General features: G+C 37.8%; 3 protein-coding genes across 3 annotated transcripts; 2 read left to right on the top strand and 1 right to left on the bottom strand.

The window, feature by feature from the left end:
• Positions 1-5082: 5082 nt before the first annotated feature.
• Positions 5083-5823, top strand: LOC124180671. The gene has a single exon (XM_046566416.1). The coding sequence runs from the start codon at positions 5083-5085 to the stop codon at positions 5821-5823; it is 741 nt and encodes a 246-aa protein (XP_046422372.1).
• Positions 5824-10136: 4313 nt separating this feature from the next.
• LOC124179672 lies at positions 10137-22588 on the bottom strand. Its single transcript, XM_046564335.1, has 5 exons — positions 22500-22588; positions 21971-22061; positions 20124-20319; positions 19875-20019; positions 10137-11782 (listed from the first exon to the last, which is right to left on the bottom strand). The coding sequence occupies exons 2-5, from the start codon at positions 22057-22059 to the stop codon at positions 11385-11387; spliced, it is 828 nt and encodes a 275-aa protein (XP_046420291.1). The 5' UTR covers positions 22060-22061; positions 22500-22588; the 3' UTR covers positions 10137-11384.
• A 1830-nt stretch (positions 22589-24418) lies between these two features.
• LOC124179676 lies at positions 24419-52781 on the top strand. The gene is made up of 4 exons (XM_046564354.1): positions 24419-24681; positions 34531-34705; positions 35544-35718; positions 52214-52781. The coding sequence occupies exons 1-4, from the start codon at positions 24499-24501 to the stop codon at positions 52365-52367; spliced, it is 687 nt and encodes a 228-aa protein (XP_046420310.1). The 5' UTR covers positions 24419-24498; the 3' UTR covers positions 52368-52781.
• The last annotated feature ends 19308 nt before the right edge of the window (positions 52782-72089 follow it).

Consider the following 72089-nt stretch of genomic DNA (forward strand, 5'->3'; position numbering starts at 1 on the left):
CTTGCCGACAAAGCGCTCGCTGAGAAGGCATGGAATCGCGTCTTGGCCAAGGACGCTAGTGTGGGTGAAAAGGCTGTAGCCTGGGGAGTCACCAACACCATGAAAGCTAAATCTAAACTCGGAATGGGCTTAGCTGCGAAGCGGTCGAAACTTGGAGCGGCTGCGAAGAAGAAATCTAGAACTGGCGGGAAGAGTAAACAGCGGAAGAGAACTGTGAATCTTAAATCTATCATCACAGCAGCAAAGGTCCCCATGCGACCGGGTTATAAAGCCGTCGAGTCGGCGTTGGCGGGTGCTCGTGCGGCTGCGCGTGGGACTGGGAAGAATATTCGTATGCCTCGCGTTATACATGTGCCTGATGAAATTGGCGGCATCCTGCCGTTTCTCATTCCAATTCTGGCCGGTCAAAACGCTACTGGGGCTCTTGCGGGTGGTGCTGCCGGCATAGCTAAAGCTGTCAACGAAGCTAGTGTCAACAAACATCAGATGAACGAGACCAAACGGCACAATACAACAATGGAGGCGATTGCTTTGGGCAAGGGATTATACCTGCGACCCTACCGCAGCGGAATGGGCCTATACTTACGTCCGGCAAAAAACTAGTAAAGCTGCCACACCGAGCTCTCACCAACATTGATTTACGCAACTATGCTAAAAATATGAAAACTCCGCATTTTCGTGGTGTTTTCATGTGGAATGATCTGCCGAAATCAGGACCCAAAATGCGAGAATCCGCAATTATTAATCTTGATGATAAAAACGGTCCAGGGCCACATTGGGTTGCGTACAAGAAAAATGGTAACCATGGTGTGTATTTCGATAGTTTCGGTGATTTGAAACCGCCTAAGGACTTGATGAGGTATCTCGGTGTTGGTAGCGTTGAATACAATCATGAGAGGTATCAAGAATATGATACCTCTTATATACCTCAAAATTCTCAGCGAACAACTATAAAAAGACAAGTGTTACTTGAGCAAGCATTAGTCATGCCGGAATCGTTGACGTTAATACTGTCGGGCACATCCTCCGTGCTGGAGGCTCCATATTTTCCCCAATCGAGTTATCACCAGAGAAGAACTATGTTCTCGGACTCGGCGAGTTCCTGACATTTAATTCAATACCCAATATTCATGAGAGGTGTAATAAATTTTACCTGAAATGAGCGGACAACAGCAGAGAGAGCATCGCGATACCCACGGGAAGCTATGAAATTGAGGATATTGAAAATTTTCTGCGTAAGGAGCTACCCTTCGACATCACCCTTAGTCTGACAACTAACATCAACGAGCTGAACAGTAAAGTCACATGCAATCATGTGGTAGACTTTAAGCCCAAAGATTCGATCGGCCGATTATTGGGATTTAAGGCGGTTGAGCTATCACGAAACGTTACTCATAAATCTGAATTACCCGTAGCCATACTGAAGGTTAATACTTTACGCGTTGAGTGTAGCATAACCACAAGGGCGTATATAAACGAGCATCGAGCTCACACGATTCACGAATTTTTCCCAACCGTTTCATCGGGATATAAGATTGTTGAAGTGCCTACCAATGTCATTTACCTACCAATCGCCGTACAGTCGATACATCATTTACAGCTGAGAATAGTCGATCAAGACGACGAGCTGATTAATTTTCGCGGCGAAACGATTACTGTACGTTTACACGTGAAATCACTCAAATAATGGGAATCGTGTTTGAGACGAGAAAGTTGGGCAAAAGTTATAAAAGTCAAACGTCATGGTCAAAAATCATCATTCGCCCGACACCTCTGACAACGTTTACACCGCCTACGAGACTGACACCTCTGAACGTTCGGTTTCTCCAGAGCCTGGGTCTTCGATTACGTGGAAATTTTCGAAAATAAGAATTCGTGTTCGCTGCATCCTGTGTGTGTTACCACGGAAGAAATAATAAGAATACAGAAGCCTGTGGTATTCGACGAATCGATCGCGCACTCTGAGATTCATGCTCATCAGCCGTTTGCATCATCCACCTTCCAGAACAACGATGAAATCCATATTGTTGTTCAACATCAAGACTTGTGTCTACTGCCCAGTAAAAGCTCTCTACACATTCATGGAAAAATCACAAGGGATGATGGTGTGGCTGCGGTGACGGTAACGAAATTGATCAATATGGCCATTTGTCATTTGTTTGAGGAAGTTCGCTATGAGTTGAACGGTGTAGAGATTGATCGGAATAAAAATGTTGGCATCACCAGCACTATGAAGGGTTACGTATCCTTGACTCCAGGCCAGCAATATAGTCTGGAGAATACCGGGTGGTTGAGTGGGGATAAGGAACTAACCGATGCCGCTGGAAATTTCGATGTTGTTTTACCGTTAAATTATGTGCTAGGCTTCGCCGAAGATTATCGTTGAGTTATCGTCAATACTAAACATGAATTAATTCTCACACGTTCCAACACTGATTTGAATGCCGTTATTCAGACCTCGGCGACGGAAAACTTTAAAATCACCCTAAATAAAATCGAGTGGTTGTTGCCCTACATCAAACTGGCAGATAAACCGAAAATCCAGCTACTCAACTACTTCGCCAACGATCCGGCCATATCCATGAGTTTTCGTTCTTGGGAAACATACGTGTATCCGATGCTCCCATCAACAACGCGGCATATATGGTCAGTCAAGACATCGACGCAGCTTGAGAAGCCGAGATATGTCGTTCTAGGATTTCAAACTGCAAGAAGAAGCGAGCCGCTGAAAAATGCTGGCGTATTTGATCATTGTCGGATCAGGGATGTAAAACTCTTCCTCAACTCACAGTGCTATCTCTACGGAAATATGAATCTTGATATATACAATAATCAATACGCCATTCTCTATGATATGTATGTTCGGTTTCAAATGAGCTACTATAACAAAGAAGCTGAGCCTTTGCTATCGAAGCGTGAATTTATAAACCAAGCTCCCCTTATCGTCATCGATTGCTCCAAGCAGAACGAAACATTGAAAAGTGGACCTGTGGACATTCGATTGGAATTTGACTCTAGCATTACGTTCCCACCACACACTTCCGCCTACTACATGATCTTGCATGACCGCATCGTTGAATATAATCCGATTAGTGGTGCTGTAAAAAACTTCGTATAAGTCAATTTTGGAGTAATAATATGCTTAATTAACATGGATATTGAAAATAATATGTATAATTTTACTCGCCAAATTGAGAATAAGATAATTTAGAATAGAATAAGAAAACTAAATGTAATTGATGTTAAATAAAAAAATTGTTAAAAGCATTCCAAACGCCATTTTAAACCTTCCTTCAGGGGTCATTTCCTGGAATTTCTTCAATAGATCTAGCGGGTTTTTACCCTATCCGATTAATGTGCGGCTTTCCGGCGCCAAACAAGTCTTGACAGGAATTATGTTGTGTGTGTGTGTGTCAAATCCTATGAAAATAGCCATCTTGCGGCAAACCGCGAAAATGATCAAGGGCGGGGGGAGGGGGGGTTAACGCCGCGGATGTTGGGGGGGGAGCGGGTATCGCCGTGGGTTGGGGGGGAGCTAGGAGGGAGCGCCGCCATCTTTGGATTAGAACTCTCATATATGTATACACTACTTACCTCGATATCGCAACACATGAGCGATACGACCGCCCCTCTCACCAACGATGCAGCACAGCTGAGGGTAAACATCTCCGACCACCTTCCGACGTCCCGATACCTCGATACCTGTCGTCGAGAAAGAAGAAAAAGAAGCGGCGAGGGATTATCGCCGCCTACCTGTGGACCAGACGTACGCGACCTGCTGACCCAGTTAGAATAACGCAAATTTGAGGAAGAATCACGTGACAGCAGCACGACGAAAATGAGGATCATCGCTCGTCTCGACACTCTACGTTCAGTTTTCCATGAATCAAGACGTGCTCTCGTAGTACCCAGAATTATTATCGCTATCCATAGATTTAGTTGTCGCTTTATTACCGCATCTTCGGTGCCTGTTCTATCTTCTTTTTACGTAAGTGAGGTTCCTTTTCTATTTTGTGAAGCCACGAAATGACTTGCAATATATCGTATCTCTCTCTCTCTCTCTCTCTCTCTCTCTCTCTCTCTCTCTCTCTCTCTCTCTCTCTCTCTCTCTCTCTCTCTCTCTCTCTCTCTCTCTCTCTCTCTCTCTCTCTCTCTCTCTCTCCCACCCACCCTCCCTCCCTCCCTCCCTCCCTCCCTCCCTCCCTCCCTCCCTCCCTCCCTCCCTCCCTCCCTCCCTCCCTCCCTCCCTCCCTCCCTCCCTCTCTCTCTCTCTCTCTCTCTCTCTCTCTCTCTCTCTCTCTCTCTCTCTCTCTCTCTCTCTCTCTCTCTCTCTCTCTCTCTCTCTCTCCCCGCTCTCTGGATTGGTGAGTACCTGTCTAGTCCACTTTCTGTTACCCTCCTGTTCTGGCCATTTTCTGCTGTTTCCTGCCCGTTTTCGGGCTCTGCTTCCAGGTTTTTTTCTCCCCCGTCGCTCTCGCTAAAATTTGAGCTAAAAATCGTCGTTGCTCTCTCTTTTGAGCTACGGGACGAGGCAATTAACCGAAGACTGGTATTCCATAACCTATAATTCTTGACTGGAACGACTTGGCAGTTGACGGACGATTTTGCTGTTTGCAACTCCTACGCTACCTTTCCTCTTCCCATTGGACGACCGCTAAGGAATTTCTCTGAAATATTACACCGGAGCTGGAATTAATCTTTAAGTACCTGTTTACGTGAATGTTTGGTTCCTGTGTGCTTCAGCGTGTGCGTGTCTATTGTGAGTGCGATTTATGCGGTGTATTAGTATCTACACGACCTTCTACCACGTCTCTGTGACATTTCTCTCAGCTGGTATTTTTGTTACTCTCATTACACCAAATCGGTTGCATGTCTGATACTTGCTTTAAGTGCAAACGGCTTGTAGCCGGTGAAAAACTCAAGTGTGTAGACTGCTCAAAAAGTTTTCATCCAGGGTGTTACAGATACTATACGAGTAGTAGAAACTCTAGTCCTTGTTGCTATAAAAATCTTGGTAACACGCCATCGAGTAGTTCTCAAAATATCAGAGAGCAGTTGACTTGTATTGTCGATACACCTGTCATGTCTCAATCGGGCAAAACTCTAGACTCGATAGCAGCCCTTCTAAATAAAAATGTTGAAACACTTAATGCTTTCATTAACTGTCAGAATACATTTAATTCTAATATGGCATCTAAACTTAATACCATTGAAAATATTGTCAAAACAGTGAGTGATCAAGGTGAAAGAATAGCACAATTAGAGGCCAGCAACGTGTTACTAACTAGGGAAATTGATTCTTTACGAGATTCATTAGCCAATACACCTGTCAACTCCTCTGCCCAGATCACCATTGCTGGTATACCATTTACGGTTACTAATAATCCGTTAGAAGTTGTTACTAAGGTTCTGACTGTACTCGGTGTCCCTGAACTTGCTTCCGACATACTCGACATTCGCTTAATCACCCGCAGACCTCCGTCGAGCCAAAATCCTGAGCAGGATAACACCAGAGAGGCATCTAAATCATTTATCGTTTTCTTTAAATCCTCTCAGATTAGCAGCCATATTATAAGGAAAAAGCGTTCGCACGGCACATTAGCGGTTAGAGATGTTTTTGCGTGTGATAAACTCGGTAATATTTTTGTCAACGAGTTTCTTCACCCTAACACGTATAATTTGTTGCGCAAAACTAAGAAGATCGCGTCTGACAAAAATTGCAAATATGTATGGTCTAGGGAGGGTCAAATCTACGCACGAAAGCAAGCCGGATCTCAGCTTATTCGTATTACCTCGGAGGCTGATCTTGACAAGTTAGGTTGATTAAATCATGTACAGTACTCTCGAAAAGCAGTGACATTGCACGATAGTTCTATGTACTTTAAAATCTGTCAATTTAATGCAAACTTGTTATTGGTCCATATAGATTATATCAAATCATATCTTAGCGAACATTTTTATTATTTTATTACCATATCTGAAGCATGGCTCAAGCCTGAAATTTCTAATGATCTTGTCAAGATTCCGAACTATTTTATTATTCGTCATGATAGAATAGGAAAGGGATGTAGAGGTGTTGTGTGTTATATTCATGAGTCACTGAAAGCCAATCTATCATTAAATTACCTGAAGTAATAGTATTGCGTAGTGCTAGTTTATTTTTGTTTTATTTTATCTTGCTTATTTGATTGAGTTTTTCATTTAATCTACTCACTTTACTTTAATCTATCTAAATTTTATCATTTTATATATTTTTTGGAACGAAGTTCCTTATCGCTCGTTCACCGTAGGGGCTAGGCGGAAAAAAACGACACCAAAAAACCGACACTTTTTGGCTATAGTGCTCGTTTGCTATAGTGCGCGCGATCTCCCTCTCTCTCTCTCTCTCTATTCCAGCGTGTGCGCGCGCTCTCTCTCTCTGTCTCAGCGCGTGGGGTGGGAGACGGCAGCAGCGGTCTCTCTCACTCACAGCGCACGACTATACTTCGCCCCTCTTTCTCTCTCCTACAGCGTACAACTATACTTTGGGCCGCAGCGCGCTCTCTCACAGCGTACGTCTATACTTTGCCTCTCTTTTCTATTACATTTTATTTTATTTTATTTTATTTTATCTTATTTTATTTTATTTTATTGTATATTATATCATATTTTATTTTATTTCATTTTATTTTGCTTTTATACTTGTAGGTATTGGGAAATCATCCACTCAGATACGCTACCTGACGGATCAAATATAAACTACTCTATGCAGGTCAAGCTTAAACTGCTGATATCAAATATAATATGTGAGAAATGTAGTTTAAAAGTGTTAAACTTTTTTTTAAATATTAAGTAATCAATTATTATCTATGAGCTTAGTTATTACTTAAAAACATCTTAAATTTCAATATTTGATCAAAAAATTTAATCATGGAGTTTCCACCACGAGAAAATAAAAATAAAACTTTCTGCTGCGTGTATGGGTGTAATAGCAAGTCTAGTAAGAACAATACAGTTCGATTTTACACTTTTCCTTCGGCAAATTCTAGTTTTGCAGTGATCAAAAATAAATTTGGTGAAGATGAAGTAATTGATCGTCGATTAGCTTGGATAAAAGCATTGAAAATTGGGAATGAGGTTACACAGTCAAAAAAAGTGTTTTCATTACATTTCACCAAAAATGACTTCATACCAACATGTAAGTAATTACCTATAGAATTTCATTTCATAATTATTTGTTTATCATCAATATCAAACGAAATTTTTTGTCGTGTAATATTTGTCAGAAAAAATAAAAAACAATAAACATTAAATTTTATTTTTCATTGCAGCCAAAATTGCGATATTGCACCCACAATTTCATGCGGTGGATCTTTTAAACGAGAAGTTTGGAGACAGAATGCAATTATTTTATACTCATTATCACAACTAGTATCTGATTGCTGTAGGCCACATTTCATTAGATGTCCCGCATCAAGTATATCTTCACCACCAATAAAATTTTTATGACTAGGCTGAGTATTTGCAAACTCACAAATTCCTTGTATTGAAAATTTCATATTTTATTGAATTTTTTTTGAAAATTCGAGTTTAATAACTGTAGATAAATACACGCTTTCACATAAGAACACGAAAGCTGATTTAAAAATGCGTTTTAGAATAGTTACTGCTTCTGCCGCAAGAAGAAGCCACGCCCCCGGCAGATTTCCCAATACTTTTATAATACTTTTCCTACACTGTAGTTTTTCTCTTGCCCCAAAGTTTTCTAGGGCATAATAAATCTATCTATCTATCTATCTCTCTCTCTCTCTCTCTCTCTCTCTCTCTCTCTCTCTCTCTCTCTCTCTCTCTCTCTCTCTCTCTCTCTCTCTCTCTCTCTCTCTCTCTCTCTCTCTCTCTCTCGCAGTCGGTCTGCGTGAGCCACCTCTGCTCATACCTTATTTTCTACTATTCCTTATCTTATCACTTTCTATTTCTTATTACAAGTAACTTCGCGACTGGTTGACTCTTACTTACGCATTGTTAGTGACTATTGCTTTATTTTACTATCTCTCTCTTCTAGAATACCTAAATATCTAATATCGCTGTATAGCAGCGTGTTCTGTTAAATTGTCAATTCTTATCTTAGCTATTGAGCATTACTATTTCGTTATACTTTTTCTGATCAATTCATAACTGTTTCTTTACCTATTATCTTTGATGCGTGCATGCGTGAGGACGATTTTGAGTGTCACGAGACACAAATTTAACTATTCGATACTTTGCCGAAAACCTTGGTAGGTAAATAATTTGATTGAATATTCCATTTCAATTGTATGTGTAAACTATAATATAATTGTAACGAATTCTACTGGTATTTTTGTGCATATTGCGGGAATTTTTTAGACAGACGGTTGCATTTCAGACAGTCTTTTACTAGAGGATTTGGTCCATCCACTATATCGCCATCGGGTCCTGGTGTATAATGTAGGAGGCATTTGAGGCAACTGGCAATCTTGTCGTCCATTTTCATCGGTACATATCTGCATGAAAATTCAAACTTGTTGAATTCCCCACCATGGTATTTCATTTGCAGACGATTTTCCCTAACCATGTTACTCATTTCAGCCAACTGATCAGAATCTTCTTGTAGAACCCTCGCAATTCTCGGTGGTAAAAAGACGTTGTATTCTCCCTCGATCGTCTCCAGAACGCATACCCCAAATTTTTTTTTTTGACCATTCGTAACCTAGTGACGCCATACACCTCCCCAATTTCGAGTTCCGACATCTTCTTGGTCGGCAGATTCTCCAGGTTGCTGACGTGGTTAATTTTTGTCAGATCCATTGCGTTTCAATCAGAGTTTCTTTTTTTCACAAGTCAGAACAGTTCCTGCCGCGAAGAGACGATGATATCAAAGTTACTATCGGATGAGGCTCACGTTTTATATACCACCCATCCCCACTACAATTTTCCATCGGACAAGTCTCAACAAGCATTTCATAGGTAGAATTTTTATGGACCCACCCCTCTTGTCCCAGACTCGTTTATTGACAATACCATCTGGTATTGCGTGAGAAACAAAATTTCACGATATATTCAAAGCATTCAACCGCTATTTTGAAGCATTTTATTTCACCTCTCCCCCCCCCCCCATCCCCCCCCACTACCACCTCCACCTAATGAAAATCCCCTATTCCGCAGGTCTCGACCTGAATTTCGTGAGAAATTTTTTTTTACCAACTATTCAAACCATCCAACCGTTATTTTTTGAGAGGTTCTATTTCACCCAACCACATAATGAAAAAAAAGTTGCCATCTTGCAGCGAACATTGGAAACAGCGCAGAGTCGATCGGTGAAATATCGATTGATCGATAATGCGGTGCGGCGCCACATGCGACAAACCTACGCCAACACCCTGTAACACCAACTGTCGGTAAAAAATGCCCGCCATCTAATGGTAAAAATTTGAAGTGTCCGCTCATCCAACGGCAAAAAATCAAAATGGCTACTCATCTGACAACGCAAAAAAATTTAATTGTCAAACTGTCTGTCGGTAAAATCGAGCAAAAGTACTGGTGGCGCCATCTATGTTAACGCTTCAGCCAGTAACAATATCGTAATTAAGGCTTACCTCGCGGTGGTATCATACCAACTGTCGGTGAGGTAGGAGTCGGGCTACTCTGCCGGTATGCCGCCATTTTTTTGGTCCAGACCTCTCATATCTATACTATTAAAGCTAAAACCGATTAAAATAATATAAATATCGTGGCATCCCTTGTTTGTAACGAAGTAAGCTGTTTTTGCTTTCGTAGAGTTTACTCCGGGTTTGTTAAGCCGGAGCTACTTTTGAAAAACCCAGATTTCTTAACTAGAGTTACTTATTGCAAAACTCGGGATTTTTGTCCGTTACTGCAATTTTGCGAGACTTGGGCACTGAACCCAGAACTTCTGATCGAAAACGTGGGTGTTTTAAGTCAGCGCTCCTTCTACCTCTGCTTTGCATACTCGGGTTCCTTGAGCCAGATCATAGTCTAGGGCGCAAAAAATGCCCATAGTTCATGTGAATTTGTTCTTGTATGTGCACAGAAAAATCAACTTTTTCAATTTATTCATTTTCATACTCACTTTTTCATATTATTCGTAGCTGAATACGAGTGCAACTGGTGCAGCTGTTGTACGTCGCACCCGCATGAGCTTAAAAAAATTACAATGAGTTCGAGATCTTGGAATTTGTTGCAATCTGTGCTAAAATATCAGGGGAACTCGAAATATGATATCGATTTGAAGATATTACAGTCAATTTGACATTTTTAAGACGTAATTATTTGAAAAGAATATGGTAATCACATCGTTTGGCCCTATTCGAACTATCATTTATTTTGTCATGATTTTTTCAATAAGCCAATAAGCTTGCAAAATATCACCTTATAACAGCTTGAATACCTTAGCTGCATTGCGTCTAATTGTAAAAATGCGTCAAAAAATAGTTCAAAGTTGAGAGTCACAGTTTCTTGTAGGTGAATAATGAGCACTAAAACTTGCATGGGCTAATCATATAATTCGGGATTTGTATAGATCGATAAGTAACAGAGACATATGAATTATTATCACCAATTGTTTTCCACTGCTGAAATAAAAATACCTAAATGAATCACAAATGAAGATGCTCGAAAATAACTAGTAAGGTACTCCAGAATTTTTTGGGATACGATTATGTTGTATGGGATTAAACAAATTGCGAACACGACTTTATGCCACTAGGATTAATAAAGTTCGTCAGCTAATGAGGTCGTTTTGTGATTTCAAACATTTTTTTGTTTAACTATGGAGTTTTCCAACTTTGAAAGCAGGTTGGAATGATTATGTACTTTTTTGTTTTCTGTGTAAAAACAAAAGAGTTGGGAACATTTATTTTCTCGCTAAAAGCTTAAGTTGGTCTTGACTTTGCGCCATATGGCAGCCAATCGGAGTAAAGAACGGTGCTAAAGAGATGCCCATCGGTATTATCGAAAAAAATTTGTATTATTCTGATTTAGCCATAGTACAATTATCCTGATCCCATACACCTCGCATCTAACCTCCAATTCGGTATCATTGATGTGATGAGGTCACGATGAGACAGTCAATCTACGATCATTTCGAAATTTCACGGCGATACCTAATTGAAAAATGCATTGTTTCTGATGTCCAAACGGAATACTTACTGTATATTGGGAAACTTTTGAACAATCATACAAATTGTGTTAATGACTAAACTACTGAACTGAAGGAATATAAACTGAATCACAAAAATGATTCCCCCACTAACGCCCGCATTCTTGACCCGACGACATTTCTATTATGATATCCTTTTGACAAACTAGTGGCTCTGAGCTCTCGCCTAATTATTCTATGGCGGTTTTTGCGGTTAATGTTCACGTTACTATAAAGGTGACGTCGACATGGAAGTACGGACATTTGATGGCGAGGGAGCCGTCATCATCGTGGTGAATAAGGACAAAAGTGCCTCCAAAGAAAGACCGCAGTGTGAATAGACTCGCGGACAATCCTGACCTTCCTTTCCAGTTTGAATCGCATCCTGTACAGCCGTGCCTTCCATGGCTGTTTGAAAAACTTTATTTGTCACGACAGCATCGATCGCCCTATCCAAGGGAGAGACTGCTTCGATACTCTGATGCTCTGTGTGATCCCGCAACGCCACGGTGGCTTGTTTGGTATAAGTGCAGACAGCCCTTTGCATGCAGGAAGTCGTATCAACCCCGTAGCGCGCCAGCGCATCGTCGAGACGTACCATCGTCTGGGTTATAGTCCCCTCATCACCTTGAAGGTATAAACAACCATTAATAAAATAGATTTTGTCAATTGATGGTGGGCAAACTTTCTAGAGCTCACGGGTCGTTCAACACAAGATTTGTAAACACTTGTACCTGTGTCGGAAAAGTGATATCTTAATCTAAAAACATTGAGGTAGCATCGGAATAATTCAAAGCAACACTCCGAAAACTCGATGAGAAATATTATGATCGCCGTTTTTCGAATAATGTGACCAGTTACATTTTACCGAGTACTATGATTTGTTACTATTTTTTATTGAGGCAGCTAGTTTGTCGCACTAGTAGAACATGCATGAGAGGCGTCTCGTAGCAAAGGCGAAAAGGCGGCGTCTCTCTCTCTCCCCCCTCCTCCTCCTCTCTCTCTCTCTCTCTGTGAGTATTGAAGGTTTATTGTCGTTATCGATCTTACTGTTTTTCGACTTTCTCTGCCGCATCGTGCCCCCGGGCGTTTTTGTTTTTCAGGAAGAGCACGCTTAAAAATTGCTTTCCACTTTGACAATTCCATTAACATCAGCGGGCTGTCTACAAAGTGGATAAGCTGAGATTACTCAACGGGTTTTTCCTAACCTCACTTTTGGAGCTCTCCCTACAAAACGGTCTTCATTACACACATAATCAAGCTGTCATCTCACGGACGGGTAAATATTGATGCTGCGCACGCTACACAGTCACCCTACAACCATATCGGGCAGTGATACACAAGACGGTTGTGTTCAAGTTTTCAAGTGAGGCTGCGTATGATATCATCAAGTCACATATACAATAACTATCGATCAGTAGTATCGATAGATAATATCGATGGTTGAAAATATCCGCCTTCTAGGGAGTTTTAAAATCACCGACGTATATGGAGTGGGCGGTGAGCTTATCAGAACAACACCCATCCGTTGTCGAGACTAATACACACTTCTGACTTACCAACCAGATCAGAGTAGCATTAATGATACATTTTCCAAGCTGACGAGCTGATTACAATAGAGCGTATAATTTACAGGATAACAAATCAAGTAATTTACTCTATCGAATAACAAAACCCGGAAATTTACTTATTGTAAACGAATGAACACCCAAATAAGGTAGAGAGAAAAAAAAGGAAACGAATGAAAGAAACAATACAAAATGCTGAATGAGGGGGGGAAGCAGCCATGTGCAAAATGCAAGAAATTAGTCATGAATGTAAATTATGAATGTAAGAGATGCTTAAAAAATTTTCATCCGGGATGTGCAAAAAATCATAAAATTTATGACCAAAGGCAGGAACTTGTAACGTGTGATGGAAAGTTGGAAATGATACAACAGGTAGAGGACGATGAAACTAGAGTCGAGGATGATATTGGTGAAAAGCGACAACATTATGCATCTATTGACAAAAAATTAAATGAAATAATCGACTGGATGTACGAACTAGGCGAAGGAGAGGCGATAAAAATTAGTGTCAAGGAAGCTGCGAGGGAGGTAATCAAAGATGAGATAATAAAAATGAGAGATGAGATAAATAAAAACTTTAACGAGGTAATAATGAAAATGTAAAAGACGATACAAAAATTGAAAGAAAGTATAAATCACAGTAAAATCAGAGGGGGAGTAGGAGTTGATGTAAACAGCTAGGGAGCGCGGAAAGCCACGTACGCGTCAATTACAAAAGAAGGTAGTAGAGAGAGAGAGATGAAATCATTATAGTGCAACCAACAACAGAGCAAAGTAGTGCCACGACGAAGCAAATAGTGAAAGAAAAAATAGATAAAGTCGAGGCGGGAATAAATGTAAATAAAATTGCAGCGGCTCAAAACGGGAAAGTTGTAATCGGTTGTCCACAACAAGAAGATAGAGACAAATTAATAAATCTTATGGTAAGCAAGTTAGGGGCAAATTACACTGTAAACACCCCATCGACCAATAGACAAATTAAAATAATTGTCATTGACATCGAGGACAGCAATATAGCAGAAAATGAATTAATAACTAGACTATGTGTCCAAAACAATATTGACAAAGAAAGGCAGAATTTACATATTAAAATAATTAAAAAATGGACATATGAGCAGTACAAAAATATGACATTTATTTTAGAATTAGACTCAGAAAGGTATAAAGAACTAATAAAGGAAAATCGAGTAAGGATAGGCTGGAAGAGCTGCAAAGCATTTGAATATGTGACGATAACGCAATATTTCAATTGCTGGGGGTATTACCATATAGCCAAAAATTGTAAGAAAGAAACGCGCTGTGGCAAGTGTGCAGGAGCACATAAAGTAAAGGAATGTAAAAATAACGAAAGTAAATGTGCGAGTTGTGCAGGGCACTTAGTAAAACCTAACCTCAAACAAGAAGTCATAAAACACAGCGTATACGATAAACTATGCCCAACGTACAAATATTTTTTAGAGATATAAAAGATAAGAAAAGGAGTGAGGATAAAGTAAAGGAAATCGGAGGGTCGCTAGTGTATTTAAATGCTCGAAGCCTCATCAAAAACCTAGACGAAATCAAATACCTAGTTGTAAAAAAAATGAAACCATCAATAATGACACTTACAGAAAAGCGACTGACACAAGAAATTGACGATGAAGAAGTAACAGTACAAGATTACAGCTTAATAAGATGCGGTGGAGAAAATAGACGGACAGGTGGAGTAGCTATTTATATAAAAAAAGGAATACAATTTACAGTCATAATAAATAGAAAGATAGAAGGAAATTGTTGGTATTTGGCGGTAAAAATAGGAAAAAATCGATTCAATACATACTCAGGGCCGATAGCTCTAGTATATCACTCTCCTAGTGCAAGTGATAGAGATTTTATTGATTCGATTGATGAAATAAGTGAAGAATTATACGGGTATAAGGATTGCTTGTTCGTTGGAGACTTTGATATAAATTTTAACAATAACTCATACTATAAGAAAAGACTGACTAGATTATTTTTAGAAAAAGGCATGAAACAGTATGTCAAAAGTGCAAGGAGAGTAGAGGAGGAGTCGCAAACCATCATAGACCTAGTCTTTAGTAATAATGAAGTAGATATTGAAATAAAGGACACGCCGAAAATTACGGACCACGAATCTTGGACGTAAAAATAAATTTACCAACGGAAAACAATATCAAATCAAATGCGATGAAAAGAGATGTGAGAAACTTTGACGACATAAGGTTTATAAAAAGGCTCGAAGAGAGTAAAACGTATTTAAGAAAATTGGAAGCGAGCCAAACAAATTACCAAGACTACACAAATGAAACAATAAATAAAATAATAGAGGCAGTAGACAAAGAGATGCCGTACAAAGGAATAAAAGTAAACAGCGATAAGAACGGCAAAAAATGGATAAATGAGACAGTAAAAATAACATTAAGGGAGCGAGACGCATATTATAAAGTAGCTAAAAACAGAAACACCGAATATGACTGGAAAGAATATCGAAAAAGTAGAAATAGGGCGGCAGAACTTTTGAGAAAGGAAAAAAAGGAATATTATGAGAGAAAAATCGATAGTAATAAAAATAACAGTTCCGAGATATAGAAGACACTGAAAAAAATCATAAAAGGTAAACAGCAAGAAATCGATTACACGGGGGGCATTTATTTTAATACCACACTAATAAAGGGCGTAAAGGGAATAGCAAACTGTTTCAATAGATATTATATAGACAGTATCGAGGAGATTGTAGGTAGTATAGATGTAGTTGTAGAAAATAGTGACGAAGAAATGATACACGTAAGCACGACGTTTACAAAATTTAAAGAGCTTAGCGAAGAAGAGTTGGGTATCAAAATAAGAAATATGCCAAAGAAAACTGGGACACAAGAGGGGATATCGAGCAAAATACTAACCTTAGCATTTAAAGCAATCAGTCGAGAACTGACACTGATTATAAATCAATCCCTGCGCCAGGGATACTTTCCAGAAAGTTGGAAAAGGTCGGAAATTATACCGATACCGAAAGTGAGTAAAACTAGAAGGCCAGATGAATTCCGACCGATAAATATGTTGCCACAGTATGAAAAGGTATTAGAAATCATAGTGAAAGAGCAAATAATGGAATATCTAGAACGAAACGACCTACTCACGGAGCTACAATACGGATTTAGGAAAGGAAAATCGTGTGAGAACGCTATACAGCAAATACTAACGGGTGGAACAAAGACATCAGTAACGGAAAGATAGTTAGAGTGATATTTGTAGATCTGAAGAGAGCGTTCGAAACTATAGATCGGGAGAAGCTTATGAATAAACTAACAAAGTTTGGTATTGGAGGTACAGTTATAGGTTGGTTAAAGTCGTACTTATCAAATCGGTCACAGATAGTATCTATAAATAAGACTAATTCAGAAGAAATGAGGACAAAATATGGCGTGCCGCAAGGTTCAGTACTTAGACCCTTATTATTTATTATGTATATAAATGACATTGTTGCCGAAGTTTCTGATTCTAATATCATATTATTTGCTGATGACATGGTCATTTACACGAAGGCAGAAGAATCTGCAGAACTAGAATATAAACTGACTAAACAACTAGAACGAACAGAGAAATGGCTGTGCAAGAATAAACTGAAAATAAATGCCAAAAAAACAAAGATTATGATCATAAGAGGACCACGACAAAGGAAAGGAGGTGAAATTAAAGTTGTATGTAAAAATGGAGAAGAACTTGAAAGGGTAGTGGAGATACAGTATTTGGGAATAATGATAGATTCGAGACTCAACCTGACAGCACACAAGGATTACACAATTAAAAAAGTCGGAAAAAGGCAGTTTTTTAAATAGGCTGGGCACATTCTTATCACCAATGACACGATGTACAGTGTACAAGACTATAATAGCACCACATATTGAGTATTGTAGTACGGTAATGCTTAATATGAATAAAACAGATATTGATGACATTCAGAAACTACAGAACAGAGCGATGCGTGTAATATTACAGTGTTGCCGTTGGATAAGAGTGAATGATATGCTGGACGCGTTATGTTTTCTTAACACGTTGAGCGCCATGTCAGCCATCGGTGGCTGACACTAGACTTTCCGTTTAGGCCGCGTCAGCCATCGGTGGCTGACACTAGACTTATCGGTGGCTGACAGCGGCGCGCGTGGCCTGAACGGGATTGTCTTGGAAATACGCGTGGCGCTCAACGTGTTAATGTAAGGGAGCGAATAGAATATAATGTAATTATGTACGTATTTAAGATGGTGGATGTAAACGTGCAGAAAGAGCAAAATGTTCAAACGGTTGCAAAAGTGTGGAATGGAACTGGTATGCGAACAAGACAAGCAGACATTTAAAAATAGAACACAGTCAAAGAGCTATGGGACAAAAAGATTTATATTATAAGGGTTTCCAAATTTACAATAAACTGCCACAAGATATGAAAGGTATAAAAAATATGGAAGAAAGGAAGAGGAAAGTAGTGCAGTACGTAAAGAGAGGCAGGTGCTGAAGTAAAGAGTGATATGTAGAAATATAATAATAAGGGGTAGCTGTAAGGTAGATGTAAGATATAAGGATATGTAAAATGTATGTGTAAAAGAAATAGCTTTTTAGCTAAATAAACAATTCATTCATTCATTCATTCATTCATTCATTCTCTCTCTCTCTCTCTCTCTCTCTCTCTCTCTCTCTCTCTCTCTCTCTCTCTCTCTCTCTCTCTCTCTCTCTCTCTCTCTCTCTCTCTTTCTCTTGCTGCTGTGTAGTTGATCTTTGTACTCTGTTGTCTGTGGAGCTATTAAGAGGGAAGCGTGAATCGAGCTGCTCGCGGTAAACAAAAACGGCGTATGGGTAACAGACAGTGATCTGTCAAGACACATGACCCATCGGCGGAATTGATTAACGGAATATAAACTCATCTTGAATGAAGAAACGGTGTCGTTCGGTGATGGCAACGAGTACAGTGTAGTGGGAAAAGGTGACGTGATTGCGCAAAAGCTCGTTGGGGATTTGTGGAGGGATCCATGAATTGAAATAGTTATTTATGCTACATGTGGGATAAGTAGCAAATAATCGGACAGTCGTGTCGTAATCACGACTGTTACATTTGCTACTTATCCCACACGTAGAATACAATATTTTTTACAAAAACTGATCTGGAAGTCCAATTTGAGCGGATTATAATAATTTTAAAACTTAAATTACTATAGCGGCATCAGATGGCGTTTGAGTAGTTTCTAGTAAAGTGAAAAAGATGGAGTGAGTTTAATACAGACTGTATTCGTGTGGTTATATTTCTATAGTAGTATAGTTTAGGTGGAATCTGTGCAGTTATTTGATACTTAACCGACATGTACGTTTATGAAGCACATATAGTCAAGTATGCGATTATTGTGTATTTCGGAGATGACATACAGCGCTCGAAAAGTCAACTTCCAGAGCAGGTGTTGTAAAAACGTTCTTTACGTTCCCAGATTAAAGAAAAACGTATTTTCCGTTGGCGCATGAACGAAATATTGCTTCGATTTGATCTTTATAGACAATTACGTGGACATAGTGAGCGAGTTGGAAGTTGTTGCAACCCGTGTGAGATAGAACAATTACATTTACCGCATATTTCTTCGCGTCGCGTAATCGAGTGCGGACGAGGCCAACGTCGTGGCTCGTAATGAAATCTAGAAATAGAATGGAAAACGAAATTTACACTAAATTACACATCGAGTAAATTTCGAGAAGTATTCAAAATGAAAATAGGTGACCCAAGTCACTTTGTCGGGATGCAAATTGAAAGTAATCGAGAAAATAAAATTCGTGCGTATCAGAGCGCGTGCGTGGGAAAAATTATAGTATTGTAACTAGAATTATAAGGGAAAATATAAATTCGGGATGCCAGAAACAAGACCAATTAGGGTACCAATTGATTCGCAAGTAACTTTTATCCGGTGAAACATAGCAACGAGCCATCGAGTAACGTGCTATATCGTGAAGCAATCAAAATCAATCGGATCCGTAATCTTCCTAATGGGCTGAGAGCCTCACGTAGTGTTTGATGTGAGTTCTGTGAGTAAATTCCTAATCAAACACAATTTTGAGCACTGGTGAGCGGTCAAGCGAGCCTTTACGTATCAGAAAGAATCGAAAAATTACGGATTAGAGTACAAAAGGGGCGATAGCGGAAAAAACCTCGTAAGCTTCTCAGACGCGAATTATGCAAACGATACCGAGACGCGAAGGTCAACGACGGGGTATATATATTGGATGGCCAGTGGGCTAGTATCATGGTCATCCCAAAAACAAAAATTAGTCGCGCTAAGCACAATCGAGTCAAAATACGTGGCTGTTGCTACAGCGACCAAAGAAGCCGTATGTCTCCGTAAAGTAATTAGCGAAATAGGATATTCCTGCAAACGCGAATTAAATTTGTACGTCGATAGTCAGACCACGATACGCTTGGCGAACAACCCTGTTTTCTGCAAGCGGACAAAACACATCGATATACATTATAATCATGTATGTGAAACATTCGAAAATAACAAGATAGTGGTAATGTATGTTCCATCGGAGTTACAGCGAGCTGACATTTTCACAAAAGCGCTGCCAAGAGACAGTTTTCGGAAATTATACGAAATCATAAATATAGCTTCGATTCAAGAAACATGCTCAAACGGTCGGTAGTATTGAGGCAGTTGGGTTATCGCGTTAGCAGAACATGCGTGAGAGGCGCTAGGGTATCGCTGGCCGAGCTTGGTCTTCCGCAAAGGCCAGGAGGCAGAGTTTTTCTCTCTCTTGCTGGTATGTAGTTGATCTCTTTACTCTGTAATGTGTAGAGCTATTTAAGTTGATAAAACAACTTTCTTTCATTTCTGTCAAGTAAAGAAGTGTCGTCATTTCTTCAACCCGTCCAATCCTTCCTCGTGGTAAGCCTCATGATTTGCCAATAATTACGGGAAATTTCTACAATTTTTCGCTGTTACGTAATATTACTGTTTTTTGCTAAGCATGTAATCCAAAGGCGATACAATTCTGTAAACGCATAAAGGGAGTAATATCCGATGAGGTCTGGTGACTTTCCGAGAAATGATAAAGCAATGTTCTCACAACAACTTTCGCAATTTTTAAAGTTCAAAGTGATATAACACAGATAAAGACGTACTTACTTCTTGCATAAGCACCGTATGATCCAGAGAAGACGTACAGCAACTTAGGAATTACCAGAATCGTCCCGACGCCGATTATTGCGCCAAGAAGTATTCCTCCCAGATCTACCTTGGCGGGTGCGTAATTCGAGATTCCTCCATACCCCTGTCACGAATATAAGCCAATTTTGGAATTAGTATTTAAGAACATTGGCCTTATTTTGATTTTAGAGTCGTTTTCTGCAAGAACCCAATGTTCAGACCACGTACCGTGCCCGTCGCACCAACACTAGTAAAGCCAAAACGTGGCTCTTGATCGCGATCGGACATATCATTCTTCTCGGCTATTGAACGTTTCGAGGTTTCAGTTGATGCGTCTACACTCCGAGTTTCAGACGGCATCGCTACTTGATCATCCATTTTGTCGGCTTTGCTCATAAAACCTCCCGAACTGGGAAAGAATCCTCTAGAAATTCAAAAAAACATTACTCATGCAATTACTTCTATTCTGAAATCCAACGCCCAACAATCTGCTCTTTTCTTCTATAATACGACCTATCATAAAATTTATGCGTAATACTCCAGAAATCGTATTTTTCATACGGGTGCAGGTGTTGTCTAGGCAGAGTACCCGTAGCCCATTAAATGAATTTCTTCCATTAAAAAAAAAAAAAACAAACTATGTTTAGATTTAATAAAGTAGATCGTCCTCCGAAACAAGTATTTTGTTGGAACGTATATTGTTAATGAATGGTATTTTTTGAAACAAATGTCGATTTATTCATGTTAAATAAAGATGGGTAACGATATTATTTTAAATTATGGGGTCGGGAGGGGGTACAAAAAGACGGTCTAGAATCATACTTATTGTTAGGAGCTTTTTTTCAAAGAAAATGGGAACACTTAAGGCAATTTCAGTTCGAGGACTTTATTATTTATAGTTTCAACCAAATTTCAGAATTTTGTCACTGACATTATAACAAAACGGCGGCATGATGGATATAAGTAGCGAACGACTCCGAACTCGAGGGCTTTTGCAATGGGACATCTCCTGTCATTACCATCGAGTTTGTAACAGGTAGAAAAAATTTTTTGAGTTAAAGACATCTTTTGGGTGCATGCTCGTACCCCAAATGTAAAAAAAAATTCGTAAATACATACAATTATGAACAATAAATTTCATTTTTCGACCGAAAAATTGTTAATAAGATTTTTATCAAAATCTTCTGGGGTTGAAGTTCAAAAATCTAGTCATGTGCTTGAATCGACATACAAGTTTTGAAGATTATGTAAAAATTTCAAGTTGATCGGATGAAAATTGATCGAGGAATCTACGCCACCGGGTTGAAAACGTGGTCGTCCGCTGCTTATGTGCACCACGTCGCCACTTTGTTATTAATTTCAATGAAAAAATTCTAAAATGTTCTTGAAACCACGAATAACAAGGGCCTCAAAATCAAAATGCTTAAATTTCTCTACCCCACCTTAAACAAGAATTTTCGAAAATCTGTGTTTTAAAAAAACCTGTCTCTGCCTGGTTACAGGACAGGAGAATTCATTTCATTCCTTAGTTAGAGTCACGACATATATTCGTCACTCATTTTTAATTTGAATCTAAAATGCGGTTGAAAATTTATCATATCATTGTGGCAAGTATCAACAAGTGTATTACACATAAATTTTCGCTCTTATTCCTTACTGGTTTAAATGGATGGGGATGTCTAATGTCACGTCCACTCGACTCATTCAACAATTTAGAAGTATATCATTCTTAATACCAGAATAATTTTTAGCTTAATGTAAGGATTAACACATTTGGTTGTTCGGAAATATGGTACCAAAAAAAGTGTTAGTTAAAAGTTACTTTGGTCGAAATATTACAAAATTTCTTATACATGAAAATCAACTAGATAGTTACCAGAATATTCTATGGCACTGAACATAAATTACTGCAAGATTAAAACAAATGAAACTAAATTAAGATATGCGAAATGCGGAACCATTGAATTTTGCGTCAAAACTAAAATTACTAGAGTTTTCTGCGTAGAAAAACTTTATCCTTTCATGGGTTTCGAGCAATCTTAGTGAGCAGATGCATTTATACACGTAGAACTTACCCGCCGGATTCAAATTTTGGAACGCATTCAGTTACCGCTGCACACAGTAAGATTCCTAGCGAACAACCGCCGAAGAACGTCAACCTCATTGCTGAAAAAGTTCGATTATAACTTAGTACTTATGTCCAAAAATTTATTTGTTTTTGTTTTTATGCTGCTTACAATATAGATAATGAAATTATCCGCCAAACGAGGAAGCAATGAGTGGGGGTCGACTTACGAATAATCAAATTTTTAATGCAATATTACATCAACTCACTTCAGTCCCGAAACTTAAAACTCCGTATGGTTATAATCTGTAAAAGTTTCTCTTAACAATTGCCTTACTGCTTTACCAAGATTTTTCTCAATTGACTAACATAATATTCGTCATTTTGACGATAAATTTATTCAAAATATCGACCCATATCGGAGAAACCTCACACCTTTTTAAGATACACCCATTTTTTGGTTAGTAAAAAAAAATCAAAGATTCCTATTAGGAAAAATTATTATTTAGCAATTTATCAGCTGCATTGCGTCCAATTACCAGTTTTGTGAGAAAGAATCTCTGTTCCCAATTGTAATAGCAAAACTTGCGCCGTACAGCCTTGCAGTATTTGAATGTTGTAGATAGACTCAAGATTTTGACTGAGAACTGCATTCGCCAAGTCTTGGTATATATACCCGTAATTGTTGTTCTCCCAGCCTTCGTTCGGCCTTTGGCGTCACCACGAATAAAAGGGAATTCAACAGTTTAAAAACAAGTAGACTTCAGTGGAGAATGACAAAGACAATGATGAACGCGGGGATAATTGGTCGGCGAGTTTCGCTTTCGTTGTCAGTGCGATGCGCTTCACCGTGACGGCAGACACTCTTTTCCGAGGTTCTGTTAGCGTTACGATGTCCAGGCTTAACTAACTACGGTTTATCGTGTGTAGCAGGCGTGATTTTTCCAACTCTCATAAAATTATTCTTCATCTACCAAACTTGTGTGCACCACCAGAAACAAATCTTCCTTCGCAATGCCATTATGAGTGAGTGTAATTTTAGATTTCACCACTGAGGCCATCATCATCTGTGCGAAACAGCGAGACGGGAATGACATTCAACGTTCTCACTCGTATTGTTGACGATTTTCATCAATTATTCTTCTGTTGCTCTCACCATTTATTTATGAAAAATGTATACCAACTACATCATATTTTTCTACACCCAATTTATTGTATACAGTGACAAAAATATATATATATATATATATATATATATATATATATATATATATATAATATAAAGATTTTCATTCGAATCGAACGACACTTACATTCTTGGCAAGCGATGGCGACTAAGCTGAAAATAATTTATCCTGAAATGAATTGATTGATATTCTATACAAAATATTTTTTAATCAGAGATAAAAATATTCATTCATCTTTTACTTATTATATCAAATAGATTCTTGGTTAATAGGACAATGATAGTGATTAATATATTAATCACATCAATTGATATTCTATTGCGTCGTTCATCGGGGTAAAAAGAAAAACCCATTATGAGAAAAAATAACCGAGTTGGTTGATTAATCGACTGCGAAAAATAATCGATACCCTCAATTAACCGGGAAAAAATAATCAATTCAATCGAAAATCGATTATTTTTGGTAATTCTTACCGTACCCACTGTAGTATACTTTTTATTGGTGAGTGGAATTGAAATGAAATCAAATATCTGTTTATTTTAAATATCAAGATGTGGTCGTCCGAATCCGTCTTGAGATATAATATCTACAAAACTTTCGGATTACTGGCTAAATATTGAGGGACGAGAGTTGGTTCTAAAGAACGAGTTCGAAAATGCTCACTGAACATGACACTGTCGCAGTGCCGCACTTTCAAGTTCTGGAAGACAATGTAATTTCTCTAGCAGCAATTACGGGGAAACAATCATATGCAACCGACTAACGTCGAAATAATTATTATAACGCCCTCAGTCGCAATTTTACTGTGAAAATTATGGTGTGGAAATGTCTCTGTCATAAATTCTTAATAGTAATAATAAAAGCGATGCGTAGGAGGTGGGGATACTCGAAAACCTAGATAAACTAGAGTTTGACCGAGTTCGGGACAGATTTTGTTAGACCAGATTATAGTGAAGGGTAGCTCTTACCAGCGCAGGTAAGAAAGACTTGGGGGCTCGTCTGTTGTCTGCAAGGGCTACAAAGGTGTTGATTTTGGGTGGTTTCGTGATCGTCAGTACATCGATGGACTTTCTATCTAGACATCTATACAGAAAAAACATTTTCGAAATTAGTTAAACATAGAAACTTGTTGCATATTCAGAATCCGATTTTTTCGTAAATTCAAATTTTACATTTACCTATGGTAACAGGCGCGTGAAATTTCTTCAATTTTTGAATTTAAGCTTTAACGGTCTATGTCGTAAAATGAAAGTACCTGCGACTCAAAATATACTCTGAATACACACCCTCGACTGGGTCAATTACTTTGTGCAGTGGATCAGGAGTAGGATTTTTGAAATTGAGAAGCAAAATGATCGAGTGGCATCGCGACGTAAGGCAAACATGGGTAAAATTACTTCTTGCGTTATTATGCATAAACGGCGCCCGTTTCGTGACTGGCGACAACATCACCAGATCATCGCGAAATGCAAGGACGGATATGTTCCCGAATTCAAAATATGTGACCTTTAATAGCCTTGGCGATAAAATTGGGGTGAGTCGTAACGGCATAATTTACTGGATGAACTGGGTTGAAAATGCTTGCAGGAAGAATTAGGTTTAAGTATCTTATAACTTTAAGAGGTTGTAAAAGATACAAGATCAGACGAAATATAATATATTTATGTAAGATGTATCTCTGGGTTAGTTTTCTCGTATTTTTTGTGTTGGTAGATGAAGTGCAGTATTATTCGCACTCAAAAAGAAGTGTTAATTTTATCCTACGTTGTAGGCGGTAAAAACATGGCACAAGGAATGTTTCATTTATTCTGCGAAATCTAGTTTCAATTGCTGATAAAACTTGTTCTGATTAACGATTTGTCGAATTCAATTGTATTTTTTTTTTTTTTTTTGGATAGAAATTCAACATTTCTTTTACCATATTTGGTGAAGTCAACAAATCCCTCTCTCCATATTAAGGGACCATGATGAAAAATGACAACTTTTCACCATAGCTAATGTACCTTAGGTTTCACAGAAAAAGCACAGCCCTGCATTTCATGTACAAAACTCAAATATTGGAAGCGTTGAATACAAAATAATATGCAAGAGATTTCAAACAGAAGATCATATAGTTAGTTCTAAATCGACACACTTCGGCGTATCTCAGCCAAATAAATATTGTGATTACAACCTCGTCCGCTGATTCCGTTTCTATCTATATAATTGAGTCGTCAATTGAGCACGTTCGGAAATCTTTTATTGTGGAAAATTGATCGAAGTTATGGGAAGGATATGATGAATATATGAAACAGTATAGAACATAGTCATTCAAGTTAAAAAAAAGTAGCGGAAATTATTCATCTGCTTGAAATTTGTATGCATTAGATCGATTCAGAGAACTCCTTCCAAAAACTCACTCTGATCTTCAGTGGAACTCAGCCAAACGTACTGACGCATGTAAGCGATTGTTGTACATAGATATATCCAGCTAGGTTCCAGTAATATTTCAATGCAATATTTTGCCAATGTTATACATTTTACAAAAATTCTAAACCTACCTGATCACGTTAACTTAAATTCAATTAGATACTGGAATTATAACATTAGAGAAATCGCATTAATTCGATTTCCTAATAATGTATACCTGCAATCATGATCGTATAGTTCTACAGCAACATATCCTATCATTTCTTTGATTCAATCGTAGTGAAATCAACATACTATACTGTTTGAACTAATGCATGTGGTTTTTACAAATTAATTGAGCTATTTAACAGAAATGGAAGTAGTACGAGGGACATAATTTTATCTTGTATACAGGGTGTTTCATTTTAATCAATCCTGTCAAACATCTCGGAATCCAAAAGTATGAGTGAAAAATGTTTCAGACAAAATTTGTAAGGTTCATCGGGGGAAGTAAGATGAGAGTGTTGAATTTTTCGTAAGTGGACTCGCCAAGGTCAGATGAAGATCAACCTGGTTTTTTTCAATCGAACAGTATATTTTTTTTCATCGGCATATGAAAGGGCATCAAATTCCACATCAAATGGTACTATACTTACCACTTTAATTCAACTGGTGATGAGATACGAGCCGGTCAAGTTGTCCTGGAAGATTCTTGTCATACTTGGTTCATGACTTTTGCATGTTAAGCAGAATTTGCAGAGGCGTGTATCTGACAGGAGCCGCGACATGAACGCTCCCACTGTCACCCCCGTTTACCTTTTTTGCTAAATATTTATATTTGTTACAATTCTAATGTTTATATTTCTAGATTACATAATTTTTTAATAGTTTATTTTAATTTTTTATTGATTCGAAATTTTCTTATTTCAAGTATTTTCAAAAGGATGTTTGTTCATTTTATCAGAAACTTTGAAAATAAAACGTTATTCGTGTACCGTATTTATGATAGCAAATTACGTCCGGTTATAAATCACTTCAATAAATGTTCAAAAACATTTCCGGGCACTTCAATGCCCCGTTATGCTCTCATTTGAAATTGTTCGACTGTGGATAGTAGTACAGCTCTCGGAATAACGTCATACGTGTTGACAATTCGATAATTAGCTGTCGTAAATACGATTTACGAATAACGTTCTATTTTTTAAATTTCTGATAAAATGAACAAACATCTTTTCAAAAATAGTTGGAATAAGAAAATGTGCAATTATTAGAAATTTAGACTGAAAAATTAAAAATGTAAATGAAAAAAAGAAATAATTTAAAAAATTAAGGATAGAACTTGAAATAAAAGATAACTATTTATATGAAAGGTAAAAAGGGCCACAGCGGGAGCGTCACGTCCTGGCCCCTTGCAGATGCGTGCCTCTGCGAGTCCTATTTATGATACAAAACTGATGAACCAAGTACGACAGGAACCTTCCGTACAAACTTGACCGACTCGTATCTTATCAATAGTCAAGTTTAGGTGGTGAGTGTATACGTTTTGATGCCCTGAAAAAAGATGCGGATGAAAAAATATAATGTTCCATTTAAAAAAAAAGACAAATTTACCCTCATCTAACCTGGGCGGATCCACTTACCGAAAATCTGACACTCTCATCTTCTTTGCCCTTCGAACCTTACAACTTTTTTCTAAAACATGTTTGACTCACACCTTTTGTTTTCGAAATATTTGAATGGATTGAGGAAAATGAGATACCCTGTATATGACAGTTGACTGTATATACACTTAATGTACACTTGTCTTAATGTACTTCAGGGTACTATTGACTTCGGCATATTAAAAAAATCACTCCTCTAGTAATCGATCGATTAGAGAATCCCTAATAACCATAATCAATTTTGTTGACGCAGTAATTTCTTAGTAGGATATCAAAAATGTCATAACTAGGCTGAAAATGAGCCTGTATTCAGTTTTGGAGGTACACGAAAGACAGTTAGAAAAAAATTGAAATTCGATTCAGAGTTGACACGGTGAGAAAGCACCAGCAAAAAAAAAAAATCATCAGCGAAGATTTTACCGTCCATGTTTAAATTCTTTTTTCTGTTTTAACGGGATTTCATGTTTCAAATAATTTGCTTATATCTCGTAGATTATAGAAATTATAGAAAAAGATTTTGCTGGGCGAATTAAATCAAAATGAATTGTGACTGTGAGTAATTCCGCTAAGTGTGCAATTATTAGCAAGCACATTTTTTTAAGACTTATCAAAAGAACGAAGTTGAAAATGATGAAGATCATGACCAAGTCAAAATGGCCTGGAATATTCAATATACGTCGTACATTATTTTTACGGAACAAATACAACCTGTGAAGTGAAACTAGCTATTTTACAAAACATGGCTAAATACCAATTCTGCGTGAAGGTGAGTAAGTTTGTCTGCAGCGTGGCTCCGCTCTAAACGATGAAAAAACTATAAGGATAGGAAAAAACTGGCCACTCCAAAAAATTGTATACTCACAAATTCTTTGATTATTGAGTCAAATTTAAAAAAATTTTGATTTTCGATTCCTTATTACAACATTTTTTTATAATTATCTATTTTTCAAGCTGCAAATAAAGAAAAAGATAAATAATACAAAATATTCAATCTGAAATTAAAAAAAAAAAACTTTAAGAAAAAATGTTTTTTTTTTGTTGAATTATAATTGTAATAATAAGTTATATTTAATAGGTTAATTATTTTTTTATCTATAAAATTTTAGCGTCATCTATGATTTGTAAACAAGATAAAAATTTGAAATATGTATCTTCAATACTCTGTAATAGGATACTGATTATTATTTGTACACTCAAACCTTTAGCTTTGTTTGGCATGAATATACTTGACCTTGAACGAGCTATATATAACGAGAAAATATTTTAATCGTGTTTATGGACAATTCATTAACTTTAATATAGTTAACATATTTGATATTCGTTCAAATTGTCATTAAATTAGGTATTTATTAAATATATCATAAAAACTATATACACGCAAAAAATTATGATCATTATTTTCACTGGTAGTTTGAAAAAAAGATAACTATTAATAAATTTTGTAATAAGGAATAGAAAATCAATATTTCTTTAAATTTGACTCAATAATCCATTGAAATTTCATGCTACAAAAAAGTCAAAGCTCAATATCTCGAGAAATATCGATCTTAGAGGTTTGCTTTAAAGGAATTTTTTTTGTAAAAAATTAAATTTCCTACAAATGGTCTATTTAAATTTTTCCTGTGGGTTGAGCCATCAACAAAATAACAACAAAAACGCAAGAAATTACTACAAAATTTGACTTTAGTGATCTGTACTGCCTCACCGGTGTGAGTTACAGTTAAGTCGTAATGGGCACTTTTGTAAAGCGCTTAATCTTGAGTAATTTTCAAGTTCGGGCGATATGATAGCACAAAATGCCGCTGAGTTATAGAAATTTGAAAATAAAAAAATTAAATTTTACATGTAATTTAAATGTGAAATCTTCTCACGTTCTGGGAGAGTACTTAATATTAATATCAAGGGCTCATATTTCAGGAAATTTTTTTTCAAGCATTTCCAACAAAATTTCAGGTCGGGAGCGAAAAAAAAATAGTCCCAAAGAAAGCACCCTAATACATACAATATACAAGCATCATACATAATCATGGAAAATAAATGAATCTGCGCATATATTGTCCGTAAATATCTTTTTCATGCGGGTTGTGAGGAGCAATATACAGCAATACAGTAACAACAGTGATTACTGTCGTCTCCGATGATCAACGGTGCACGCAGATTCCAATTTTAGAGCCATTAATTCTTAAGGGGTCATGTCAGTGAAATTTTACAATTTTTCCATTTGCTTTGACTTTTGACTCACAATAAAGCATCATGAAACAAGTGGCTTCCGCCCGGTTTAAATCAATTATTCCACATGTGTCCAGATATTATTTGAAATAACACCAAACTCCATGTTCTTGAAAAGGCACCTTGCACTTTGGAAAAAATTGTAGTTCTAACAATTATAAAATAACGAAAAAATATAGTGCGCTTCCGGTCCTTGAATGTTTTATTGCTATACTAACTATAAAAAAATATAAACATCAATTATTATCTATACTTCGTAGCACTACCTCGCCAACGGTAATCGTATAGCTGTTGGACTGGTCGAAAAAAATCGACATTTTTTTTAATGTCACGTGTATAATAGTTGTAGAAAGAGGCAATAAGACGCCTGTTGTAATTTGAACCCATCATATCAAGATTTAGTGGTACCTGAACGCAATTTTTCATTTTGTAGCTCAATAACGAGTCATTGTACATAAATGTACGATTCATATTTCTGAAGGAAATTTGATGCTCTACACAATAAGAGCTAATATGAATTTTTCTTTTTTCAAGCATTTCAACTGCTATAAAATCATATTATTCAATTACTTTTTAACTCAAGCCAATGTATTCTTTGCTTGAAACAGGTTCTTTCAAACTGGAATTATATGTATGACATGACTTGTAATAATTACAAAATAAATTTTCTTAGGTTGAAAAGTAATTGAATAATATGATTTGATAGCGATAAAGATGCCTTACAAGAAAATAAACAATATCTGCTGATAAGTCCAGCATTTTCGCGGTCAATCTCGAAAAAGGTGAATTTTCACATGATTTCAATTTTATCCTTGAATAACTTTTCAAAGAATTTAGCTATCAAAAAATTATAACAGTCCTTTTTTAGTTGAACATTAAACGTTATAGCCGGGTAAGCATGTCAAAAGTGCCACCGCTCGGTATGAATTCTGCAAACGACCTTCTGTTTTCTATTGATGAATGTTGACCCATACCAAATTTTAGCGTTCTAATTCCATTTTGAAGTGAAGTTATCGCAAAAAAAACGCGATTTTCAGTCTTTTTGCGTTAAATCCGCTATTTCAACTCCAAGAATTATGAAAAAAATCACAAATCTAGCGGACATCTGTACACATGTCAATGATTTTTTTTTAGTAGCAAACTAAGCGTCTGAAAATCCTTGAACATTTACATTGCTGATTTCCGGTGAATTCTATTAAGTGACCACCTTCTCTTTTCAACAGCTTGAACGTCTGGTTTTGTGTAATTTTCTGTGATTTTTTCAGTTGTTTCGTAAAGGTCCGTCATTGATAAAAAAATTAAATACCGATATTTTTAATTCTTTTATGGGCACGACCTCAAGATGATTTTTTCCACATACAGAAATAACACTGGAAACGATATTGTCTAATCAGTTTGGAAGAATGTTTCTGATTTAACGTTAGTTTTGAGGTCTTTGACCATATTTTTCAAAAACATAATATATTCTTCACAAGTTAAACTTGTGTACCGATTGTCACGAGCAGCTACTTCCGATCGCAAGTTCTAACACCGTTTTACATCGATGAATAGATAATATTTCCAATCTTTGGTCTTTTATTTCGAGTTGATTCAGATTTGTGCTGTTCAACTTTATTTGTTTGTTTAGATAAAGCTTTTGTATCATTATATACAATTTAACCAATCAGCTTTCATGTCCGATTAAGGGAGCTTTCCAGTGTGATAGCCCGAAAAATCGCTGTTTTTCGCGATTTTTTTTTTTTAAGAAAAAATAATCTAATCGGTCTGGTTTTTTTTTGTATATTAATTGGGTATTGAAGAATACTAAACAATTTTTTAAAGATCGATTTATTTATTAATTAATATCTATAAAAATGATGAAACAATTGTTGCAGAAAATGCACTTGGATGTGGTGTCCACGTTGGGGGTCACAATTTTGATCTGAAACAAAAAACACAAAAAGATTATTGATCGGTATATAATTGGCTTTCGTGCTATGGAGGCTTTTTTCTTTTTTTTTTTTTTGCAAAAATGGCGCCGGTTTGAACAAAAAGTATCGATTTTAGCATTTTTTTTGGCAGTTTTTTTTACAAAAAAATAGGAAGATGTCAAAAAAAAAAAAAAAAAGTTTCCATAGCACGATAAACAATAACGTTAAGAATATTGTGTAAAAAATTCAACTCGATAGCTTTAAAACTCTGCCCTCCAAGTTGGACACCGTTTTGAAAAATGCTGTTTCGAGAAAAACGCGTTCAAAGTTTCAAGTGAGGAAATTTTAGGTAAATCGTTTACTTACGGTCAATCAGCGATGCCAGGTCCGTACAATATCCCTTCTGCTTCTTCGAAAAGATCGTGCTCAATGGATTGTTCAGTCCGACGAGCTGTCCTCGCCTCTTTGCTATCCAGGGACGCCTGGCGGTTTGCTTGGATGATGCGCGCATTCTTGTACTTAGCGGCGAAATGTGCGGCGCTCGGCTCTATCGTGCATCCCATCGTCTTCAAAATTTTTAAAATTGGGTCGTAACCTTCATTGAAGGTGCACACAGCACACTGCGTAGCGATTTCTACTATCTGCTTGCCGCAGAATACGTGCTTTGGGGCTAGTTGCCACACACAGTGATTGATTGATTTTCAAGAATTTAGCACGCCATCCGCTTTTTTTTTTGAAAATTGTGTGCGACAAAAAAATAAGTCGCGCGACTAATTTACGGCTAATTAACGGCAAATTATGCAATAGTCCGAATTCACATTTTCGACAATTGGCGAGCCAAGTTCATGTACGTGCAGGTAGGAACGAGAACTGTAGCGCTCCGTTGCCTTCTTCCAAAAAATGCTGTACAGTAACCGAAATAATCTGAATTTCGGCATGAAAATTTCAGGGAATATTCGGAAGAGTGTATACTATTCGATAAAGCAAAAAAAAAAATCGATTTTTTGAAAATTTCACACTGGAAAGCTCCCTTAAATTTTGTAACTATAATTAATTATTTCATGAAATAAAATTTGACCCTCCGGCACTCCGTTCCGGAATTTGGGTACATGGGAACCTCTATGTTTGCTCCTACAAACGCCGTAAACAGAATGTTATAATATGCGTATTCCGGACGCATCCACCATTCCGTAAAAATGCGAGGGAATGAACTTACCGGAGCGCGGATTCTAGTGAATTTTTCGTTTAATCTGTTCCTCAACAACAGTCGTTTTAGCTACACGGAGAGAAAATAGTCATTCAATCAACTGAATCGATTCAGTAGGTGATAAGGTTGGTGAAAAAATTTTTCTTCAATCATTATTTCGCGAAACTTAATATAACATAGTTAACATAATAAATTCCGTCAGGCCAAATCAACCAAACGAGTTATTTAAACTATGCAGCTGATTTGATTGAAAATTTGATAGGCTCAAACATATTTAACTGTGTCAACTCAATGATCCGGTTGAAGAAAGGGGTACCTACGGTTGAATGCGTGGAATCGCTTCAACAAAATATATTTGATTGGAAGCATTTTATTCGTTAACTGAACTGTTTCAACGACTTTTTTACTGCTTTTAAATTCATGAAATATTGATGCAATCCTTGCATTTTTGTACAAAATTTCTTAATGTCACCTGGCAATAGCTTCGTATCACTGACAATAAGATAAATATATATCGTCACCTAAGTGAGCATGAGTTAACCCGAAGACTGTGCCGTACTTTGGCGTAGTGGATACAGATATGCGACTAACAATAGGATGATAGGTATTTACGGACGAGCCCCGGTTCGAACTCCGAACAAAATCGCGCGGCGTTTATCCGACTTGCGAACACTTATAAGTTATTTGCATTATTGAAAAATCTACCGACTACGTATAAGGCTAAGAATTTAAATTTTTTTTTGTGATCAGAACTATTCCAAATGATTGCAGGACTTCCTTTCATTCCATGATTCAGTCGCGTCAGCCGAAATTTATAGTATTTCTGATAAAACATTACCTTACTTTATTGCTTGAACATTTGTTCATTCTAACGATATGAGACTACACTCAACAAATAAGCTGTTTCAATTAATAATTGAAACACCATATTGAGCTGAATGTTCAATTGCTTGTATCTAGATGTGATTTTTCCAACTAAATATTCAGGTTTGTTAACTGAGATTTTTTTAAACCAACAGAACATGAACTTGCATTGATCAAAAATTTATTAGATCAAAAAGTCGGGTATTCGGTTCGACAAAATGATTTTAATATCAACAATAATATAATATAGGTTACTCAACTTAATATTTCGATGACTGAACATCCTCGGATTTATGTTGAACAATAATTTAGTCAACAGAAGTATTTTTCATTTAGTTCGTGTAACTTATGAATTGTTGTAATTCGTTTCACCGCCCGTGAACGCCGCATTTAGTTGATCGAATTATCTTCTTTTTTTATTTGATTAATTAAACGACTATTTCCTCTCAATATATATTTCATAGTTGTTACGACTGAGCATTTTTTCGGTGCAGTACAAATCTTGTAAAATTTCTTTCGAAAGTCCATGGTTATCGGTGAAACGAAAGAAATAAACGTTGCTACGGCTATTGCGATCCGACAAGTTACCACCTGATTGTACCAAAAAATCGCAATTGACAATTTCCTTTCCAGCGAAATTTTTGTGCTTTCAAAATAATGGTCAATTGTCAATAATACTGGATGTAAACCACCAATTTTATAAAGCTTTATTATGAGTTGAAATTTCAAACAAATCGAGACATAAAATTTTACTGATGTATCGACGTAAGTGGGTTAACCGAGGACTATCGTGGTCTGGCTGGCTGTTCCTTCTTTAAAAGCTGAGAGGGGACCGACTACGTGATCGTGATTACGGTATCCTCAGCAAGTTGTAAATTGCTTCCAGTAGCAACACCGAATGATGAATACTCCAATGATATCTTACTAATATTTTCATTGAGTGGAAAACTATTACTGAAATTGAACTGCGGAATTTGAGCATTCCAGGGGTTAAATAAAAACTTCCTATAAATAAGAAATGAATCATTTCAGGAAAATTCATTCCATTATTTAATATTATCTGGAGTTTCAAGCGTCTGAAAATGTTTCTCTTCATTTATTTTCCCATTGCGTCTTACTTGCAGATTGACCTTGATTTATCAATTCCATTTTTATCCATACCGTTGGACCCTGGGTATGGAACAACACAACCGTTGATCAACATAAATGCAAAAGCATTGGCAATTGCTGGGATATTCACGACTGTATCAACAATACTTGTTCCTCTGTTAGTTAAGCCTCACACAATGCGTAACTACAGTAAGTTGGATCATAATCATTTACATGAAAGGTGTCGCCGCACGCGATATTTCGCTGAAAGATAGGCACCAAGGTCACATGTGATTTGTTTAAAGAATACTGGGATGGTAACCGTGGACCATGCGCGGTGTCTAAGTTTCAGAAATGATATCTCCGCCCGATGCGTATAGTTAGCAGACATGTGCTCAATACCTAAGTGATTAAATGAAAAAAAGTGTAAAATCGTGATAGCACAGACTGCCCTTAACAAAAAAAAAAAAAAAACATTATTTTCAAATTTCAGGAATTTCTGTTTTTTTTTCACCAAGCGGGTGCCCTGGTCGATTTAGATGTTGACATGTATATCTCAAAATATTGAGGTCCACGTATCTCAAACGTGCAGAACAGCTTAACAGCCCTATTCTATATGCAATTCTGAACAAATATACTCAGATACATTTTCATTAGACACATAAATAAAGAAAGGGCATAGATGCTACGAAATCACAATAGTAAATTTGTAGAATTCATGTCATATTTTTATTTCTCGTCAAATGAAAAAGTGTTGCAGTGTGTTTGTTCAGAATTGCGTATACAATGCAATCTCGGAGACAGAAATGTTTCTTTAGAAATAGCAGACATCGGTCCATGGTTACAATGCTAACAGGCAGTGGACAAATCACATGCAACTTTGGCCTCTCTGCTCGATAACTATCGTTTGCATTGGCACCATTCATGAAAAACTCCCGATATTTATATTAAATGTATGTGATAATTGGCTCGCGAGTCAAGCAAGGTACATCAATTTTCTGTATGTCTCTTCGGGCGTGATATCTATTACATGCGTTTCGTGTTATAGGGTCCGATAATTTGCAGCAGGATTGGGGAAATTATGGCGAAACCATAAACGAAGTATTTCTGGGCAACTCTTACCTTGCACCATGTACAAAAAGATTTATCTGTTCCGTTGTTTCCAAAGCATGCCGCAACCAAGGGCAGACGAGCGTCGACAAAATCATAGACGGAATATCCAGGTATGCTAAATATAATTTTATTATAAATATGTATTGTGTATGATGAAAAATGTATGCGACCATATACACGTCATTTATTCATTGCTGAATGTGAGACCCGGGTGATGTATAACTATAGCAAAGTTGGATAGGCAAAAGTAATTACAAGTGAGCTGAAAAAGAGATGCAAAGAAATTAAAGATAATTAAAAACTAGATAAGGCCAGAAAGGGTAAGAAAAGCGCGTAATACAGTACCTGCGCTAGACAGAGAACAGACAGAATGCATATATCAGGGTCACCCTACGTCCGTTCAAACTCGATGTCGAAACGATAATGGCAGAAGACAAATTTAAAAGCCGTATAAGAACACTTCTCTTCCCACATCTGCGGTAACAAATTCCAGAAATATACTCTAACCAACGTGGAGACCTGCTCTGTACGATGAAGGTTCAGTAAGGCTCAAGACAATCAAGTAAAGAGGTCAAGTTTGCCTGTAGACGACAAAGCATATCAACCATCGAAGTAGTCGGGTTGAAGCCAAAGCAGATGGAGACTTCGAGCTAAGCCATATAAAGGCCAACACCGCTGTTGCAGTAAGGCACGGGATCGGACTTCGATTATGGGGATCAATTATGATACTAATCGTAAAAAATCCTTAGTCTCATGTCAGACTAGTGAGAGTTACAGCGGAATGAATTATATTGTTTTGCGCTTAACGGTCTTATTATTGCGTTATACTAAGAGTGCCCTACCGTACATCAACTGGCGAAATTGTGCGACGGTGTCCGACGGTATGCAACGGTATGCCGCAGCCAAGCGGAGCTGTTTTGATCCCGTGCTGTACAGCAACAGTGGGCGTTGGCCTTTAAAGTTCCAAAGGAGAATGCCTTGTCACGCCAAGCTGTGACCATTTTCTCCCCCGAAACAGGGGACGCAATAGCTTGAAAAACATAAATCAGATCATATCTGGCAATAAACGGGGTAGTAGTATGTCCACAATCAACCATAACATCACGATCACTAACCAAACAAAGATCAAGGGTGATATCAGATACGTGGGTAGGTAAGTTGGAAAACACGATACTAGATAAAGCACGTGAATAAAATAGAAAATGCAAACATTTTCTACATCGTATGTGTTTACTAGTTGGTTGGAATTCAAGTCACCAACAATAATTAACTGGCTGTACATACTGAAAAACAGATTGAAGTCGCATCCAAAGGCCGTAAAATTGATGCGAGGCGGTGTAATCTCAGCGATGAGGTACTCTGAATGAGTGCTGCGATGTAAAAAAGGCTGGACCGTTCATGCGCAGAGTAATACAGCGCCACGCCGCCGTCAATTTTTCTTACCCTCTCATTCCGGAAGACAAAAAAACCAGCGAGAGAAGTAATTGAGTCAGGACTAGCAGAATATAGACAAATTTCAAGACTGTAATGATCTGGAAGAGTGAAATAGTAAAGTAATATCGTATACAATCTATGTGGTCCCGTAGAGAGTTTGCAATGAAGCCGGAAATACGTAGGTAGGTAATATTTAGCGACGCAGACTGTGAAGTCATAAAAAACTAAGACGTCCAATTAGGCGAAAGTGTCAAGATTGAGATCGAGAGTCAAGAGGATGTAAATGCATCAAGGCTAAAGGTAGTCTGGATACGCTGCAACCGCGCACTATTGTCTCGTCTCAAAAAATAAATGATACTATCCTTATGCCAAACATAGCGATATTCATTTCTTGCAAAAGTCTTGCCAACTATAACTGGCTTGTGATGATCTGAAAGGAGCAGCTCATTGACATAAATGTTGAAGGATGCACTGAGTAAAGCTGGAGGGAGGTCCATGGTAGAGAGGTACCCACGCCGCTTTTTGGCGCCTCCGCAGTTCGTGGCTTAAACAAGAAGCGAATTAGACGATTCGATCAAGCACTGGCAGATGTCATTGACAGAACACGAAAACGCGGGAACACAATGTCTCCACCGGTCAGTGCACAGTCTGGGGTTGTGAAAACCTGTCTAACTATAGCGGTGGTGAGATTATCACAAAAACAAGGAACATCCACGGTAGTAACATCAGCTGCATGTTTTCGCAGAGTAGCAGAATTAACAGGCTGAACGACTTGCTCAGGGTGCAGCAAACGGCAAGTTTCTGGGAGATAATCTCAGAGGAGCCTGTTTTCTTGCTTAAAATATGAAATTCTAACAGTGGCATTCCCAAGATGCTCCTGCGGAACAGCTCAACTGTTTGATTACGTAGAGATGTACGGGAACTAGGGCGGCTTTGAGGGTTAAGAATGGGATAAAAATTCAAATGGCATTTATGATCAATTGAAAAACAGACACAATTTTTCGTATTTGCGAGTTATTTGCCACATTTTTATCTATGAAAACCAATGGTATTTGTAAAAAAATATTAATAATGAAGTGAAATATTCAGTGTTGAAGACGATTGCGGTTGATGTGGCGGCGCAGGTCGTGGCGGTGGCTGGCTGCTGGTTCCTGAGGATGGGCACAACGTAGCAGATCTTACAAGAGGACCTTCAAGGTGTCTCGGATTTTGATTCATCCCGGGTATGTTATAGAAGAACCTACACTGACTACCTGAGTAACGTGATTTCTTTCAACGACCCTTAATTTTCGAGAAAAATTTTCGGCAATTCAACTCGTTCGTATCTTGTATGTCGGTAAATGTCTACAAATTTCAAGTTAGCAAGCGTAGCGCAGTAGACAAGGTCATCAGCTCCTACGCTAGCGATCCGGCTTTAAATCCTGCCTTGACAACACTTATTTTTTTTTTTCATATTACGTAAGATTAAAGTAATGAAATGGTCTATGCAAAATCTTATTAACATTGTAGCAAAAGAAATTATATCCTTCATAAGAAACTGCAGTTTATTGATTTGATTATGTTATAAATGATTTGGTTTCTCTTTCCCGCTGTCATTGTCATCACTTGTTACGCTGTAGCAGAATTTTGGGTGTTATTTGTCGTAAAAGCAGCCAAAACACAAAACGCAGTAGCGCTACGTTCGGTATCATAAAAATTGCAGACACTTCCCTGTATACGAGGTATGAGTTCAATTGCCAAAAACTTTTCTCGGAAACGAAGGGCCGTTGAAGAAATCCCGTTACTCCACAACGCAGGATAGGTTCCTCTAGAACATACCTGAGGTGCATCAAAATTCGTGAGTGACAACTTTGAAGCTCCCCTTGTTAATTTATACTTCTTTTTGGTGTCCAAGAAATACGTCCAGGTGCCCTACAAGCAGCACTTTTGCCCAACGTTAGCGTGTGGTATCGATATTATCAATATATGGGTAAAGGAATAGAGAATGCACGATCCACGGATTGCTGGTAGGTAAAGCCATATAAGCCTAGTGATGACCAGAAAATTTGGGAATAGGCGCCAGGAGCGGAAGAAGTTGGGAAGCAGCAAGCCCACATGGAGACTCGCATAGAAACGCATGCTAGGTATCTGCCAGAAAAGACCCAAGGGCAGAAGTCGGCAGTAAAAGTTTACAAAAACAGGATCGAGAAGAAATCTTACAAGACGTACTTCCAGAAAGTTATGCCGGCGACATCAACTTGTCGTGTCGGCTCACTTACGGAGATCGTGACCAGTATACAATTACTGGCACGTAGCGCCAACCAATCACAGCTATGTGCGAGTGATCGTCGTACCTATTGATGAGGTATAATACGGGACATGAAAAGCTTGTGTAGCAGGTTTTAAAATGAGTCGCTAATACGGGCGCCAGGTAGAATCGCTGCGTCAATAGCACTCGTATTTATCAACGTATACGACACTGTATGTAAAGGTGCCTACTAGCTTGAGCATGTTTGCGCGCACGAATGCTCTATTCCAGTGTTTCCCATTTGGTGGGTCGCGACCTGGCACTGGGCCACAATACCGTATTGCAGAATAGGTACCGACCAGGGCAAAAAAAGTTTAGGAAACGCTGCTCCAGTACATCATTTTTCAGCCCTTTTATTGTGCGAATGCACCGTTACACTTAAATTTAACGATAATTGGAAATTTACTAAAATTGTAATGAAAGTAAATTTTTAATAACTATTAGTGCCGTAATTTCAATAAATCCGCGTATTATTTTTACAACATTACGGATTGTAAATTTAATGGATAAATAAAAAAAATAGATGTAGAACGGCTGTATAATTGATGGTAATAATTTTTCTGAACACAAACAGCATTTCAACAACTTGTCAGTAACTACAATCGATGAAAACGCATATTTAATCGATTAGAAACCCTAGCGTATTATTTTTTCCTAATCAAGGCTCGAACATCGTTCGCTCGTAATGTTCTGATTACTAGTCAGACCTACCACGCCAAACTACTTTGTGGGAAGCCATGACTTTATTTGATTGATAATTCAATGTACGGTCCACACGGGCACGATAATACAGTCACTGAAAACTCATCAATAAGATTATAGTTTCAGAATTCGTACTCGCAATACAATTTTAAATAAATTCACAACAGCATTTACTTTCCAAATTTAATCAATTGTAACATAGTCAGTAAATTGACAGTGCAATTGTCTGCAATTGAAAAATTGATTACTAATTCTAAAATGGACATGGTAATTCTTTCGGCTTTGCTGAAATCCGATATTGTGAAGTAATTTGTATAAAATTTATACACGTACAACTTGAGTAGATCACAAGAAAATTCTGGAATTTCTAAATACTGTTAAGAAACTTTTTAAATACAATACGTGTAACATACTATCAAGTGAAACTAAGTGCAATTAGACAATTTTATTGCAAATTTAATGAGAATTCTTAGTAATTCACTTTAAAACACGAGACTTGTAATTTGGCTACACTTTTGTATAATAAAGTATAGTAAATTTACAAGCATTTTTAACACTGTACAACAAAAAGAATATATTTTGTAAAAAACGATACGAAAAAAAGGAACGAAATACTGAATTGACTCTTCGCGATTCCAAATCAAAATGCAAAATAAATCTTAGTTTCAGCTGCACTACTCACACTCTCAACAACAAAAAAAAATAAAAAATGATTATTTGAACGCTCTAACAGTAATCGTCCTGCAATTAACCAAACCGCATCGCCACTAATTTCAATTAAATATCAACTGCGGCGCTATTTGCCAAGTACAAAAAAAGAACAAAGTCAAATCTTACAAGTAATTGTGGCACTGACCACCAAAAAAAAAACAATAAACGTATTTATTACACCATCCGCTCACACACAGCAATACGCAGGCTATCCTCGAGAAGTGACACTTTCAAGACACGCTAACGCAACGTGACCTCGTGTAGTGGAATTTTGCTGCACGCAATTTACAAATGAAATGACTACTCAAATGCCATGATTCTACTGTAAATTTACAACAAATAAAACTGACTCAACGTGTAATCGCAAAACTCAGACTACGGCCAACAAGCAAAAAGATCGACAGATAAATTACGAGCACACTTATTTGTAAATTCAAAACAGCCAACCGTTAGTTGGTGTGCTGATCTAAATCATTCTCGAATTTTGTTCGCGCGAAGGAAATTAGCGCTTATCACTGTGTCACCACACTGCAAATTTGCCAAATTCTTCGTATTTCCACGACATAAGGTATTTTCTTGTAACACCTGCATAGAAAGTCCACTTTTATGCAGCATTTAGAACCACCGTAAGTAGTATTTTATACACATATGCGGGAAAAACTTTCGCGCATTGCTACCGTTGTGAGAAAAAACTTCGCACATTGCTAACGGTATACGAAAAAGGTGGTCGCGCTTTTATCCACGGTTGCGCATTTCGCAAACAGCTGCACTAGCGCCACTGATGGAATAGTTTGTCACTCTTTGCCGTGCTCGACTACGTGCCGGGAGGAAATGGTGTTATTTTTTTCATTTCATATTCCTATGTTTATCCATCGTATACTATTATGATGATATTGCTTTTTTTTTAATGGGATTTCAGTTCCTGCTTTAGGTCGAGGGGCGAAGCCCCCACCAGAGGCTTTGCCTCTGAACCGCAACGTCACGCACAGTGGTCTGTTAGAACTCCACTTTTTCAAGATTTTCGAACTTTTTCATTCGTTGACTGATTTCATTTTCTTATGTCAGACTTTCCATGACAGATGTAACAAAAAATAGAGTTCGATACATGTGCGAAAGTTGGCAACGCCTAACTCGAGTAAATGCGCCATACTCGCCCTTCGACTCGTCTTTGGGCTCGTGCTGCACCTTCACGCTCGTGCGGGCATTGCCACGTTCGCGCACTACTATCGAAAAACACTATGACTAAACAGATAATTTTTCAGCAAATTCCACAAAATCGGCACTCAATTTCTCTAATGAAATCGCTAAACGGTACCGCAATCAGGACAAAGACGATTAGTTTCGCTACGTGGAGCTGGCCGTTCAAAACATCCACTTTTACGAATCGCAATATTGCCCAGCTTTTATTCTAATCTTTCATTGATCTTATCCATTAATGAGTGTGAGTTCTCGGTGTCTCAGGTCCAATAAACAAAAGTCAAATAACTTAAAGTTCCAACTCTTTGTGGGAGGCCCTCCTCAGATGATAAAATACGTGATATACGCCAAAAATCATATAAATAGTAAATTCTTAAATGCAACACATCCAGAAAGTATCACAACCAGTAAAAAAATCAAGGTGGAACACAAATCACAAGGTCATCAATCAAAAAGAGCCCCGATAGATTTTCAGCAAATTTGACAACGTCGCAGATATTATGACTAAAAATCTAGTAACTTCGAATAGATTATTTGTGAACTCAAATAAAATCTGTATCTTTGCCGTGATCTTTCCTCGCGTTGTATAAAAAAACTTTTCTCCGATTAATCAAAAATGGAAAAAAATGAAACAGTGCAAGTATACTGAGCCCAAACAGTTCCAATGGTTTTAGCTACTTTGAGTACTATTAACTATATAAATTTTGCAATGCTCAACTAAACTGATTTGAAAAAAAGGCCTTATGTCCTCTGTTTGTCATCTATTAATGATTAGAATCACTCTATCCAAGTACTTGTATAAAATTCAGAAATATTTTTTTAGGTTACTTTGACTGAGCCCTCTTCATAAGTCTATTTCTCAGCATCGAAAGAGTTGATTAAATATTATTATTAAATCCATTCTACGGCGAATAAAAAATGAACTTCTTATTTTTTCTATTAAAAAGCCATCGACCGATTTGATTAAATACTATTATTTCATCAATCCTTACGATATCTTATAAATGGACTCGTATATTTGGAAAGATATTGAGGATTGAGTCAACGTAACCTTAAAAGTATGTTTTTGAATTTTATACAATTACTTGGATAATGAACACCGTTTTATAGAGAACGTTAAAACGATTATATTGTTGTGCTGAAAAAAATAATTGCTTGTTGAAGTGAATCTTCATATTCACTTGCATGATGAAGTTTTCGATCCTTTTCAAATCTGAATACTATTTTGAAGGCTAGAGAAAAAATTCACACGCAACACATTGACACATTGTTGCACCAATACTATCGTCCACTATGTCACTGATTATCGTTACGTCTTAGCGAGACTTTCATATCCATCGCTAGCCCAGCGACAATTATCGTAACCTAACAATTCGAACTAGCGACAAATATCGTTAACTGCGTCATACAGAATCACCACTAGCGACAATTGTCGATAGGAGGCGTTAACGATAGCGATAATCGTCGCTAGAGAGTTACGGAATCCCGCTACAAGATTTATCAAGCTCTTTTGGTGCCAGATTACTTTAACTAATAGATTTATAAATATAATAACCCAATAAACGTAATCAAATAAGAATAACCCGGGGTTTGTGTGGGTGTGATCCAGATCTCTTTTTCATCAATGACCTTGTGCTGTTCCACCTTCATTTTTTTATTGATTGTGATGCTTTCTGGATATGTTACATCTAAGAATTTACTATTCATATCACTTTGGCGTATTTCTTGCACTTTACCTTCTGATGATGGCCCCCCTCAAAGGGCCGAAACGTCAACTCATTTGATTTTTGTTCATTGGACCTAAGACCTCGAGAACTCACACTCATTGCCCGGTTCTTATTGGCTCTGTGATCACGTACTTCTTAAATCTGGCTTATCACTACGTCGATTTCCACTGTCGCGGAATACTGATTGGCGGTTGGACTTGTCGCTGTACCAGAGTTCGCCCGCGGCATAGTGACAACTTCGCTATGTGATGAGGCACTGGTGAACGAGGAAAGGCTACGACCCGGTTGTCAGCAACGGGAATGAATGTCTTCCACCTTCGTTTCTCTCGCGGCAAACCTCTGCGTTATCGTTACATAGGGAATGTAACCTCGTGGCAGGCTCCTCTCGCGCTATTAGCCTCATGCTCGGCAATTTGCCTTCGAAACTCCCGTGCTGTTTTCGCCAGATAATGTTGCTCAATTCACTACTGATTCTCTACTTGATGTTACACTTACTCGAAAACAAAAATAAACAAGACTCCTGAAATATTTCACTCGCCTGCCTGTAATGTATCCCCTCTTAGAGTTTTGGATCCGTGACCCTCGTCATGGCGCTCTTCTCCGGAATGATCAACGATTACTATTGCGAAACTCCTACTTTTTGGTTCCACCTAGGGTTCGGGGAGCCGTACGTAATGTGCATTAAAAATGCCACGTTACAATATCTCTATATTATAAAGATATTTTGCCGCCGCCGCCGCTGTGTCAGGAATCCAGACCTTCCTTCCACCGCCCGCCCTTCCCTTCACTACCTCACCCCCTCCCTTTCCCGCCCTGGCCCTATTCTCTGCCGTAATGTCCGTCACCAGAAAGACCGCCCGTCTTTCCATCCTTCTATGCCTTGACAAATCTAACCTCGAACCCACATATATGCTCTCATACCTTTACACATTTAACCCTTTACTCTAGGTATATGCTCTCATACCCTTACAGATTTAACCCTTCACCCTAAATATACCCTTATACCTACGCAGATTCAACCCTTCACTCTAAATATATACCAGTATACCTATAGAGTTAAATAACCCTAATATCGTATCACATCGTCGTACTATATTATAAAAAGATATTGCCGCCGCCACCGTGTCAAGAATCCCCTTCCACTTCCCTTCACCCTCCCGCCCTTCCGTCCCCGCCCTAGCCATTTCATCCATCACCCGTCTTTCCCCTATTTAACCCGTCACCCTTTGATCTTTGAGCTTCAACTTTCGACCTTCGACCTTCGATTTTCGATCTTCGATCGACCTTTGACCTTTGATCGACATTCGACCTTTGCAACGTTTATGCCCTTGTGACAATAACGATTTAACTCTTTACCCTAAGTATATACCATTAAACATGTGAAGATTTAAACCTTTACCTTACGTATGTACCCGCATACCTATGCAGATTCAACCCTTTATCCTACGTTTATGCCTATATGGCTATAAAGATTTAACCTTTCGTCGCACGTACATACCATGATACCTGTAAAGACTGAACGTTTCACCCTACGTATATGCCCTTATAGCTGTGAAGATTCGACCCTTTACCATACGCATATATCTGTGAAGATTTAACCCTTCACCCTATCTATATACCATTATACTTTTAGTGATTTAACCCTTTACCCTACGTATAGTATACTGCAAAACCTATGAAGACTTGACCCTTCACCTTCCGTATATATATCCACCGATGAATCAAGGATTCAACACTTGACCCTTTATACATATATAATCTCTATCGCCACCCCTCTCCCCTTCCATCAAAACTCGAAAATAGGGGTTGGTGCGCGAAGCGCGCAGGGGAGCGAGGCCCCCTAGTATATACCGTATGTCCACGAAGAAAGTGCGCACCTCATGCACGTGCATCAAGTCGTTCGAATTACATTGGCCGACAGTTACCGCCTGATTGAGCAGCCGACACAATACCAATCGCGACTGTCAGGAAATGTCCCTAGGAGCCCGCCGCGCCGTTAGCTGTGGGCAACTGATGTCGGTGTTGTTACGAAAAACAGTTCATTGATTCGGAGCTGATCCGAAGTAAAATAAATCAGACACACGTTAATCGTGTCAATCAAATCATCGGATTCCTTCGACGGTCAATTTATCACTATAACCCATAAATCATTATTAACAAAATACTTTACCAAAACTTCGCACTTCCCTTACGAAGTCGGAAGAGATTATGTTTGCCACTCGCGAATTGATGCTACATGAGTGCAAATAAAAGTGACGTGAACCAAATTATTAACGGTGAAGAATCATTCACGGTTAACTGAAAAATTATAAATTGAAATTCAACGAGATACATTATCTACTGTCATCGATTTCATGAAGTGAGAAAGGTGAAGGGCGATCTCCGTAACGAGCGAATTCAGTAAAAAGAGGCAGAAAATCGTACTTTTCGCATAGAACTCGATCTGAACTCCATCATGTAAGTGAAAATAAGTCTGCTTTGATACGAAAATATTTTATTTGAGGGGTTTTTATAAAAAACGGTGCAGAGTTACATTTCATTATTCGTTGTAGCGAAACGTAGCGATAGATTATTGTCTGATGTTGAATCCGATCAAAATAATGTTGTTGCCATCTCTTTAGGTACAGTGAACAGTGGAATCGTCGCAAGCTTCGTCGGACCCTACAAATTAGTCAAAAGTTTGAAAGTGGGAAGATAATTGTTTAAATTATATCTAATTGTAAAATTTACAAGAAATTACCCTCAAGGAAAGAAACCCCAAATTGGGTGTAAATTCGTACCCCTAACTTTTTTCTTATGGTAAATTAGCATTATCTTCGAGTTGGGGGTACGAATTTACACCCAAGTGGGGTTTTTTTCCGTGAGCGTGGTCTTGTAATTGTTCGCAAATACTGACAGTAGAATTTAGTAACCACAGAACAAGCTGGACTTACTTCAGAAATACTACATTCAAATGACTTTATTCCAATGGCGTCATTTATTTATGAATTATGACTGCATATTCTGTAATATTAATATTTCTTAGTACCCTAAATACACGTTACAGCACTTTCATTTTTTATAGGAATAATAGCATGAGGCGTCGCACGAATCATCTTCTAATAATAATATGGAATCCTTTGTTCCCGGATACCTGAATTCAGCATCTTCAAAGAACCGGAACCAATGCTCTTTTTATTGCAACTTGGTTTTCTTAGACTTCCTCAGAACAAGATAACTTCATTGCTACTTTGCCTGGGTATCTTCTTAACCTGTAAGCAGTCAAAACTTGAAAATGTCAGGGACAAAGAAAAAGTCGAGGAATTTCATTTGTCGCTAAGGAGTTTTGAATCGAAAGTTCAGTGAAGACCGTGTTCGCAAAATCCAATCGTACAGTTTTTGAACCCGGTAGCATTGCCACAAGTAGTAAGCATTTCAACGATAGTATATAATATTTGATGAGGACCCCTTGGATAAGCATAATGCAGAAAATCAGAAACTAAATTTCATTGACTGGTTCTAACGATAAAGGATAATATGTGAAATTTCATAAATTTTAAGAACCCACGAACAAACTCGTAAAATATATACTGAGTAGCTACCCAACACTATTTAACGACAAAAACTGAAATCCGAGGTTAGTTGATTTTAAACTACACAGGAATACAGTCACTGAAGAAGTGAAAAATACTCACCTCTGTGCTCTTGGCCGCAGGAATGAAGTAGCACTATGAGTCAGACAGTTAAGAGATGCTAGACGAAATCGCAATGACCAATATTGGCAAGCCATCACAGATGCGAGGAAAAGCAAGGGTTTTCGTGGCAAGCATCCTGCGCAGACAACCTTCTCAAGGTTTCCTGTGGCTTTCCTTGAGAATGAAGACAAATGTCGGGTTGAGAACTCGGAGGTAAAGCACGATCGAGCGACATCTCTTCGACTTCCGGGAGAAGCAAACAATCACTATTCAATGTACCTAAAGAGATGGCAACAACATTATTTTGGTCGGATTCAACATCAAACAATAATATGTCGCTACGCTTCGCTACAACGAATAATAAAATGTAACTTTGCACCGTTTTTTATTAAAATCCCTAGAATCAAATATTTTCGTATCAAAGCAGACTTATTTTCACTTACCTGATGGAATTCAGATAGAGTTCTAAGCGAAAAGTACGATTTGCTGCTTCTTTTTACTGAATTCGCTCGATACAGAGATGGCCCTTCACGTTTCTCACTTCATGAAATCGATGCCGTGAGCCGATGTATCTCGTTGAATTTCAATTTACAATTTTTCAGTTAACCATGAATGACTCTTCACCGTTAATTATTTAGTACACGTCACTTTCATTTACATTCGTGTAGCATCAATTCGCGAGCGGGGTGAACATAAGCTCTTCCGAGTTAGCAGGGGAAGCACGAAGTGTTGGTAAAGTATTTTATTAATAATGATTTTCGGATTACAGTGATAAATTGACCGTCGAAGGAATCCGATGATTTGATTGACACGATTAACGTGTGTCTGATTTATTTTACTTCGGATTAGCTCCGAATCAACGAACTGTTTTTCGTAACAACACAACGTTGGGAAATTTTCTGACAGTCGCGGTTGGTATTACGTCGGCTGCTCAATCATGCAGTAAGTGTCGGCCAATAAAATTCGAACGACTTGACGCACGCGTATAAGGTGCGCACTTTCCTTGTGGACACACGGTATATATATATATATATATCGGGCATTTCACGAAGAAACGACCAAGCCAAACTGACGGAGTCGAGAATTTAATACTATATTTTTTTTCAATAAGGTTTTGAGTTTGGAAATATATTCCTAAAGGGATTTTTTAATACTATTAAAAAGTCAGTAAAATGTTACTAGTTATGTCCAATTTTATTCAAAAAAAAAAAAAAAATTGATAAATGTTAATCAAATGACATTTCATTATACGTGATATGTGAGTCAATTGATTACAATTTTCTCCTTTATTCCACGTTTCCTTAATATTTTTGGTCAATAAGTTGCCCAACAGTTAAATTTTCTAGTGATTGAGTTTCAGTCAATATTACTCACAAAAAACAGGTTTTCCACGAGTAATGCTTAATAATGTATAATCATGAATACATAATAAATAAATATTCAATTATAATAAAAATATATGGAAAAAAAATAAAACAAATTTTCGTACTAAAATTTTTTCAGATCTTTTTTCTAAAATATTATGTAAAAAATTGAAAAATTGTTATTCCATGGTGTATGAGGGCTTGAAATGTTCGTAATTTGACAAAAATTATTTTAAGATTTCATTTTTCCAAATACACAATGACGTATTTTCAGGAGGCGAAAAAATATCATTATTTTCGTCTCTGTTGGTTTTTATGATACTGCATATTTTTTTCTACAAACTATACTCATAAACAAAACCTTTCTCTTCTTGACGTTTTTTTGAAATATTCTTTTTTTCTGAAAATATGTAAATTTGAACAACTGGTGAATTTGAAAAATTAACGACGGAGCCAGAAATCGAACCTGGTATCTAGCGATGCTTTACCGGAGACTTACTCCACTAGACCACCTAGCCACCCTGACTCTGTTGTCGTTAATTTCTCTCATAACCAGTGAGTTCAAATTTGTTTTCATGTGCCCGATTTGTATGAGTAAGAATTTCTTCTCTGCATGCACGATGTAAGGAGACTGTAGTGTGTAGATGTTATGTTTACCCTTTCAATCCTTTGCTTCCGATGAGAAGCCCGTAAGACGGCAATGCCGTCTAATAAATGAGATGCGGGTGTGCAAATCATTAATCTACGAGAGAATTTTGTTGAAAATAATCTCATCGGAAGCAAAGGATTGAAAGGGTAAACATAACATCTACACACTACAGTCTCCTTACATCGTGCATGCAGAGAAGAAATTCTTACTCATTCTTTTTTTCTATTAGAAACTCAGCCTTGAATATGAAATTTTTCAAATTGACCGAGAGTGATTCTGTCCAAATGAAGGCGGCAATTAAAAAATCCCTTTAGGAGTATATTTTTAAACTCAAAACCTTTTTGAAAAAAAATATACGACTGAATTCCCGACCCCATCGGTTTGGCTTGGTCGTTTCTTTGAAACATTCTTTTTTTCTATTAGAAACTTGGCCTTGAATATGAAATTTTTCAAATTGACCGAGAGTGATTCTGTCCAAACGAAGGCGGCAATTAAAAAATCCCTTTAGGAGTATATTTTCCAACTCAAAACCTTTTTGAAAAAAAATATATGACTGAATTCCCGACCCCATCGGTTAGGCTTGGTCGTTTCTTTGAAACATTCTTTTTTTCTATTAGAAACTTAGCCTTGAATATGAAATTTTTCAAATTGACCGAGAGTGATTCTGTCTAAACGAAAGCGGCAATTAATCCCTTTCCCATTAACCCATTTAACCCCCCAATCCGCAAAAAATCCCTTTAGGAGTATATTTTTAAACTCAAAACTTTTTTGAAAAAAAATATATGACTAAATTCCCGACCCCATCGGTTTGGCTTGGTCGTTTCTTTGTGAAAATATAAATATATATATATATATATATATATATATATATATATATATTCTTATATATATATATATATCTATTCTATATATATATATATATATATATTCCGACGCTTGGTGATATCATGTACCCACACAAACAACATCAACGGGGTACACCGATGATGATCCAACGCACAACACGACGCGACAGATAGACTAAGCCTCACCCGGGTGTAACCGGATTTTTTATACATATTAGCCAGCTGACCAGCAGTCGACGGCAGTATCAGAGGCAAAGCACCTGTGCTGACTCGAGACCGTTAAAGCAGTGTTAGAGGATAAAGTCTACGTGTCTCGTCAATGTAAATGGGTTGAGTTCATCTCGAAGCAGTACGATAATCTAGAGTCTTTTCTTATCACAAAATAAGCAGATATTTCAGTTAGAAGAAACTTAGAACGTCTCAGGGGTATGGAGTTACAGCAACCTTTGCATTCTCATTATTTATAAAAATTCTCTTAGCTTACTTAAAATAGCCAGCTAAACGTAAACATCGAAATCAAACTATAGTCCAGAAATATTAAGCTTCATTCATTTTCTGTTGTATTTTCTTCATTTTCTTATTTTTGTTATTATTTGCTATTTTCACTTATATTTCTCTTGTATAATCCATATACGCAGGACGCGATAAGTTTATTAAAATTCATATTTGTCAGAGTTGTTTTCTCATCTGACAGAATAACAGATGGCTCGAATAGAATCGGTTAGTTTTCAGCAACGGTGATGCGGGTAAAGGTGTACGACACTATGTAATCCGTGTCCGACGAACGATATTTGAGGATCACGAGTCAGATAGACAGCCACGGCATTCGCCCTAGTCCGTAGGTAGAAAAGCTCGTGCACAAATAAAAAAATAAAATAGAAACTACAGGTTTGGTGGTTGAGTACTGTGGAGGAACATGGCAACGCTAGCTAGTCTGTCCGAGTACACGCAATAGTGATAGAATGCTCTTCGATGGCGTGGCCACCCGGGTCTATAAAAATGCTGTGAAGGTAGTGGAACCTACCCGAGTCCGTAATCCAAGATATTGCTAATCAACCAGTTTTTTTTTCTAGTCATTACATTGACCATTTTCTTTCCTATTAAGAGAGGGGCTTCTGTCGATTCATTTGAATAATCTAATTTTGGTCATACGTACACACAGGTCAAAGAACTCTCAGTGATACGGCTTCATGAGCTAAGGCTCAGAAAAAGCCGTGAAATTTAAAATATATGATGTAATATTGTGATGGTCGTGATTCTCAATGACATTATGGTTAGCCGATGATCGTATATGCTAAATTGTCTATAAGAATTTTTCAAGACATTAATTTTGACGTCACTACATGATTTTGAAGTTGCATCATCAATATGTAGTATGGCAAATCATGCAACATAATCTTGAATTGCTCTTTCTCGAATATTCGAGATATTACTTTAGATCAAAGCACTGAAAACAGATTGAAAACTTCGTACAGATTGCTACATTTATTAATATTTGTTTTGTAAATTTGTTCCAATTTTAATTATATTCTCAGATGGAATGTAAGTGTGCCAGAAAGTGTACAAAAAAGTTTTTTACAGTAATACAGTAATACATACAAGAATCAGCGATAATCAATTAAAACTACTAATTTGAACTGACAGGTTTGATCCTTCCATTTTGTAGTTCCACTTTAGTCTTTCTGGGTATAATCTGAGATATGGGGCAGAAGCGTAGACTTTCAAAATCATGGAGAAATAGCGTTAGATTTTCCGGTTCATTAAAACATAGCGTATTTTTTGAAAATTGTTCTGAAACTCAGTGCCAATACCTGCAAACTGGGTACGAAATTTCTATAAAATCCCTGAACACGTTCAAATTGCGTGAAAGTAATCTTCAGTAATCAGAAATAATCTTCAGTAATCAGTAAGACCTTATCACGGGATGTTAGGGTTATTGAAATTTTTTATGAATATGTTCTCACCAGGGTGAACCTTAGACGCTAGCTAATTCAGCTTTTATTTTTTCATGGCAGTCACGAATGGTTCAATCAATTGGTGGAAGGTACTGCAATTCAAGAGGCAGTTATTGCAGGAAGACGATCGAAAAACAACTGCAATGTAGTATATTCAGGATGTTTCTTGTCTACGAAATTCTTCGGAAGTTTCCCGGATCCAACCTTCCCTTAATGAAACTGCTTCGTGACTGGTCAAGGTTGCACACATGCTGTATTATGGTACTAACATGGTCATGATGTTCCTCTGCGATAAAAAAAATACCTGATATAGGTCCTCGAACCAGTTACTTTCTGGCACATTTCTATCAAAAGGGAACCAATTCAAAGAGACAAAAGAACAGTTACCTCGGCCGAAATGGAGGGAACAATGATTCGACGTATTTTGAAGAAGGAGATGCAACACTAATTATGTTGTAATCATAGTTTGAATCAACGGTGACATGAAAGATGAACAGCCCAGCGTAATTTTCTTAATCGAAATCATCTAGCTGCAGATCGTTAGAAAATTTGGTATTTGTTTTGAAAATTAATGTATTTTTACATCGTACATGGTAATTGCTATATCCCGTATAATGAACTTTAAGGTATACAAATAATTATCGAAGGTTATTTAATTTTTACTCTTATTATGTGCTCAATCTTGTAATAAAAACTTTAATCAATGGCTATGCTATTCAGTTTTCGACTTCAAATGTCTAACACATTTTTATTACAGGCAACATTAACACTCCTGACACAGTAGTACCGTGAAAAAACATCCGCTGGACCACACCATAGTCATTTTGAGTTGACTCATCGAGCAAAGTTCGTGAGTCAACAACCATAGAGCGCTGTGTGTTAAAAGTTTTAATTTACTCACATACGAGACGCTTTTTCATAACTTTTTGAAGTGACAGACAACATTCAGTGTAACGATGGGGCACTGTATGTAAGGTAAACTTGAAGGAATGCGATTATAAAACATCGATTAAAAGTTCCCTGTCCTCATGTTTGATCCGTTCCTCTAAGCATCATTCCTCTGGACATACTTGGATATTTTTAATGTGAAACAAAAAATATAACGTTTTCTTGATTTAAAACTTGATGACTCAATGCTTAGATAGTTTGGATTGAAGAAATACAGAATTCTATGTTTCAATAAAAAATAAAAGTTTTGAAGTTGATACTTACGAGAAGAATTGTTCGCTTGTGCAAAAAACCATGATCATGAATATAAGTACCCATTAGCATTTCTTTTTTCAATATTAAAATGAACTTTGCACCTATAGATTTGAGAAGAACTCTAAGAAGTCATTGCTGTACCTTACACTGAAATAAGTACATAAATGCAAAGTTATAGCAAAATGTTTGTACCATTCATCTGACCAGAGTACCTCTATAAACTGCAAGAAATTTTCGGAATCAAAAGATTAGTTTTTCCATACGGTAAGTATGTCGTACCGATTCAATTTAAGGGTTCGTCCAGATTTTCATTTAAATAACAATGAAGACGTATTGTTTATGACACGTTCTCTGTAACAAACACCTCGACGACAGTTTTATCAGTCATGTGGATAGATAATTTTACCACTCTTGGTATGTTAAGCCAAAACGTATATGGCGGGGTAAGATTCACTTAAGGCTGTCACCTCGTCCTCTCTATCTGGGGAGCTCATCCGTGATGGAGTCAGCGTGTGCTCTCGGCGGTGCTCCACCGAGTACTGCTGGTTCTTGGACTGATAGTAATATTCGAGCTGCCTATTTCATGCCCAATTTTGATTGGTCGAACCGCTTACCTCAGAGTTCTTATGGTAGCGTTGCGTCGAATTCGGGTCAAAAAGAAAGACTGTTGATATCACACCTCGAATTCAAATCTACCGCTTTCAACTGCTCTCACGCCGATATATACCTAAATGGTAAAACTGTCAGCGCCAAAACTTACCTGTGTGTATGCTACACGGAGGGAAAAGATTATTTGAGTCAAACGATATTCAGTTTAATTGTAACGAATTTGTTACATCTGAGCTGATTTTCTAAAATGATACACAAAATAAATATAACGATATAAATGTTTAGTCATATAATAGGTCAACTTATCTGATTTTATTCTCATAATTTAACACGAAACAGTGACATTATAACGTATCGTTAAGCAGGCAGTATGATCAAGAGGGATATATTTCGAAAGTACAATAGTGTATAATTATAAGACTTATTGTTTAGATACAGAGTTGATGAACGATGTGTCGAGTTTTATCTGTAATGATGTTGAGGCGTCAGACCATTTAGTATAGCGTCATTTTTTTTTTTTTTTTTATAAATTAAATGTCAGAGTACATATATACATAAATTCCCCAACAGGGTACGCAGAAATAACAAAAATAAGCGTGACAAGATCATATATGAACAATAGTTTCATATTCTGAATTGTATCGATACTTCTCGTTACATATTCACGCTTTAAATGATACTGATCGACCGACTATCTGCCGTACTAGCGCAGCTTCAATTGTGGTGGTGATACTTTAGCGTTGTATGTGTGCGACACCGAAGTTCAAATTCTTCCAAACTAAATGCTATGGTCAAATGCGGCGAACACAATACTTACTTAATTCAACAAAATACTTTTCTCGGACGAAATACTCGTGATAACTTGATATAGAATTGAATCAAGCGTTTGAATGATCATTATGATTAATCATAAGTATTTGAAGCAATCGCCTGAAACTTTTTTCATTAAACTGGTATCCACAGTATCACTATATGCATTTAATCCAATCATCTTAAGCTTTCTTCATTTAACTTGTGCTTTGACGAGGTAATTGGTAGTCGGGCCGGTAACCAGTCTAGCTATTCTTAAAACCAACATACTGCCGCCACCTCACTGTTGGACCCTAAGCCCTTCAGCAGCAGGCAACTGTAAGGGCCATAAGCGTCGATCAGGTGCGCCCGCACCACCGGCACTCGTGACTGGCCGTTATATCGGGCCGTTCGGCCGATTGAGAGTCAGTCTCCGTTACCGCCAGAACGGGGAAAAACCATCCAGCTCTAGCCTAGACTCATCTTTATGACGGTATCGACCATTATCTTCAGTTTTGAAATGCATTTAGGTACATGCTCGCAATCTACATAACCGATTTTTTGTTTCGTCGGGGGAGGTTAGTACTGGGCTCAAAATTATTTGTTCTTTTTGACGACGTTTCGACAGGGCCCTGCCTGTCAGCTTCAGGTGACAATTTATTGAACGAAGTGTGAACATTAATTATTTACAAAAAAAAAGACAACTATTTAATTTACTAGGGTAGCGTCCGTGTCATGTACAATAGCATTTTTCTTTTAGGTTGCAACATATGTGATTCGATTTCTTATAAACTAAGTTTTGCATGAATTATAGACAATATGGTTAATTATAATAAAAATTCAAAATGAAAAATAAATGGCAAGTAATATTTTAACCCCTTGTAGCCCCTAGTGACATTTCTGTAACAAACTAAATAAGATCTTACAAAATCCATACGGAAGGTACAAATGACAAGTCCTAAAATGCTCTTTTTTTAAATTTAACATTTTGGGCTACAAGGGGATAAACATCGGAATATATATAACAGACAAAACTTACAATTTTTTGACCATCCGTCATGCTTGGGTGTTCATCGTATCAGATTTGAGAGGGAAGTGATTTGAATTCTCGAAAACCAACATGGCTGGTCTATGTTCGATATTCGAGAGTGGTAGTATTGGTTATAGGTCTCCGGCTGATTAGGTTTTAAAGCGCGAAAATACATATTGAGTATACAAACAGTGAAAACAATAAAGGTTCGATTCCTTTTATTAATGGGTTATCAGAAAACATAAAGCGTACTCTTGCCAAACATAACATAGACGTAGCATATAGAGTTTCTCATACAACCAATAGTATTTTCAGTATATTAAGATTTAAAACCTCAACTCTTGGTCAGATCAACACAGTTTAAAAAATTGATTGCTCCGCCTGTTCTAAGTGCTACATTGGGCAGACATGACAACACTTGATGAAGAGCATCACTAATCACAAATATGACATCAAATCGCGTGATCCGGAAAAGTCTGCTCTAGTTTTCCATACACTCACTGAGGGCCAGAGTTTAATTTTGGTGAAATTCAGATTATAGATACAGAAGACAACTGGCATTAGCGTCTTATAGAAGAGATGATACACATTTCTGAAAACGATACAGTAAACAAACGTGTAGTGTATAAGTCAGCCATAGACGCGTGTAGCAGGCACGCTGACTCCTCGAGGTGTGAGTGTTCGCGTATGTGGGTGTGTGCGCCACATAGGCGAATATGTACCGCCGAAAGGGTTGGAAGACTCTGGTTGGTGTCGCGCTACAGAGAGCCACGCGTTAAGCTACGTGCTTATATATATATATATATATATATTATATTTATATATATATATATATATACAGAGAGAGAGAGAACCAGTCACTTACTCTGTGCTTGTATCATTCTGTTTTACTGATGTGCCTTATCAATAAACTATTCACCTAAACTTAGCTTGTGCTGTTTAAATTGTATAAAGTCTTATACTAGCATACATCACAAAAGGCATTCACATCCGGAAGTTTAGCCACGTATACTCGAAAATTCTATAATCTCAACTTCAATCGGTTTAAAATTTTTAAGCCTTAAAACCTAATAAGCCAGAGCTCTATAACCAATACTACCACACTCAAACACCGAACATAGACCAGCCATTTTAGAGAATTCACATCACTTCCCTCTGAAATCTGGTACGATGAACACCGAAGCATGACAGATAGTTGAAAAATTGTAAGTTTTGTCTGTTATTCATATTCCGATGTTTATAATAGTACATGCCATTTATTTTTCATTTTAACTTTTTATTATAATTAAACATATTGTCTATAATTCATAGTAGTATAACAAGGGAGGTTCTACACGCAGATTCCTGTTACCGACACTTACCTATATCCTCCCCAGACTCAAACCCTTTTCCGCGATGACCTCACAGTCTGCCGTACCGACTTAAGATCAAAAACGTGCAACCTTATCGACAGTTGTATCGGTCGAAGGTCAAAATCGTGCTGTTTTACCGACAATCTTACCGACCGAAGGTCAAAGTCTGCAGTGTTTGCCTGCCAACGGTAGAGAGCATGAACTTTCTTACTGACCTGGATGTCGGTTACCGTCCCGCATTCTTTTCCCACAATGGGACTGCTGATGTGTAACATCAAACACCTCACATTCCTTTCCCACGTTATCAACCACGCGACATTTCAAAATTCATGGTTCTGAGAATTGTTTTTTACCAGCTCGAATATCGGTACGTTATCATCCACGTGACATTCTATTTGGCTTGTAACTGTAAAGTGAACTCTACGATGAATTTTGAACGGGTTCAGTCAAGGCCAGAGTGCAAGGTCGACCGATAGCTGCGGTAGTATACATTGAGAGCAAAGGATCTGCGGTGTTGGGTTACTATCGCTCTAAGAATGCAAAACACTGCGCGCGCACACACAAACATACGTACAGCTGCCCTATAAAAAGGACGCTCATCACTGCAAATGATCATTTAGTATCAACTTGTCAAGTATACGTGAGGAAAAAGCTAAAGATGGAATCCACGAAGTATTTGAGATTAATCGATATTATGGAATCGGCATACAAAATCTTGGGCAAATCATCATCAACACCAGAAATTCAAAAATGGATAAAATTCGAAAGTCAAAATATTCGGCTCCACAACAAAATTTTGCAAAAGGCTTCATCGATTGGAGAAAAGATGAGAATTATCACAACGATCGGACTCTTGAAAGCACTCGCGGAAAAATTCTAACGTCTTCAGAAAACGGGTGGAGGTACGTGGAAAGAAAGAAGAAGCGATCGAGTTCACTGGGAAGATTTGGAATCAGCTTTCGAGGGGAGAATTCGAACTGGATCCATCGTCAATTGGAGCATAAAGATGTGGAGAAATTTCTAGAAGACGCAAAGATACTAGCCGTGACAAGAATAAAAACCGCGTTAAAGAAAGACAGGAGCTTGAAAGTCAACTTTATCCTGGCTTGTGAATTTGAAGTTAGAAAAAATGATCACACGGTGGAAGATATCAAATTTTTCAATACGAGAAATGAAATCGTCCTCCATACAACGGATATTAAGAAATGGTTCATCGAAAACTCGACAGAGCGTTTGTTGAAAAAGGTGGAAGATTTCCAGGAAAAGGATTCAGGCTGGTCGCTGACTGAAATAATCAATTTGACTGTGAATATCAACAAGTACGTGCTACTACGAGGCGGTGTGTTCACATACACCCCGTTACCTAAGCATATCAGTGATAAGAAGGCTGTGGTATACATCAGAAACAACGACTCTTACTGCTTTCTTTGGTCGGTCACCGCAGCTCTGTTCTCAGTCGACAACAACCATCCCAACGCGACTAGCTCGTACCCGCATTTCAGCTCAGTGCTACGGTATGATGGTACAAAGTTTCCTATGTCTCTAGTCAAAAACACCATTTCAAAATTTGAGAAACTTAATGGACTTTCCATTAGCGTTTATGGTATGGACCAAGGTGATCGGAAAAAAGTGAAATAGTACCGATTCACCTGAGTCAGAATGAGTCTGATAAACCTGTAATTCATCTTTTAGCGATAGAAACTGAAATCACTGACGATGACGATGATGTTGACATGGAAAATTATGAAAAAAAATAGAATCATTCATTTTACTTGTATTCGAAATCTGTCTCGATTAACAAGTTCTCAATTTTCTAAAAATAAATGTCGTACTTGGTTATGTGATAGATGTTTGACTCACTTTCAATCTGAAAGATGTTTAACAAAGCACAATGTAGATTGCATGAATTTAAACAAAACCAAAGTTATCTTACCAGCGGAAGAGGACAAGATTCTTAAATTTTTCAATTTCAAACATAAAGAAACCGTTCCATTCTGCGTTTAAGCAGATCTAGAATGTTAACTGCAGCCCACTCTTGAAAATTTTGGGGAAAATAGAACAATTTATCAGAAGCATCTTCCGTATAGTATAGTTTACTATCTACACTGCGCGTTTGACGATTCGCTTTCAAAATTCAAAACTAATCGCGGAGAGACTTACATCCAATGGTTTACAAACGAGTTAAAGGAATTGGCACATTCGTTAGAAGCTTATTTCAAAACTGTTGTACCGATGGAACCGCTCAATTTCAATCAAATCAACGAAGTTCATTCAACAACAGTGTGTCACATTTGTGAAAAACCGTTTACACTCACAGACGTGAAACACCGTGATCACTGCCATTTCACAGGAAAGTACCGTGGTGCTGCTCATCGAGGTTGCAATTCAAATTACCAAAATTCGCACACTATCCCAGTGATATTCCACAATCTGTCGGGTTACGATTCGAATTTTCCAATCAAAGCGTTGGCTACATCGTTCGAGGGCACAATTGAGCTTTCACCCGTAATCAAAGAAAAGTACATTTCTTTTACAAAATATGTCAAGGGGACAGATATAAAGTTTAGATTCATAGATTCGTACTGTTTCATGCCCAATAGTCTTGAGAAATTAGCAACGTATCTCGGTGATGATCAAAAATCAATCACACGAAAATTTCATCGTAGCTCAGGTAAATTTCAGTTATTGACCAGAAAAGTAGTGTTCCCGTACGAATATATAGACAGTTGGGAGAAGCTCGAGGACAGACGTCTACGATTCGAACAACAATTTCACTCAAAATTAAATGATCGAGATATATCAGACAACGACTATGCACATGCATGTGAAGTTTGGCAAACTTTTAACGTTCAAACTTTGGGAGAATATTCGAACTTGTATTTACAGACGGACGTCTTTTTACTAGCCGACATTTTTCAAAATTTTCGACAGAATTGTTGGACAACGTACAAACTGGACCCATTACATTACTACACAGCGCCCGGTCTGTCGTTTGATGCAATGTTAAAGTCTACCGACATCGAGCTCGAGCTTCTCACCGACATAGATATGGTTATGTTTATCGAAAAAGGTATTCGAAGTCGTGTGTCACAGTGTTCGAACAGATACGCAAAGGCCAACAATATCTTATCTCATGTACTTTGACGTTAATGATTTGTACGGTGCTGCTATGAGCTTAGCTCTGCCGTGTAATTCCTTCGAATGGGTGTCAGATTTCAGAGAGTGCGACGTTCTTGTTATCCCGAATGATGCGGAGTTGGGTTACATACTGGATGTAGATTTGGAATATCCTGAGGAGTTGCATGAAACTCATAAGGATTCACCATTGTGTCCGGAGCACTATGTACCTCCGATTTCGAAAAATAAACAGCCGAAATTGACGACCACGTTACTTTCCAAGAATAACTACGTTGTTCACTATCGCGTATTGAAATAATGTTTGGAATTAGGCTTAAAATTACTCAAAATTCACAGAGTTCTCAAATTCAGGCAAACCCCGTGGCTCGAAAAATACAAAGATTTGAATACCGATTTGCGGAAAACATCTCACAACAAATTCGAGAAAAATTTTTGACAAACTGACGAACAACGCAGTTTTTGGCAAAACAATGGAAAACGTGCGAAAGTAAGAGATATTCGATTGATCACCGAATGGGATGGACGGTACGGTGCTAGAGCTACTATGGCCAAACCTAATTTTCACAGCTGCACCGTTTTCGACAAAGATATAATTATCGTCAAAATGAGTGAAACGAAAGTCAAGCTGAATGAACCATTGTATGCAGGTTTCTCCATCCTGGATCTGTCCAAAACATATATCTACTATTTTCATTATAATTATATTGAACGAAAATTTGGCAACCGAGCAAAATTAATGTATACCGATACCGACAGTTTGATTTACAACTTTACCGTCCCCGACATATGTAACATATGAAGGAGGACTTGCATAAATTCGATACGTCTGATCATTCGCTTGATAACGCCCATGGAATGCCTCTAGCGAACCAAAAAGTTCTCGGCTTGATGAAAGATGGGAATAACGAGAAAATAATGTTGGAATTTGTAGGATTAAGAGCAAAATTGTGCGCATTCCGAGTCTTGGGAGATGAGAAAGACAATAAACGTGCCAAAGGTGCCAAAGGATCGGTGTTGAGAAAAATAACTTTCAACGATTATTTGGAATGTGCTTTGTAACGTGAAAATTTGTCTAGAAATCATTATTTGATATTGAGTCGAAAACACGAGGTATACACTGTAGAACGGCAGAAAGTGGCACTGAGCTGGAATGACGACAAGCGGATCGTGTTTCAAAATACAACCGACACGCTTCCGTGGGGCTACAAGCCTGCACCTTAGCTTTGTAATTACCGTATCGTAATGTGAGTAGGATTTAATTTATAACTGTACCATGATGTATAAAATATTATTATTATTCAGGATAGTGAATAAGAACGCTCCGAAATATAAAAATTGCACAACGATGCAATTGGTCTATCGATTGTCTAAAAAATAAAGGTGCATACTTGTTACGTATCGCGTGTAAAATAAGGAGTCACATACGTCTTTACAAAAATTCACATATTCAATGTTTCATGTCCGATTCGTTTATCCAGCTGTTGTGTGTATTGTCAAAACGTAACCATTCAACATATAATTTTCTTGCACGCTTCTTGACCACCTTCTCCACCAGATAGATATCCGGATGTGCAACCTTGAGGAGCTCTTGTTCTTAGAAACCGCCAGCGATGGGTTGATCTGGGTAGTCTTTGAGCTTGTACGTCACAGGATGAGTATTTCCCACTTGGCTCATTGTGAATATCTCCGTCATCCAATTGGGAGTGTAACCTTTCTCAAAGACGTTTTTGAATTTGCTGATTCGAACTTTGTCACCAGTTTTGAACTTTGCCGATTTGGTAGATTTCGCTCGAAGCCCTCCGTACGCCTGACGTAATAACAGCCTTTCGTTCTCAACGGTGACATCCGACGGTTTCATTCGTATGGTTCGGTGTTTGACGTTGTTGTAAGCCGAAACCAAATCAGATAAGATATGGAGCCACTTGTAGCTTCCTTGCATGCTGAACCGTTTCCACATTCTACCTTTCAGCGTGCGATTGAAGCGTTCGCAGATCGCAGCCTTCAAATTACTGTACGTGGAGTAAAGTTTGATTTTATAGCGTGACATAAGCGATTCAAATTTCGAGTTGTAAAATTCCAAGATTCCATTGCCTTCGTAACATCATCTCCAGACTTGCTCTTTATTGGCATAGCCCACGCGTACTTTGAAAACATATCAATAACGGTGACCATGTACTTGTAGCCTTTGTTTTGTCCAGCGTATGACATCATATCAACAAGATCCGCCTGCCAGGTCTAGTCGATGCCGCGAACGTCTACACGTCGACGCGGATAATTCCGGCGTGCAGGCTTATGCAGTTCCGTCACCAGTGTTTGCTTTTCCTCGTTCATATTCCTACGCTCTTAGTCTGGGGTCCAATTTGGAAATAATTCCAGCATTTCGAATCGACAGGTCTCTGCCTGTTTTAAAGTCTGTGTAAAAGGTATCCAAGGCTTTCTCCGTGGTGAGCTCTAAAGCTTTGATCATTTGACCGAGCTCATTACTAAAATTCAACGAATATCTACCTTTGTGCAACTATCACGACGCCGGCTTTTCCCCAAATTACGTAGGTACGTACATTTAGTTATTAGGTAATAGTCCTTATCGGCCGTCCGATGTTTTATACTAATTTAAAATTACAATTATATATATCCTTTTACATCCTAATACCGTACCATTATTCATGTATGTATACATATATAGTATAATACTGGCCATCCGCCGTTTATTAGCGATTTCGAATCGTTTAAGCCATTTATTTTCGATCTCATTTATATATACATATATTATTTTCGGCTCTTCTGACTATTAATGATTAAAGTCGTATAAATATATTATTATCTTGTTCTATATATCTATATTACATGGGCTCCACCATCTATTGATCGCTATTCCATTTTATAAGAATATTTTCTGCTTCGTTGAGCGGCGTATAGCAGTGTATTTTAGCTATCATGAGATATCAGATAACAAAAACCAAGTTGATTGCAGTACATGCACTTTTGCGTTTCTTTTTCTAATAGTGACCTACAAATCGCTGCGATGGAACTGTAAGGACCGGGCAAAGGAGTACACAGTAATTCTTGTAATACCTTTATTTGACTTGGGCTGGTTGATCCTCTCGTATCGACAGGCCAACGTGTACTGCTCTTCTCCGAATCACACACCCAGGTTACAGAACACGCACATAGTCTAGTCGCTGACATACATATATCCGTATCGCTTCGGTTACCACAGGAACTATTATTATTATCATAATCAATTGTCTAGTTATTTCAATTATCCTACTTCCACCTGAACTGACCCTGGTTGATTCTAAGCACCCGGCTAGAGGGGGTTGCAACCACCACCGAAAGGTAATCCGACCGACCAGGATCAGTACTCTGTTACACCTGGTTCAAAAATATCATCATGAGCAATCAAAGCGATCATATTAAATTTTTTCCAATTCACTTGTATCAAAAATATCATTATAAGCATTTAAAGCATTTATATTCAACTTTTATCATTAAACTTGTATCAAAATTATCACTACAAGAAGTATTACTATATGCATTTAAAGTAATTATCTTACACTTCTATTATTAAACTTTCATGAAAAATAACATTGTAGGTGCTTAACCCAACCATCTTAAACTGTTAATACACTGTTTTCGGACTCGTGGGACTGTTGAAAATATAGGTGAAAGTTTCCTGAAAATTGAACATCTATCAAATAATATTGAAATTTCTGAAAATAAAATGAGTGAGAGAAAGAAATATCATACAATTTTAGGACATGTTAATTTTCACTACTTAGATATTCTATGCAAACATCAGCTAGTTACGGGTTTGCCGAAGGAAATAGAAAAGGAGTTCATGAAATGTCAAATATGCTTAACAAATAAAATGCATAATTTACCGTTCCCACACAACCGTGTTAAAGCAAAAGAAGTACTAGAAATCATACATTCTGATATATGTGGCCCGTTCAGGACTACAGGCTTAAACGGTGAAAGATATTTTGTTTCTTTCATCGACGATTATAGCAAACTAGCGAAAACCTATTGCATCAAAACGCGAGATGAGGTTCACGGGTGTTTTGTTGAGTTTGTAAATGCAAGTGAAAATTTTACCGGTGAGAGAGTAAAAACATTAAGATGCGATAACGCTTTAGAGTACGTAAAAGGTCAACTGTATAAATATACAAAAGATAAAGGAATAAATCTAGATAGATGCCCAGCATACGTACATGAGCTTAATGGTACCGCGGAACGTTACAATAGAACAATAATGAATCAGGCGCGTTGTTTACTAGCAGAAGCGCAGGTAGATAAAAAATATTGGCCGAAAATAATCTATGCTGCTACTTATTTAAAAAACCGTGCGTTGGCAAACACTGTAGAAAAGAAAAATTCAAAGAATCCAACAGCCATTTTTTTAACGACATATTTCCCCCACCACCACTCTGTAAAAAGTGGCTGACTTGCGGCTGACTCGGGAAACGAAGTAGAGTCGATCGATGGAACAACAATGATTGATCGATAAAGGAGAGTGCCATCAATGACTAGCCTATGATAACGCTTTCACGGGTATCACCAACTGTCGGTAAGGGTAGAGGTAACTTCATCTTGCGGCGGATGTTGGAAAAAAAAACAGTTCTGACTTTGTCTTTTTCTTTTCTTTCTTGTAGACTGAGCATTTTTATTGAGAAGCTTGCACGCGAAAAATTGGAGCTTTGATGTTAATTTGGAGCGGAGCAAGTGCACCAGTAAGAAACTGGGGATGCGTTATTATTGAGGGCGTTCTCATTGAGAGGTCAGACTGCAATCGAATATTTGCCACAGTAGCAAAGTATTAAATGAATCACACACTTTTCCGCCTGTTTCCGTTATTCACGTGTTGTGGCTGGCAGACTCACACAATCAAGACGAGACATAACCGTCCATCGGTTACACAAACAGTTGTCAATACGAATTTCAAGGTTATGCCGTGAATCCGGTAGACATTGTAATTAGAGGGCTGGCTGCCATTTTGGTAAATGATTTGTTCGTCTTTCATATCCATACGGATGAAAGTTCAGATCGATACAAATCGATTTGGTCCAGTTAATTAAGGTCCTATGTGCCTGCGTTTTTGAGTTAGAGCGCTTCAAAAATGTAAAAAAAAGGGTACTAAATCATGTGTTCGTGTCTGCCTCTTGGACTGATGGTCAGAATCATCCTCAAAACGTTGAAAATCCAGAGGCAGACATGCAGGGCCCTGCATTATCACGAGACGTAGTTGTAAAAATGTAAAAAAAAAGCTCTGCTAAATCATTTGTTCGTAATTGTAGTTGCGTCCGTTCGATTTAATCGGACTACCCGAATACAAAAAAAAGTTGACAGACATTTTGGTCACTGATTTTGAGGTGTACCATTTTTTGAAGTTCACGCAGAATCAAGGGAAAGTGGGTATTACGGCTATTTATTGTTGGTATTAATAGTTTTAGTATTATTATATTGTTGAGTGTTTTTATTGGATCCAATGAAGAAAAAAAAACAGTTTATTACAACGTCAGAAGACGCAAATAAATTTAAGGATGTATGTCATGGATCGTCCCAGCCGAGAATTGTATACGATCAGACTTTTCGTACTTCGTTATTTAATAAAAATCTGAAAAAAATCAACAACATTCCGGTTGCTATGAACAACAATCATCAATAATAATATTGCCCAAAAGTTATTAACAAATTGTTTAAACAAATAATTATTTAACATTTTGTAGGCGCAGAATTTTTTACTTGTGGCTTAGCGCGAGCGTAGAGTTAAAAAAAAATTTATATTCAAATGGTCTGCCTTTGGAAAATCAGGGGTCTGGATGTCTGCCTCTGGATTTTCAACGTTTTGAGGACGATTCTGAGCATCAGTCCAAGAGGCAGACATGAACAAATGATTTAGCACACCTTTTTTTTACATTTTTGAAGAGCTGTCAATTGACAACTCAGCGCTACCATGGTGGCAGACCACTTTTCTATAGCCCTTCACATTGTTTTTAATCGAACAATTCAGGTCTGCCGAGCGAACATTTCATATACACGCTTTTAAATCATAAAAAAAAACTTAAAAAATTTACTACTACAAAAGTCAGAGGTCTGGATGTCTGCCTCTGGATTTTGATCGTTTTCAGGATGATTCTGACCATCAGTCCAAGAGGCAGACACGAACAAATAATTTAGCACACCCTTTTTTTAAAATTTCTTAAGTGCTGTCAATTGGCAAAGCAGGCCTGTCATGGTGGCAGACGCGGTCCTTAATGTTTCTTCTGGTACAAGAATTGATATTAATAATGTCTGCCAGGCGAACAAATCATTTAGAAATTTTGGCACCCAGCTCCCTAGCTATTGCAAAACGTATGCGCCTATCACTGCGTGTGTAGCTATCACATGGCTATTACATGCTATATTACGAGTAACTTGCTCATTCACGTCACCCGAATCCTTTGAAAGCTTATTAATGCTGCTGGCCATGGATTTGAACGAGTCGACAAAGCGTAGATTCACTTTTGTACCCTTCACGTCCTTTGTGAATGTGACATATTTCTCCTTGCTGATCGGGACAAGCGTAACCAATCCCTCTCTACCGGTTGCCAAATCACAAATTAAAAAATGTACGCCATAACCCCACAATTTGTGGAATACAATCGGTACACTGTTCGCGTTCGTGTTATTCACATTGCAACCCTGATGCGCCGCACCGCGATATTTATCTGTGAAATGGCAGTGATCACGGTGCTTTACAGTGATGGGCGTGATCAGACCCTTGCAGATGTGACAAACCTCCACCGCTCTGAACTGTCGTTCCTGTTCCACGCTCAACGATTCCATCGGCACAACTTCATCCAAACTGATCCAAATAACCTTTGACCGTCATGGCCACGGTCTTACATACAGGTCTGGAAACTCCCGGGGTGTGGGTAGTTCGCTTATGGATGCCAGACGTGTAGTTCATGTATTGCCCACTGTAATCGCTGCGATCTAAACTGCGGCGCGATGACGATGGGTGGAGGAAGTGAGTAAAGGCAGCGCTAGCTTTTCAATCTCTGTCACCTTAATGTATATTTCTCGTCTTTGATATTATTGTAGACTATTATAACACGCAGTAAAACGCAAATGCTTATTTTACGAAACCTCTGACCGTTCCAATTTTATGACACCTGGAATTGCGTGTTCCCATTTCTCGCGCAAAACATTGTCATTAGGCACCCGGAAGAACGACCTTTGCATTATTGCCTTTGCGGCCGGTATTGCAATGAGAAACCACGCACCGTCTCGGCATTTTTGCCAATTTTCAAAAATCTTTTCTTCCTTTTTTTTTAATTATATTTTTAAGCACAACCAAAGCAAGACACAACGTATGAGAGCACAACAGAGCACAATATACGACACAAGGATTTTGTGGTTAGGTTTGAGAATACGCAGTAGGGGGATAGATCGCAGAGACGAGTAGTGACGGGATTGTTACGTTCCGAGAGGAACGTTTCGAGTCGACTCTAATTCGCCGCGTGATTTAAATTGTTCTCCTGACTTACGTAGTTGGTGTATGTAAATCTCGGGAATCCGCTGATCAGCTCCTCAGATCTTCTCGTTCAACTCGCCTACAATTCTGAAAGTTCGTTAGGTAGGGCTCGTGCCAACCATCACTATGCGTGATTGAAATAATTATTTATGGCAACACTTGGGTTAATTACACATTTATTAACGGTCTCCTTCTAGTTCTCGATGGTAGGTTTACAATCGTGGTACAGATTGGTGTTAATCTCTATCGCAGTGACAAACTGTTAACAAGTCTCGAAGGTTCTGAATGACTTATAATGATTTTATTCTAGGATTTCGGTAGAGGTCTGATCTGTTCTCTATGATGTCTGAAGTTCTTCTAATTATTCTGTTTTTGGGAAGGTTGACTTAGAGGGAAAATAGGAGGAGTTCAAAAGGAGTCGCGGTTTCTCGCGGGTCTCGGATGATTGGTTGAGGATGATGAAAAAATTGGGGGTAAGGTTTCTGGTTCGTGCGTGGGATCTCGGTGGTGGATTGGCGCGAGGTGGTTGGTTTAGAGAAGCAAGCGGCGAAGCGCTGACTGGTCTTGTTTTCGTTAAAATAAGGGCGCTATCCTGAATTCTGGGAATAGGGGTTTCTTTCTCTGTGTGCTATCCGTGATTTATCTTCCCACGTTTCCGGTGTTTGTCTTTTTGGTTATCTTAACTGTTGCAGGTTTATTATTTTGGGTTATTAGGGTTGAATGGGAAAAAATATATATATAACATGTATGTATGAATTTGACTGATGAAATAACGGTTAATCTAGCGTGTGAGAACTGTTGATATAAGAATTTGGACGTTGTGATGGTAACTAAGTGCGTTGGTATTAATCTACGACTATCGGTAAGAGCACGTAGGGCTCTCTTATGGTAACTGCACGCTGGTCAGGTAGAGCGCAGAGAGGGCGCCGCCGTGGATACCGGCTGGCACGTAACAGGATTACAAACTACTCTAGTGCTTCCATAAGCGTCCTATCCCCACCACTTGATTTAGTGACGAGTGTCCAGCCTGTATGTAAGACCGTGGTCATGGCTAAGGATTGTAACCGATAAACCACAGAATGCAGTCAGGGCCACGGTTCACAGGCGACATCGCGACAAAGAAATGAACGTCAAAGCTCCAATTTTTCGCGTGCAAGTTTCTCAATAAAAATGCTCAATCTACAAGAAAGAAAAGAAAAAGACAAAGTCAGAACTGTTTTTTTTTCCAACGTCCGCCGCAAGATGAAGTTACCTCTACCCTTACCGACAGTTGGTGATACCCGTGGAAGCGTTACCATAGGCTAGTCATTGACGGCACTCTCCTTTACCGATCAATCATTGTTGTTCCATCGATCGACTCTACTTCGTTTCCCGAGTCAGCCGCAAGTGTCCCGTCTCCTCGCGACGTTGGTACGATACCTGACGAGGGTGTCAGTTTCGTCACCCCTTTGGTGGAGAAAAGGGAATGTCACGTCAAACGGGAACCCGCGCGCCAACTTAACATTGCGCGGTGCTTTATTTTGAGAAACTTAACGCTTTATTCACGTGTATGGTTGTTACACCGAAGATTTAGAAGGATGACGAAGTTAATAAGTCAAATAGTGGGTGTGACGTTAAAGAAGTTAATAAGTCAAATATTGGATGTGATGTTACTCGTTCTGTGGTTGTTGCTAGACTGACTTCCGTGATTGACAATTTCGACAGAGATGAGTAGGGAGATCTCCAACGCTCGGCTTTTCGTGATACCAGCTAGGTTGGAGCGTCGACGTGACACCTACGCGGCCACGCACCGAAGGTGGCCCATTTCCGACCTGACACCTAGGCGGCCATGCACCGAAGGTGGCCCACAATCGTGCATATATAGATATACTCGGTCGCTCGAGCAAGCGGTTGCCAATCGCATCCTTGTCCCCGCTCGCACAAATGTTTCCAGGAATGCAAGAATTGGGATTTTTTTGTTTCAATTATGAATGTCAGCGAATAAAAGTATCTCCAGATTTGATAAATTTTGGACTCAATTAGCGGACGCTGAACCAAAATAATTAACCATTCCCAGCCCGAATACTTTTTTTTTTTTTTTTTTTTTTTAATAAATATTATTTTTTTATTGATCTGAAAATATGTGACGCCTGGTGTTCTCGAATATTTGTACACGCAGTCTATGGAAAAATATACGAAGCCAGCTCGATAACATTTATGCAAAATGTGCAATGGGCAAGTGGTTGGAGGAATTTTTTTTTTCTCGAACTGAATCTTCCAGAGAACCATCAGCGAATTCCAAGCAAGCTCCATAAACATACCGAGCAAACGCGCGATCACGGACGTAGCTGTGGTGTGGCTGAGTGGATACCACATGAGGATGAATTTTCAATTACAGGTTCTTGCGCGAAGTTTTCCTGTATTTAGGTTAATTACTGCTGCCTTTGCTATAACACTGCATTCAAGTCTTAAACAAAACACTAAAAAATAAGTTAACCACTCAATATAAAACAAAATGTTAGATTGAGCTTAAAATTTAAGCCGGAGTTACATAAACTAAGATAATTACAAGTGCAATATTGTAAATATTGAACATTTATTGTTCATCTAAATAAATATGGTTTCCTCCTCAAAAAAAAAAAAAACATGAGGATGGAGTGATGCGGGACACGTTCAATCTTTTTTTTTTTTATCTTTAAATTCAATCCCGGCTTTTTTTTTGCATTTTCGGAGAGAAAAAAGAAATCAAAGAAAGAAAATTTCGAGAGCCGGTCGATTTTTTCCTTCTTTCCTTTTGCTTTTTTTTTATTGAACCCACCTTTTTTGTAGTGGGGGTAACCCGGAAGAGAACAAATAATTGAAACAATAAAATTCCGAGAGCGAATCGATTTGTTCCCCGTTTTTGGCGCCTCTTTTTTGATACGGAAAAGTTTTGACAGTAATGGAAAATAGAGATTACTAAACACAAATGTATTGTTTTTTAATAACATCGGCCCACCAATAAAAAAAAGTGGTCTGTACTTTTGACCGGACCTACCTATCTTTATGTATTTTGACGCGCTGAATCCGAATCTGAAGTCAGTTTTGCCCGTACACCCTCAAAATTTTGAGTAAATTGCAAAAAACCATAAAAATCGCCAAAAATTAGCATTTTTGGTAAGTAAATAATTTATGGAACTATAGACCAAGTATGATTTTTATGCATTTTGGTCCGCTAAACCTACATCTGAAGTTTATTCAACCATAAGCCTCTTAAAATTTAATTCGGCCAGTGTTATTAAAAAACAATACATTTGTTTTTAGTAATCTCTATTTTCCATTACTGTCAAAACTTTTCCTTATTAAAAAAAAAACGCCCATTTTATATCAGTCTTGACGAGCATTTCTTAAGAAGTTTGAGAGATGCGAGATCGGAACGACAAAATTATTTCAGTAGCAACAATGTATGGACCCCTCTCCTTTTCTGATATTGGCAGCCAGTTAAGAGGCTTCACAGTGTTCAGTTTAGTGCCAGCAGCTCTCGAGGTAGCAAGATGGTAAGTGAATTACATAATTATTTTACATGTATGGAAAAACCGGCAGGTTTGACGATCGTCTATTCACTTTATAGATTAAGAAGAGAAAGAAAGGGAAGGACCTGTAGTTGTATTTTATACTTTATTTAATTTTCCTTGAATTGTCAGACGTTTTTATTTTTGATTGTATAGGAAGAAGATGTGTGGGGAATTCCATTCTAGTGCCCAAGAATATAGTACACATTTTCGATCATTTTTTCTTTTTTTTTTTTTGGAAAACATTTTCCTCAATTTCGAAATTTCCTTAATTTTTTGGTATTCAAATCGATTCTTAACAATTTTGCGCACAGGTGGGATTTCTTTAATTATTTTTTCCCTAATCCTGAGGATATTTCCTATCTGAGACCACTGTCAATAGGCGAGATTCCGGATATCATAAAATTACCTTTTTTTCTGATTAAAAAGAAAATCACATAAGGCCACTAAGAACTCGAAATGAAAATCTGAAAAAATTGGAGATGTTTTTTTATATTCTAAGCCATTAACGTAAATAATCCGTTTAACGACCATCCTAATTACATATACATATACATTGTATATAGGGCATTCCGCGTCGAATTTGCAACCCATGTACCTCACCCTCTTCGATTTTGGTAATTCTTTAGTATGATGTTACAACCACGGTTTCAATCGACTTGAAACAGTGTCGGAATTTTTCGCAGATTTCTTTAGCCACCACTGAAATAGAAAAAAATTGTAAAACCAATTCCGAAAAAGCTTCTGTTAAAATTCTGAAGAAATTCAC

This window comes from Neodiprion fabricii, chromosome 4, assembly GCF_021155785.1.
Source record: "Neodiprion fabricii isolate iyNeoFabr1 chromosome 4, iyNeoFabr1.1, whole genome shotgun sequence".
In the NCBI taxonomy this organism is placed as follows: Eukaryota; Metazoa; Arthropoda; class Insecta; order Hymenoptera; family Diprionidae; genus Neodiprion; species Neodiprion fabricii.

Coding starts and splice junctions, on each gene's coding strand:
- LOC124179672 (XM_046564335.1), bottom strand. CDS start 22,059: ATGAGGTTGACGTTCTTCGGCGGTTGTTCGCTAGGAATCTTACTGTGT. Junction 20,320..21,970: donor CCAAAATTTGAATCCGGCGG/GTAAGTTCTACG, acceptor TTGAATTTCTAG/AGGATTCTTTCCCAGTTCGG. Junction 11,783..19,874: donor ATACGGTGCTTATGCAAGAA/GTAAGTACGTCT, acceptor TATACCTTCAAG/GTGATGAGGGGACTATAACC.
- LOC124180671 (XM_046566416.1), top strand. CDS start 5,083: ATGTCTCAATCGGGCAAAACTCTAGACTCGATAGCAGCCCTTCTAAAT.
- LOC124179676 (XM_046564354.1), top strand. CDS start 24,499: ATGATCGAGTGGCATCGCGACGTAAGGCAAACATGGGTAAAATTACTT. Junction 34,706..35,543: donor TCACACAATGCGTAACTACA/GTAAGTTGGATC, acceptor TTCGTGTTATAG/GGTCCGATAATTTGCAGCAG. Junction 35,719..52,213: donor ATCATAGACGGAATATCCAG/GTATGCTAAATA, acceptor TTTTCATGGCAG/TCACGAATGGTTCAATCAAT.